Genomic DNA, 72,089 nt, shown 5'->3' on the forward strand with positions numbered 1-72,089 from the left:
GACCTCCCATCTTCATGCCTGGCTCTCTATCCATTGAGCTGTCCCCTCTACAATGCCTGTGGTTTCAGGTTTCATCAGCATATGGAATGCCCTCTACAGGTGCAGATTGGCCCCTGGTTTGCAGTTTTAAAAATTGACTGAGACACTGAGACAATAAGTGACCTGTCCAGGTTAACCCAGCCAGTACGAAACAATATTTGAATCCATGACTTCCTGACTCTAGGGTTAATACACCATGCTGCCTCTACATTGAGGAATAAGATCCTCAGAAAATGATAACTTTCTATGTTCTATAATCTTCAAGACAAGAAAAAAAATTAAAAAATCATAAAAAGATAAAATTACATGATAAAGCTGGAACCTGTAAATAGCTTTGCAAGTACGCTTCTTGTGCAAACCGTTTGCAAGATGGGGGTTCAAATTTTGGAATTCTCAGCATACATGAGACAGTGAAAGACTTTTGGAGCACCCCTAGAAATGGAATTTCTCTGTCTATCTCTTGCTGCTGAACTTTGTTGGTAGTATATTGAATACCTGATGATTTATGTGGCTTTATTTTATATCCTGCAACTTTGCTAAAACTTTTAATTATTCCAACTAGTTTTTTAATTAATTCTCTAGGATTTTCTAACTATGCCATCATATCATCTGTAAAGAGTGGTATTTTTAGTTTCCTTGTTGCCTGCTTTAATTCCTTCCATTTCTTTTTCTTCTCATTTCTAGTACAATATTAAGTAATAGTGGTGATAATAGACATCCTTGCTTTAGCCTTGAACTTATTGGGAAGTCTTCTAACTTATCCCCATTGCAGATCATACTTGCTTATGGTTTTAGGTACATACTATTTTTTTTTTTTTTTTACAGAATAGCCCATTTATTCCTATGCGTTCTAGTGTTTTTCTTTTCTTTTTTTTTAAAAAAACTCTGAACTTCTGTGTATTGGCTCCTTGGTGGAAGAGTGGTAAGGGTGGGCAATAGGGGTCAAGTGACTTGCCCAGGGTCACACAGCTGGGAAGTGTCTGAGGCCGGATTTGAACCTAGGACCTCCCATCTCTAGGCCTGACTCTCAATCCACTGAGCTACCCAACTGCCCCCTCTTTCTAGTGTTTTCAAATGAAATGGGCATTGTATTTTTTCAAAGGCTTTTTCTGTATATATTGAGATAATCATGTGATTTCAATTAGTTTAGTTATTGATATGGTCAGTTACGCTGACAGTTTTCTAATATTAAATCAGCCCTGAATTCCTGATATAAATCCCACCTAGTTATAGTGAATGATCCTTATGACACATTGCTGTAGTCTCATTGCTAGTACTTTATTTAAAAGTTTTGCATCTGTATTCATTAATTAAATTGACATATAATTTTTTTTCTCTGTTTTTGGTTTTCCTGGCTTAGGTATCAGCCCCAATTTGACTCATGAAAAGAATTTGGTAGGATTCCTTCTCTGTCCATTTTCCCAAATAATTTATATAGTATTGGGATTCATTGTTCTTTAAATGTTTGATAGAATTCACTTGTGAATCCATCTGGCCCTGGGGATTTTTCTTAGGGAGTTTATTGATGTCTTATTCAATTTCTTTTTTCTGAGATGTGATTATTTTAGTATTCTATTTCCTTTTTATCAGTCTGAGCAATTTATATTTTTGTAAATATTCTTCCATTTCACTTAGATTGCATGATTTATTAGGAAGTAATTGAGTAAAATAGCTCCTAATGGCTTATTTACTTTCCTCTTCATGGTGGTGAATTCACCTTTTTCATTTTTTATTGGTTATGTGATTTTCTTTTTTCCTTTTTTTAAATCAAAGTAGCCAATGATCTATTTCATTTGTTTTTCCATAGAACCAGCTCCTAGTCTTATTTATTATTTCAATGGTTCTCTGATGTTCAATTGGTATTATTTTCTTCTTTGATTTTTAGGATTTCAATTTAGTCTTTAATTGGGGATTTTTAATTTGTTCTTTTAATAGTTTTTTCTTGTACCATGCCCAATTCATTAATCAATCCCCCCCCCCATTTTATTGATCTAAGCATTAGAGATATAAACTTTTCCCCAAGTACTACTTAAGCTGTATCTCATAAGTTTTGATATGTTGCATCCTCATTGTCATTCTCCTTAATGAGATTACTGATTATTTCTTTAATTGGTTTTTTGAGTCACCCCTTTTTAGAATTAGATTATTTAGTTTGTAATTAATTTCTTGTTATATGATGTCCAGACTTTTATTTTTTTAATGCTCATGGCTTTCAGGTAGTCCAATAATTCTTAAATTGGTCTCCTGGATATATTTTTCCAGGCCAATTGTTTTTCAATGAAGTATTTTATATTTTCCTCTTTTTTCATTCTTTTGATTTTGTTTTATTGTTTCTTTGTCTCATAAAGTCATTAGTTTCTACTTGCCTAATTCTAATTTTTAAGAAATGATTTTCTTCTGTGAACTTTCGAACTTCTTTTTTGATTTGGATAATTCAGCTTTTTAAGCTATTATTTTCTTCTTACATTGTTTGCATTTCTCTTTCTCATTTTTTCTTTGCCTTTCTTAATTGATTTTTGAAATCCCTTTTGAGATCTTCCAGAGCCTGAGACAATTCATATTTTTCTTTCACATTTTGGGTTTATCTGATTTGCTTTCACTGTCCCCCTCAGAGTCTATGCCTTGCTCTTCTTTTTCTCCATAACAATTTTCTATGGTTACAGTTCTTGTTTGATATTTGCTCATTTCCCCAGATTTTATCTGGACCTTTAATTTTTCTCAAAGGTGGGCTCAGTTCTCAGGATAGAGAGGATATTATCTTAAACTTCAGTTTTTCCTTGCTCTTGTTTTCTGCAAGAAGTACTGAAACTTGCAAAAACCCAGAAGAGTCTGTATACATTCTTATAATAGACAAAATCATCAACAAACAAAGCAAAAGAGCATTTCTCAGGATCTGGGTCATAATAGGTATAGGCTAAATTGGTCTAGTTGGTGGAGACAGGGTATCTAGGATTTCCTAGTGTCTTCAATATTTGTCAGAATTTCACTTTGTTTGCAAAGGGCACTAACACTGCAGGGTCCTGGAAGGGTTCTATCTTGAATGTAACTTTTCCATTTAAACAACAAAGGCTACCTATCCTGTATCCATCTTGTTAGTGGGCCCATATGATAATAGATAAATCTGTACAAAGGATGATGGAATGATCTTATACCATCTGCTCATGGTTAATATCCAGTTCACTGAACCCTAGCAACTGCTTTTATCATGTAAAGACTTTTGCAGAAAGCCATGTTGGCCAAGCATGAGTGCCAGTTACTTGGTTGGAACACAGGATGTAGTGAGGGCATTTTGAGCTGGCATGAGACCAAAGTCAGTTGATAAAAGCAGAAGAAATCAGTGCATCTCTCTCTCTCAATCTAGGGAGATTGGTGGGAGAAGAGTCATCTCAGAATTGTCTCATAGCCAGAATTAAGTGCCTAAACTGCTATTAGGGAATTCTGCCATTATTGCCAACATCTATTAATCAACACCAAATACCAGCATAAAGTCAACTGGAAGATCAATAAAACTATATCTTAGTGGACTGAAGGAACCTTCAAGCTTTGAAGCTAGGCCTTTAGCCTAGCCAGACAATTGGCCAAACAGGCTTCAAGACACCAGTTTTAAAATCAATTACATAGTTAGAGAAAGGTTTAGGAGATTCTTTTAATCCCTCTTTCCTTTATAAGTTCCCAAATCCTTTCTTTTACCTTATCCATTATTATTAAATAGCTGTATCAAGAAAGCCATCACAGACCTGGTTATTCTAAGAGTTCCAGCAAATAGTTAGTGGTCCACCTGGTCTTTGGTGAAGGTAGTTTCACAATTAGTGATCTTCTCAGCAAATCCATCTTAAATTGCAGTCAGAGATTGAAATCAAGGATCATCATCCTTGAAGTTATTAACCAATTAAATCACTAATTGGGGAAACAATTATTTCCTCATTAATTAGGTAGGAACTAGGAAAAGCATTTGAGTGGCCATTCATATCAGCAGATTCTATACAGTTTCAGCAACAGCAAAGATCAGTGAAACTACTGCTAAGCAAACCTATCTTGGTATCCGGATAGGAGGTTTCATCAAACCTCTCATTGGTTCCCACCTCCAGCTGTAAGATTCCTGGGGCTGTACAATAATCATTTACAGAGTTCTCCCAGGATCATTACAATCAAAAGTAACTGCTTTTCAAAAGTGGTAGAGTGAATGAATGCTGCAGGAAGCTTGAAGCTCCAGAAATCTGGTGGGTATTTCATTTGCCTACCTCTTGATGTGTCCTTGGGGTCCACCTTATCTGAGCACTGTGTACATAGACTTCCCAATACATGAGCCCCACAGGGTCATAAAGAACCCAGGAAGAGAGACTGTTTGGTGAACTGTTTTGTGTCTTATTGTATTGTAGTCAGTTCTGGGCCCCATTCGAAACAGTTAGACTTGCAAATGATTTTGTAAATGGAATTGATCTGGATACTTACATAAAGAAAGAGAATTCTCCAGAACCGCAAATGTCTAATAAGACTCTAGACTTCCTTTGTAGATTGTGAGGAAGGAATGTCTGCTTATCCCAAATTGTGTTCAGAATCACCTGGGTTCTTCTCGGTCACTATATTTCCCAAAATTTGACTGTGTGTTCTGAATCCTGGATATTAGGAGCCTCTCTTCCCACCTCCCCCAGAAGAGATTAATTTCCTGTCCCTGCCCCTCACATTGGCCACCATATGATTTAGAACTTGAGCCAATATATCCTCATCTGTCTTGGTCAACATTATATCATTAATGAAGTAGTATATATACATACTCTCAGGAAGGGAAGCCTCTTTCGGGGCATCACCCAAACAATGCCAGTATGAAGGTGATTTAAGGTAATTCTGGAAAAGAATAATGAAAGTCTAATGTATTCCATCTTAGGTTAAAGCAAATTGTATCTGACTGGTTCTCAGCCAAAGGAAAAGAGAAGAAACAATTGTGATGAGAACACCAATTCTGTTCAATAGCCTCCGTAAATTGTTAGTTGCCATCCACTTTCCTCACTGGCCACAGTGAGTTGTTGTAGGCACTTTTGCATAGGGAAATACTCGAGCTGCTTTTATCTTCATCATTAAAAGAAATATATTTAATCTTCCTAGGGAGCCAGTATCATTTGATATCAACAACTCAAGATGATTTGGATTAATACTAAAGTTTTCCATTTAACTTTACTCACAATGACAAGCATAAATCTTGCCCAAAAGACTCCTATTCCAAGAGCTCATAATGTCCATTCACACAATACATTCCCTTTGGTTAGCTAACAAAAATGGGAACTATATGGGTCTCTTACCTCTTCCCCTAAAGCAAAAGTATTCTTCCCTTCAATGATCTGTCCCCTGAAGACACTTTTAAAAAATTATGTTTTATTTTTTGTATGTCAGTATGATTTTTAATAATCATTTTCTGTCATTTTGCTATACATGTTCTCTCCTGCCTTCCCAGTCCTCCCCACTCTCCAAGATGGCAGGTAATATGATAAAATTTTACCTATGTTATTGTACAATACATATTTCCATGTTCATAATGTTGTGAAAGAAGATACGTGTCACACTAGAGAAAAATTCATGAAGAAAATAAAATGAAGAATAGTGTGCTTCAATTTGCATTCAGAATCAATCAGTTCCTTCTATGATAGCCTTTTTACAATCATGAATCCCTTGAGGTTGTCTTGGTCCTTGCATTGCTGATAGTAGTTGTCATTCACAGTTGATCATCCTACATTATTGCTGTTACTATGTATAATATTCTCCTTGTTCTGCTCACTTCACTTTGCTTAATTTCATGTTAGTCTTTCCAAGTTCTTTTGTAATTTCTTTCCTCAGATACCACAACTTGTTCAGTTATTCCCCAAGTGATGGACGGTTCAACTCTCCAGCTTCCAGTTCTTCACTACCACAAAAAGAGATGCTATAAATATCTTTATACATATAAACCCTTTGCCCCTAGCTTTGATTTCTTTGGGATAGACTTGTAGTGATATTTCTGGGTTAAATGGTATATATAGTTTATTACTCTTTGGGCATGGTTCCAAATTGCTCTCCAGAATTGTTTTATAAGTTCACAGCTCCACCAACAATGTATTAGTGTCCCAATTTTACCACGTCCTCTCCAAAATTTATCATTTTCTTTTTTTTTGTCATGTTAGTATAATAGGTGTGACAAAGATACTAGAATGGTCTGTCATTTCTTCTTCCAATTCATTTAATGTATGAAGAAACAAAATTATGTCATTTGCCCAGGGTCACTTAGCTAGTAAGTGTCTGGGAATATAGTTGAACTCAGAAATATGAGTCTTCCTGACTCCAAGAGGGCTACTACATATGTAGCTGCCCCCTTATTAAAATTTGGATATCTTTATGTATCTGTTTGGAGTCCCTTGGTATGATACTAACCTAACTACCAGTGTCCAGCAGCCTCTTATACACTTGGTATTCCCCTCCCACTGTCTTTTCTAAGTCATCATAGATAAGGAATATATCCTCAGAACCCCCATGAGGTTCCATTCCTTGAATGAGTTGAGCCTTAAGAAGACCTTGACCGTGGGGGAACCATCCCCACTTTCCCACCTTTATATGCAAATATTTGACTCACTCAAGAATGCCAATTGGAGTAGAAACCTTAGGACAGGGGTCGGCAACCTTTTTGGCCATGAGAGCCATAAATGACACATTTTTTAAAATGTAATTTCGTGAAAGCCATACAGTGCTCACAGTGCCGCTCCTGTAACAGTGCCTGAAAAAAATGGACTTTATGGCTCCTGCAGAAAGAGCCACATATTGCTGAACCCTGCCTTAGGGGATTTCTTAAACTTGAACAAAGCTGATGGATCTTTATTATCAGCACCACAACTGTTTCACTAGCATATCTATAGACTATTAATCAATTGCTTTCTTTCCTCTTTTTCAAAAAACTCTTATTTTCTGTCTTAGAATCAGTACTAAGAATTGGTTCTAAAGCAGAAGAGCAGTAAGGACTTGGCAATTGGGGTTAAACTGACTTGCCCAGGGTCACACAGCTAAGAAGTATCTGAGTCTGATTTGAACCCAGGATCCCATCTCTAAGCCTGCCCCTCTATCCACTGAGCCATCTACGTTGCCCCAATCAAATGCTTTCTTATAAATCTACTATAGAGGGCAGCTATTTGGCCTTCATTATATCATCTTAAAAAGCCACTAGTTCTGTCTCCAGGAGCAGAATGCACTTAGCCAATTAAAACTTTCAGTTTTAAACTATCAGTTCAACTTCTGCAAAAAAAAAGTCTATAACAATTCTCCCTGTCAGCTTCTTCCAGAACCCCCTGAGCTAACTGTTCCATGAAAATGGGTTAAATAATTGGCTCATTCATTGAGAAGCAAAGGGAGGAAAGACTGAATTCAGTTTAAATTAGGAAGTTTACAGAATTATTTACTAAATTATTCCCCAACATTAAGGAGATTCCTTAACTGTTGACGGCATACCAGAATCTCTATCCTATGGATAGAGATTCTATCTCTATCCATACTATGGAAATCTCGGCTACCCCCAGAATCTCCTGTTAATGTCCTACATGCCAACCAATGTGGAAACATATAATATATGATATGCAGGGTGGGCCATAGATTTTATGTAAAAAGGAAGCAAAACCAGAACAAATAAAATTAAGGAAATAGCAAGAAAACACATCATATAAGAATGTCTGGTAACCAACGGTAATGGGAAGGGAGAGATGGAAGAGAGAGAAACCATTTAGAGCTTCCTTTGTTTATTGGAAAGAAACAGTTCAGACATCTCATTCACAGAGGAATTACTTTATGATTACTTTATAGATGTTTAACTACAGGCACCATTGTCTATTATAAGGATGATATTAGAAAATAAGAATTATTTTATTAGTTTAAAGATAAGAAGCAGAGAAGCTGGCTTGAGGGAGAATTGGAGTTTCAAATAGAGTTGAGAGTGTTAATTTCCACTGTTGGCAGTTATAACCGTTATTTTATGGCAGTTACACTCTCTGGGTGTGGCATTCCAGGAGTGGCTTCTGGCAGTTGACAGAGCCACAGGCAGCTTCTTTCTCTCTCAGGGCTGGAGAAGGTAACATCTTTGCCTCTCTTTATCTCAGTCTGAGGGAAAGACTTGAAGGAGTGGAGTGTTTTCTTTTCCAACTTGGGAAACACTATTCATTTATCTGTTACAGTCTTTAGGTTGGTTAAACTGTGAAAAGACCAAAGAAAACCTGGTCTTTGGTTTGGACTCTGAGTCTTAAGGCTCAGAGTCCTAACTTGATTCTTGTGGAGACTTAATCAGCTAGTCTTGGTTATCTTTGTAACTTAAAGGTGAAGTTAAGTTAGAATGTTTAGGTTATTTAGAATAGTATAAACTTGGTTAGTTAGATCAGGGAGAATTAGCATAGCCTGTGAACCACAGGAGAAGTGGTTCCTTGTGGGATCTGGGAGTTTATTTGGGTGGAGTTAGAATCCCTTAGAATTAGAAATCCTTTTTCTCTTATATATATTTAAATAAATTGTTTATTTTTCATAAACAAGAGTCTCTTTAGTGTTCTTTGTGCCTAGCATTGCTCCCCTAATTTTATTTTTACTCTATGATTGAAATGTGGTCTCTTTCTGATCACCATCTCTGATCTCCTTTCCTTCCTCCTCCTTAGTCAACTGCTAGGATATGGCTGCCTCTATCACTGTTTAGTTCCCAGGGACTAGCTTTCTTTCCACTCTATTACCAACTCCTCAAAAGCTTCCCAGGCAAGTCTAAAACCTGCCCAATCCTGTCCAAGTCATGCAATGACTTTTCCATCTTGTCTTGGGCTGGGAAAAGACCACAAGTTCTAGAGTCCTTCGTGAGTGCTTAAACTTACTTCCTTAAAAAAAGTTTCAATACTTTGAACCTACCTAAGAGTCTAAATACCATTTGACATACATAAGCAATGAACTTCTATTCTCCACCACAGATTGTTTGTTTTGTTATAATTCAAATTTAACATAATGCTTCCAACATTAATCAGCCTATTGTCCTCTGTACTGTAGAAATGTAAGTAAGGGATAAGGGAAAAGTATGGATTATCTTTAAGAGGAAAGGACTTACATTCCTACAGTACATCCTTTTACTTTTAGCACAGTGTAGTAGATTTTTCATTGATCTCACTGTTCAGAAGGCTAGGGTTCAAATCCAAAACATTTAACTTCCTTGTATCTTAGTTTCCTGATTTCTGTAATGAAGAAGCTGGATTTGTTGGCTTCTAAATACTCTATCTATTCCAAATAATCCTATGACCAGATCTTTATTAGAGACAAGTGCTACAAATATTTTTCCTTTTTCCTGTATCCCTTTCAATTGACTTCTTTGATTTTATTTATTCAAGAACTTTTCAATTTGATATAATGTTCATTTCCTTTCTTATGGTCCTCTCTATCTCCGCTTTTTTTTAACTCTTTCCCTATCTATAGTTATGAATGGGATACAGTCCCTTCTTTTTGACTCTGTCTTCCTACCATCACATGTGATTGCCATCATGCTTCACCAACTCTTCACTTTTCCAGGGTAAACATTCCCATTTACTTTTATCAATCTCCCAATGGAGGGGGGGGGGAACTCTCAAGACCCTTTCTATGATGATTAACATTTTTCTCTCACCTCTGCAGCTTCCTAAAACATAATTCCAGAGTCAGGATTATAGGATACAAAATTTAAGACTAGAAGAAACCTTGGAGGTCATCTAGTCCAATCCTCTCATTTTACAAATGAGGTAAGTAGGCTCAGTGAAATTAAGAGACTTTTTTCACAGGTAATAAACAGGTGTGTCCACAGGTCCCTCTTTTCATTGCCCTAGAACAGTGATGGGCAAACTACTGCCTGTAAGGTAGATTGGGGGGGGGAGCCCTGAAATGTTCTATCCAGTCATGAGACATTATTCCTAATCTGACGAATACAATGAGAAGGATACAGTACAATGAAACTCGGAAAGAGTTGCCTTAGAAACAGACTGACAGATGGGCATGTCCTTTCCTTTGACCTCCTCTTTAAAAAGTTTGCCCATCACTGTCCTAGAGTATTTGGTTTGCTCTCACCTGTGGACCTGACTCAAATTGGTCATTGCATACACTCATCTGAAATCACAATATGCTAAAAGAATATTGCTGGAAGCTGGTGGAATAACTACATTTTTCTCCAATCTTGATGACTTTTCTTATGTCTATATCTAGAAGGGTAAGTTGTTAAATTCTCTTAAGATGTAAAAGGGAGAGGATAACCAGTTTATTCTTTTTGAGTGTTTTTTAAGAGAGAGCAAAAAGTAATTTTTGCTGAATCAAAAGCTAACCAGAGTCTCTAGGTTACTATAGAATGAAGTATATTTCTGATTGTCATAAGACAAATAGAAATACTAAACAGTAACTAGGAAAAGCCCATTGTATAATTCCTCAACTAGGTATGTAACAGGAAGGATTTTCAATGATGTGAATAATCACTTTCTTTTCTTCTTCTTATGCAAGAAGGAAATCTACAGGAAAGACAAACCAGTCATGTTTTATCATAAATTAGATTATACCTTTAATAATCTCAGGAACTGATGGGAATGAATCACATTCAAAGCAAATTTTAGAAAGACAGAAGGCATCTTTATTATCCATGCACAGATAGAGGTCTAGATAAGGACTAATATGGATCAATGCAAATGATTTCCACAGAAAAGCTATTCCACTCAGGAGTGAGTAATACTGTGGAAAGAACTTTTCTTACCTTCACAATAGGAGGGTATATTACCATAATCATAAATCAATAATAATAATAATCTAATAATTATATTAAAGCATAATTATTATTACATTCATATTTATATAATACTTTAAGGCTTATAAAGTGCTTTACATATGTTGTCTCATTAGATAATACCATAAGAGGTGAAAAAGAACCAATACCAGTTATCTTTTTTCTTTTTCTTTTTTAGTAACTTGATAAACAGCTTTGCTGAACTGGGAATTAACTAGCATCTCTGGATTACTATAAAATCATAGTATCATAGTATTTAACATTTTTTTCCTGATAGTAATTTCTTGACTAAACTTGAAAAATTATTTATCTTCTCTGGACCACAGATTCTTCATCTATTCAATGAAAGAGTTAAAACAAATAAAATCACGTCCAGCTCTAACTCTATGGTTCTTTGACCCAACTTCTCACTACACAGTAGATGGGGTATATGGTCTTGAATACAATTCTTATGGCCATGGATATATACATAGGAAACTGAGAGAGAAATAGACATCAATTAAGACAGACATAGTCTCCAGAATGAGGAAGAAGATAACCCCACTGGGCTCTACCTCATTAGACTTTCTGAAAAACAGGGAGCATTTTAGATAAATGTTGAAAAACTGTAGATGGTGTCCAGAATAGATAGAGGGCCATGACCATGACAGAGGAGGATTGTTAGAAAGAACTAAGAATGTTCAGCCTTGAGTTAAGAAGATTTGAACAGGAATGCAATAGCTGTCCTTGGTTTGAAGGTTTGTCATTGTATAATGCTATGAGACTTACTGAGTTTGGACCCAGAGTAACTGGTGAAAATTGTAAGAGACAGAGTTCATTTAATGTCAGGGGAAAGGTTCCTAACAATGGAGTTTCCCAAAGCTATCCAGAAAATGTTCCTATCAATCTGAACTTGAGGAAGATTTATATAATTCAGAACTCATGGAAAGCTACATGTAGAAGGAAATTTAGAATTCAAGTCTCTCTCTTCACAGATGAGGAACCAGAGGACCATTTTAGGAGAACTTATTTAACCAAGGCCACCTGGCAAATTAGTGACAGAAATATATGACATTCTAAAGGTAAATTGATTGAACCCATTTAAAAAAACTGAGTCTGCTCATTTTCAAGGTAGTATCTCTATATAGACATTGTTATCTTCTTCAAAGCTTGAAGTCTCCATCACCAATTAATTAAAGATTATTTTTAGTACTTATTATATGCCTAGCACTGTAATAAGCAGAACCATGAGAATAGTATACATAGTAACATACAATGAACAACTAAGTGAATAGCTTAGCTATTCTCAGCAATTCAATGATACAAAACAAGCCCAAAGGACTCATGATAAAAAAATGTCATCTGCTTCCAGAGAAAAAAATCAATTGAGTCTGAATCCAGAGCAAAGCAAACTTTTCTCATTATCTTCTTTTTTTGTTTTAATTTCCTTTCACAAAAGGAAATTTTTATACACAATAAGGAAAAATGTTTTACATGAGTGCACATGTAAAATCTGTATGAGATGACTTACCATCTCAGAGGGGTTGGGGAGAGGGAGTGAAGGAGAGAATTCAAAGACTCAGAATTCTTTGAAAAATGTTGAAAGCTACTTTTACATGTAATTAGGGGGAAATAATTTTTGCATGTAATTGGGGGAAAATAAAAACAATTTTAAAGTGTATCATGTATTTTTAAAATAGTCAATTGTTAAACATTTACTACTGCTTCCAGATTTAACACTATAGTTTTATGAGTAGATGAGACCTGGGTTTCTGATTCTATGATTTCTAGATAGGATAGCTAGCTCTCTAATGAGTATAGAAGCTATTTACCATGATAAGGTCATGATTATCAGGGATGGTGTGGCTGAAGATAAATTGTCATATTTCATTAAATCTAAATTATGTGGAAATTAAGAGTTAAGAAATGCTACAACATTATTTGAATTTGGAAAACATTTATTTCTCCTACAAGAAGAATGTAACAAATACAATTAACCAGAAAAGGGGGGAAAAGTTGCTCACACAGCATGATGTTAATATAACAGTTTCTTATAAAAATGGTAAAAATAGTTTTGACCAGTTCATTCCAATATAATTTTTTTTCAAAAACTCTACTAGTTCATTTAATTTTTAAAGCAAGATATACGAAGAATTGTTCAATTATGTTGTAAGCTCTCAAAATTGTCAGAAAGCAAAGTTGTTTCTTATTGAATTCATTTTTCATAAAATATATCTGCAAAAATGCAAGTATAAAGTGATGCATTAAAATGTAATTTTTCCTTAATTTCTTCATCTATCTATCTAAATATGTGTGCATACATACAGATGTATATGTTATGACTAGCAATGTAAACATAATTTCTAAATAATATCCAATAAATATCTTATAAGATCCATGTGCAATGACATTATGCCATACTAAAATAGACACCCTATGTCTGAATTGGAATTGGAAAGTATACACTCCTTTCTTTAAAACTCAAATATTTGGACATTCTAAATAAACTAACATGTAACAGATAAATGGATGATACTCTAGACATCTTCAGAATTATTTCAGCCTTAGATATGAATCTTATTAAATGTACAGATAACTAGTACAAAATGCCTTACTAACTTCACAGATTGAATGAATGTGTTTAATCTCCTTTGATAATTATGATTTCATTTTCACATTAAAACACATCTTGTATTCACATAAAAAGCTATAAAGTGTATTAATATTTATCTTTAACTCTTGAGATGCCTTGATTATAGTAAAACTAAAGCATTCATAGATTACCAGCAACTTGTGAGGTAATTTTGAAAGGGTTGGCCAAATGCCAAAGATTTCATTATATGAGAGCAATATACCATGTAAAAAATAAATAGTTCAAATAAATGTTTAAAAATCAATGCCAAGTTCACAACAAGGTAATGAGAATACCAAGTACAAGTAAAGTTGATGCTTTGTGAATGCTCAATCAAGGAGAGATGGATAGCTGATTGAATGGCTGAAGCACACATCCGAAGAATGCCAATTTTCTCGTAGTATTCTTTGTACTCACAAAAAAAAAAAATCCTTAAAGGATTTTCTGCTAATGAATCCAAATTTTCTTGCAAAGAATCTTCACTTCACTGGTCTTTCTCAATTCTATTGTAAAGAAAAGAAGACCCGTTAAACTTTTATCTATAAACAAATAACCACTGTTTACATTCATCAAAACCTGCAAGTCTTTTAAAATACAACCTTAAATTCATTGAGAGATGACAGAAACATCAAAAACAGTCAGGAAAAAGAACTACTCGCCCTGTACACTGAGGCATGTAAGGAGCTAAAGGCTCAGGAGAATTAAGTTCTAAAATTCACTTTTAGTAGCACAGTTAAGGCAACAAGCATTTGAATAAGTCCCTCCTGTGTGCTAGGCAGTGTGCTAAGGGATAACGATAGAAAGAAAGGCAAAAGACAGCCCCTACTCTTGAAATACTGACAGTGTAAAGAGGGAAGACAACATACAAATAATTATGTATAAACATTAGAGGATTAATTAGGGGTAATATCAAGGGGAAGGCATAAATATTAAAGGACCAAGAAAGGCTTCTTTGTAGAGCGTGAAATTTTAGTTGAGACTTGAAGGAAGCCAGACGTGGAGGACTATAAGGGAAGTACCGCTATTAAGTCCATTTTACACACAAGGAAACTGAGGCTTAAGAGTGGTTAAGTGATATGTCCAAGGTCCTGAAGCTAACAAGTGTCAGTCTTCCTAACTCCCAACTCCAGCGCCTATACAGAATCACATCCATCTGGAATGTCATTAATTCCCTGTGTGATGTGGTCTTCAGTTTCCTCAGCTGTAAAACAAGGAACCTGAACCAGTTCATGTTACAAATCTAACATTTTACATCGAAATATATTCCTATATGTACGCACACGTGCTTTATGTGTATATATAAATAAATACATGTATATCTATAGATGTATATATGTGTATTTACATATAATATACATATATGTATATATCTGTGGAGAGAGCATGCAAGGGTCTGACAGAAAGAAAGAGACACAGTCTCTGAACTTGTTTTCTCTTCGGTGGAACCTGTTCATGATAAATATAGGGCGCTAGATAAAAGTATGTTTGGAATGTGAAGCAGTTGGTAAATTCTAAGTAGAGTGATAAGAACGCTGACAAATGAAGTTTTCAGAAACTTACATTGTTCAATATACACAGTAAGCAAATCAAAGTGAAGGACCACCGTCTAAATTTCTTTGGATCAATTTCTTCACCCAAGGGGCTTTTGGGTTGAGACAAATTTCTTTCCCTGTCTTCAGAATGGCTCTGCACAGGAGAAAGAAAAGAACGAGGGTGAGACATGGCCCGGGCAGGGCTCCCGGGGATGCGGAATTGGAGGGCAAAAAACAAAAACAACAACAACAAAAAAAAAAAAAACCCACCAAAAAAAACAAAAAACAAAAAACAAAAAAAACACGGAGATGTCAGAGCACGTGGACTTACATGACTTCGTTTGTATGACAGTGGGGTCCCGCCATGATCACTTCCACACTGGCTATATGTTTGGGATGAATCCCTTGAGTGGTCTTCACACACTTGCAGCGCAGCTCTCCAAACGGAACTGGTGGGTCAGCTAAGATACAAACAGAGATTGGTCCTTGGTTATGGTTACCCACAGATCCAGCCTAACGAATCTGTAGCATACCGCCTTCCCACAAACCCAGGTCACCAACCCTCTTATTAGTTCCCTTTCTCACCGCTGGCAATCCAGGCTAAAGTGAGCAGCAACAAGAGAGACAGCAGCCCAGATGCAAGCATCGAGGAGCCAGCAGTAGCTGAGGCGCGCATTGTCATGGAGAGGGCGTAGAGTTGGAGATGAAGTGTAGACTCAGCGATGGAGAGAGCTTTGTGCACCCCGTGCACTTCGGATTCCTTTTATCCATGTCCACCCAGGGACTCGGAGAGGAAACTGGCTGCTCAGGCATTTTCGGGTAATTCCCCGAGGGGGTATGAGGATAGAGAAGTGGGGATTAAGGGGCGGGCAATGTGAGATAGGTGGAGGGCACCCTGGCCCGCCCTCTCTGAGAAGAAAGCCTGAGGAGCTGCAGCCTAGCCCAGCCCAGCTCAGCCTAGTTTTGTTGTGAACTTTTGTCCTGAGGAGTCGTTGGCAAAGAGCAGGCACGAGCCAGTACTGGCACTGCCAAGTTACTCTTTGCTGGTGGGCCAGACTGTGGTCACTGTTAACGTAGAGATGCTCTGTGCTGCGCCAGCTCAGAATGCGGTTTTTCCTGACTGTAGGAAAAGTTTCTCCACCCAGAGTAACCGTATTTCTTCATTAAGTTGGAAGGGCTAAATCAGGGAAGAAAATAAGAGCTGGAGGAATGGATTGATGGAAACAAACCTTGTTCAGTCTTTCCATTAGAAATAGATTTCTTTGAGTGGCAGTAAGTCCCCCCCCCCCCCCCAGCTTTAAAAAAAAAAAAAAAGTAAAGTAAGATGTGGGCAAAGATGAGTTTTCAACTTAAAAAAGAAAGACCTTGTCAGTACCTTCCTTTCTTGGGTCACCTTTAAATCCTCCTAAATTCTACTATCTTTCAAAATATTCCCTTTCCCCTCTCCCCAAACTCAAAGCAGTAGACAATACAAATACATGCACAGAAATATAGAGCTTCATTTTTATCCAACAGATTCTAAAGTTCTCTCTTATAAGATACTGCTTCCTATAGACCAAACAATATTCTTTTTTTTTAATTAGCTTTATTTCTTTTCAATTATCAAAGATTTCTTTTTCTCCCTTTCACTCTGTGCCTCCTCCCCCCCCCCCAAATTCTTGTAACAAATAGTCATCATCAAGTAAAACAAATTCACATATTGGATAGATCCAAAACTGTATCCCTCAGTCTTCATAATGAGTCCATCATTCTTCACCACTGGTCTCCTGGAATCATGGTTGACATTGCATTAAAAGATTTAAGTCTTTCAATGTTGTTTGTCTTTAGGGTACTGCTGTCATATAAATTGTTCTTCTGCTGCTTTTCATTTCAGCCTGCATCAGTTCAGTTCAGTTCAGTTCATACAAGTCTTCCCAGATTTCTCTGAATCATTCCCTTCATCATTTTTTACAACACATTCCATTTTTACAACGTATTCCATTATTCCATATCATTTATATACCATAACTTGTTCAAGCATTCTGCAGTTGATGAGCATCCCCTCATTTTCCAGTTCTGTGCCACCACAGAAAAAAAGCTAAGTTTGTGTGCCTATAGATCCTTTTTGTCTTTCTTTGATTTCTTTGAGGTCAAGTCATAGTATTGCTGGTCTAAAGGGTATACAAAGCTTGATAATTTGTAGGGCAAGTACCAGTTGTTATGTGGACATGCAAAGCATGGAATCCCTGCAAAGATACAGGGACTGCCTCACCCAGAATTCCAGGGGATCCCCCCTGGAGAACTTTGGGTGAGGGGGCAGTTGAGAAGGGTTTGAGACAGTTACTTTGTGGAGGTTGAAGTGAGCAGACACCCTGTTTACTACTCCACACTTGGGGGTTCACTTGAGAGGCCATTGTGGCATAGCCAGTGTGGTTTCTACATAAGGATTAGCCTGTATAATAGGGTTAGTCTATATCAACGATTAGAGAGTAAAGATAGATATTCATTAATAGCAAGAGTGCCAGTTTTAGTTAAGTGCCTTCATCCCCTCCTGTGAGGGGGGGGAAGGGCAGCATCAACCTAACAGTTCAGGGTCACCTTTCATTATCCTAATACCTTCATTAACCTCTCTATTTTTCCTTGTTATTACTTAATATAACCTTTACCTTCAAATCTGTGCCTGGTAATTATTTGGGGGGAATACTCACAACTCAGTCTGGATATCTAGTTTGAATCCTGTCTGCTGCCAGTTTAAGAAGATCTTCTCTGTCCTCAACAGTTAGATAGCTAGCTCCTATATACTCATCTAACTGACCTGTGAGGAATATAATTAAAGAAAAGGAACATCAATTGGGGTTTCAGCCATAACAGAAACTTACCAGAAGAATCTTATTCCTGTCTTCATTACCAACTGAAGCAGTACGAGTTAGAGGGGGAGGGGTTTGAGAGCCAGGAGTGTTTAGGCCCCTCCTTTCCTCACTGAAGCCTGTCAATCTGTGGCTCTTGACTTGAAGCTCTAATATTGGCCCTGACACATTATCTGCTTCTCCAAACTATCTGTTATTATCATCATAACAGTTTTGGCCGGCCAGCTTAGGATTTTACTATAGAACCTAGTGGAGAAGAGATATATGGCCACTATGTTCAATAGAGCAATTGTTACATTGGGGTGCTCTGGTGTTTTAATGTATGGGATTTGGCAAACCTGTGACACATTTTGGTTTGTCACAGTTCCCCAATTTTTTAAGACAATGATAGAGTTTTATGATACATATCTGTGGCTGACAATTACAGTAGGGGAGGCCTTGGCTTATGTACCAACAGGGATAGCCATGACTACCACTTGCTATGGGACCCTAATGATTTTAAGGAAGATACTGGCTTTCACCTTTGGAAAGGTTGAAGTTACTGACCCAGTTATGGAACAGATGTTGGAATATATGAAGACACTAATAGAGATTAACAAACAAATTAGAGAAGAGAAAGAACTAGATGTCACTACAATTATGCAGCTGGAAATTATAGAAAGCACGGTCACAAAAAAGAAGGGGGGTGAAAAACAACAAGAGATTAAACAGGACAACCCAGAAAAGCAAGAAGTTGCAGGGGCAGAGGCAGAGGCAGCTCCTGTAAAAATACTTCCCATTACAGACAGAACAATAGTACAACCAGATGCTGGGATCATACATGTTAAGGGCTATAAACCATTTACTGGAGGGGATCTAGAGATTTTAAAAAGGAGGTTCCCCCAGTTCTTCGTAAATCCACATAAGGCAATAAAAGAATTCAAATGGGCAGTCAGGCTGTATAATCCGAATTTTGAAGATGTTGAACTCCTTTTGACAGAACTATTTACCCCAAGTGAAAAAGCTAAATTTATTACAGAGACAAGGACCAATCCCAATCTAGCATCATGGCCTGAGCAACATCAAGATCTAGAGCTGTCATCCCATGCAAACATGACATATCTTAGGAGATGCAGGGAGGACTTGGCAGAGGCAATGAGACTTCATGCCAAAAGATCAAATGCATGGGGCTCATTTGAAAAGTTGAAGCAGAGGGAGGAGGAACATCCGAGCGTATACCTAGACAGACTGCTGGAAGCTGGAGAAACTATCCTAGGGTTTAGAGACATGACTGCTGAAGACAACATTCAACATATCAGGAGGCAATTTGTGAAAGGGAGTCAAAATTACATTCAAACATATTTTAGACTGCATTGCCCACAATGGGAAACCATGCCCATTGAGGAATTGAGAAAGACAGCAGCTTATGTCCATGACTCAAAGGATAGTGACTCTAAACCATCTAGAACCTCTGAAAAAGATCAAGAGATTGCTGAGCTTAAAAAGCAATTGAGGGAAGCTCAGAAAGCCAGGGAGGTAGAAGAAATAAAAAATATGGCTCTGATGTCCACTGAAGCTCTAATATTGGCCCTGACACATTATCTGCTTCTCCAAATTATCTGTTATTATCATCATAACAGATACAGTAAATCCATTTTTCATCTGCCTTAGGGCATGGCCACTGATTATGTTAGGAATCACAACTGTAGAACATGAGGCTGACCTCTTTTTGATGTGTGTAGAAGGATTCAAAATCTCTCTCCTTGTAATCTGAGATATAACTTTTGCATATGAGGGGAGGAAAAAAAAATAACTATCTGACTGTTTAGACTAACTCCAGGGCATATTTTTTTAATGAAATCTTTGATTTCAGATGTAGAGGGAACTTACCATGAGGAAACTGGCTTTGCCAGGGCAAGCTATCATTGTTCAAGGAGCAGGGAGAAATTAGGACTTGCCCAGGGTCAAAAATCCTGCATATGTCAGAGGCAGAATTCAAACTATATGTTCTGGCCTGTGAGGTTAGCTTCAGATCCACTTCCTCTAAGGTAGGGTTAACATTAAAGAAATATTAAAACAGTTCTGGGGAAATCAGTTATAAGCTAAAAAGGTATTAGGGAGCTTTTTATCATGTGATCAAGGTACATATAAAACAGCTTTCCAATTAATCCCAAATGAACCCTTTAAGGTAAGAGTGAAGTGGCATATGTATGTTCCTGGGAAACCTGACTATTAAGATAGGCAAAGGTTGATCCAGAAGATAAGACTTTCTATATATGTCCTGCTCATCTTCATTAGGAACTCTGATTTCCCTCTTGAAATACATTGCTTCATCCAGTATGCACCTTGAAATACCACCTTTTATATTGTTTATTAAATAAAACATCTTCACCAATTGACATTTAGGAGAAAAGAGAGTCTCCATTATAAGTGGGCAGCTTTATTGCCCAAGCTGATAAAAAAACATTGAGTCATCTGAAGCCTGAGAACTCAGCCAGCAACTTAATCCCTGGGATCTAGTTTTCTTCTCTCTTGGGTCTACTCAAGTGCGAAAGGAATGTGAAAATTTATCCAAGGAACCCAACATTCATCCCTACAACACCAAGAAAATTGGGATGAAAGCAGGGCTGGAGAGGGTGAACAGATGAATTGAAAGGATGTAGTTTCTTTTGGGGAAAAGAGAATTTTAATTCTTAAAGGATCTGATGTGAGCCATTTGTATTGAGATCACTGCTATAATGAGATAATAGAGAGGAAAAGAACTATCATGTATGGTGAGTGAATGACTAGCACATTTATGATAATTATAGTAGGAAAACTGTTAGGTTAATATCAGATAAGTTTACTTCAAATCATGACTCAGAACAAATCATTTAACTTCTTTGTTCCTCATTTTCCTCATCTGCAAAAAAGGTTAGTTGAACTAGATGACTTCCAAGGTTCCTTTCAACTCTAAATCCAAGATAGTATAATCTTCATAGCCTGAAAAACAGCTAGTCAAATACCTAACTTTAACTACCTCACCACAGATTAATATGAGCATAAGGAGACTGGCTCAAGATGATTTAAACAGTCCTGATCCAATTCTGTAGAGCCATTTATATACTATCTTCCCATGTCTCAATGATCAGTGGTCTTTACAAAATTTGTGGTTATGGACCCTTACCAGTAAAATTTTCTTGAGTTTATATTCTCCTTACAAATACATTTATTTATAAATTATACAATGTGCTACTGAGCTAATAATAATGTAAGGTATAGAACTTGGGCTCCCTCCCAAAAAATTGAATGGAATCTATCCCTAAGAGGACCTCTGAAAAACTGCGCTGGAGGAAACTATGATTGGATTGTCTGAGATAACCAAGGAGAGAGCCACAGTAAGAAGAGACAAAACCTAGACTTTAAATGATGTACCAGATAGATCTCAAGCTATAGATTTTGGGAGAGAGGGAGAGGAATAATATCCCAGTATATAGTTAGTTAACTAGTGCCTATGTCCCCTAGTATTTCTCAATTGGGTGACTCATTGGGTGAAATGGTTCTCACATCTGAGATTTCATCTAGCTCCTAATTCTTGTGCATTCTATCACCTAAAGTAATCTATATGGCTCATCCAATTACCATATTATTTGTTTGCTTTAATAAATGTTTGGTCACTATCTGTCATTTTATTTTAAGTCATGGTGAGAGGGGAAATTAAACAATCTGAGATTAAGTTAACTGATTTTCAGGGAAAATAACTTTTATCCTGAACTCCAAAAGAATCATACCTCTAGATTTCAAATATCTAATTTGTAATAGATACAATTAAAAATTTAATAATCTTTTGAAGACAGGACATAAATATTGATCACCAAAAGAGATAGAGGTAAAATTCCCATTTCCTAAGGCATGAGTTAAGATACTCAAGGACTACATATAAATCCCTGTTACAAGCAGGTCACACTGGTCTTGGTTAGAGGGTTCATTTGTTACATAAAATAGATGAGATAAGAATGAAATAATATATTTTCCTAAAACCATTGAAGCTTATTGAATGGCTTTCTCAGATCTGAGCTCATGCAGCTAGTAAGTATTTGAGGACACATTTGAACCCCAGATTATCCCAACTCCAGGCCTGGTACTCTATCCTCTGTGCTACCTAGTGTCTCCTAAGGAGTAGGTTTTGGAGAAGCAATGAATTCTGTTTTGTAAATGTTGAATTTGAGATACCCAGGGAATAATGAGTTTGAAATTAATGATAGACAATTGTGGATGTATCGTGGAAGAAAAATTCCCAAATTTGTAGCAGGGTCTTGCCCCAAGAATTGGAGGCTCAAACTCCATTCTATCCAGAAGTAAGAAAAGAAAACCTCTAGGTTGGTGAAATAGCCTGGGGCTGATAGATTAGCCTGGGGTCTAGTAGAGTAGCCTAAAGGATGATGGAGTAGCTCCTGAGATGGTGGAATAGCAGCTCTCCAGGTGTGGAGTAGCAGCCCTCCCTGCACAGATCAGCATTTGCATCTTTATTGAGGATCTGGAGGTTTGTTACCTCCAGTTCTCTCCACCTTTTCTCAAGTACCCCACCCCTGGGGCCATTTACAGGTTCTGGGCCATTACAGATGTGTTTTGGGGTCTGACGCATCATAGGTGATTTTTGAGGACACGAAAAAGGGAATAAGGAGCATGCTCAGATTTGGTGGGGCAAGGGTTCCCCTGGCCTGCCAGAACCCTTAGTGCACATGTCCCATGTTCCCTCATTGTCCCACCTGTCGTAATTTGTCAGTGTGGGAGAGCTCTTGATAACCTTCTGGTAAAGATGAAAACATAGGGGAGGGGAGTGGATACAGTACAGTAGGCGACTAGTATAGGTAATTAATATTGTATTTACCTTAGTTCAAAACTAAGGTAAATACAGAACAATATGAGTAATTAACAATGCAGAGCAGCATAAGGCTGATGCCCACTGCCCACCTACATCAGATGTGAAACTGAAGTTTTTATCCAATTGTTGATTCCTGCCCAGAAACTCCATTTTAAGTTAGTGTTCAAGCAAGCCGTGCTCATTCCTCAAGCAACTTCAACTTCCTCAATTGTAAAATGGGCATAATAGCACCTAATTCCCAAGATTAAATGAGATGTTATTTTTGAAGTACTTAACAGAGTATCTAGCACATACTAAGTACTTAATAAATGTTTATTCTCCACTTCCAGCTCTTGCAGGAAGCCATCAAAGCCATGACGTTTAGCACAGCTAGTCACCAGCTCTGACAAGCCAACACAGCAGGTTGACAGGAGGATGGAAATTCCACACTCAGTTTACCCTATGTGATTCTTTTTTCAGTGACATTCACTTGCATTGAAACTATTATAATCAATATCCTTATTCAGCCCCAGGGAGACACAGAAAAACAATACAGTTTCATGGCAAGAACAACCACAGTCACAGACTATACACTATTCCAAAATAAACCCCTATACAAACTCCAGAGTACAGAATGTTCCCTAGAATCAGCCCAGCAAAAAACCAGCAGTTAGTGAGTTAATGCAAGTTTCTAAATTCCCCAGCAAGAAAATACCTGGCCTGGGTTTGTTCCCAAACTCCCACAGACCAAGGAAACAGTGAAACACAAGGAAAACAGGGTAATGACAAATTAGCACAGAATCACCCTTCCATAACTGCATTCTTATTGACCCTGGAGCATAAAGAACAGCAAACATACTTTTAAAAAAATAGTGAAAAGTGAAAGAACATCATGGGAACAAAATTTGGACCAGACTGATATTATTGTATCTTATTTGATGTAATCAACTACCACAACTATGTCCTTGATTGATGATGGGTATGAATAGTATAACGTAACAATATACATGATTTAATTAGTTAAAATGTAATTAACTATTATGCTTAGCTAGGAACTGATGTTCTAGTACCTTACGGATGGCTGAAAATAATAAGTTCCAACTATGCCATTCCGCAAAGAATAATTCTTGACAAGCTTGCTTCTTTGTTTAACCACAGTAAGATAATTAGTAAATGCCAATCTTGAGATGTTTCAAAAGTTAATATGTGATTCTGAATGTATGGGAAAATCAAAACCTGTATGAGATCATAAATTTTCTGCTTTTCCTTCTAAATGTGGTCACATTATTTTTATTTGTAGATGGAATTCTTTCTTTGAGAGTTTATGTTCTAGACAACTTCCTAAGATACTGAAAACTAATGAAGTCACAAAACTCATCTCTAGTCTTGGTTAACTTCAAAACCTTATTATTGACAGTCATTTAATGTAATTCCTCTGTTTATAAAGAATGGCAATAGGTCCTATAGGGAGATAGAAAAGTAGTGTAAACAGGGATTACCTCAAGGAATCTGACAAAGAAATAAGCATAAATGAGTATTGTGGAAACTATGCATATACATCCTAAAAGTAGACAACTTCCAGAGTCTGGATAGAGTTAATAAAGCAGGAAAATACAATGAGAAGTTATTTTCTAAGCAGTGTTTTGAAAGAACATGTTTATTTCACTGAATAGCATGAGTATAGTCAAACTTACATTTAATCTTCATTTAAAGACCTACCTTTCTTTAGAAACATAGCTTATTAAACTTCAGATTATCTATGTCATAATTAAGAGATTTCTTTAATGCAATATCAGCTAACCATTCAACTCTCAAGGAAATGTTTTTGGACTTTTCAATTATTTCAAATTTCTTTGTTCCAGGTTGGCTCTCCACACTGTTATTATTTAGTTGTTACTCTTGGGGAAAATCCAAATTATCATTCCATGACATTTTCTTGAATGGAAACCACAAGGTACAAATATCTTCCTTATAAATGGTTCTCTCCCCACTTTTCTATATACATTTTGTAGCCACAGGTGAGATACATCTCTTACCCAATTCTCAATTGTGGCCATAAAAAAAGTGTATAGTAAGGTGGGTAGAGAGCCAGTTACAAGGAAGACCTGGGTTAAAATCCTGCCTCTGATGCATGCTGCTTATGTATCCAGAGCAAGTCATTTGATTTCCTAGTACTCTAGGCCAGTGATTCTCAAAATATCTTGGTTTCAGGAGCACTTTACATTTTTAAAAAATATTGAACCCCTCCCAAATAGTTTTTATTCATGTGGATTATATCTATCAACATTTACCATACTCAAATTACACTTTACTGTTATTGTAAAAAGTACTTTTGACACTAATGCAGCCAAGATTGGAAGGAAAGCAAAAAGCTGGAGGAAAAAATTACAGGAAGTTTCTTTGATGAAGGCCTCATTTCTGAAATATATAAGGAACAGAGTCAAATTTATAAGAATATGATCATTCCCTAATATATGAATGCAATATATACATATATGTATATGTATATATATATAAAGGTTTTTTCCTTTGAAGTAAACAGGCAGTTTTCAGATAAATAAATAAAAGCTATAATCATATAAAATGCTCTAAATCACTATTAATTAAAGAAAAGCAAATTAAAACAACTCTGAGGTAATACCTATCAGATTGAATAATATGACAGAAAAGGAAAATGACAAATGGAGGGGAAGTAGGAAAATTGGGACAGTAAACACTATTGATGGAATTGTGAATTGATCCAATCATTTTGGAGAACAATTTTGAACCATGTCCAAAGGGTCATCAAATTGTATAGAAATGCTGCTACTAGGTCTATATTTCCAAAGAAATTTTTAAAAATGGAAAATGGAATTTTATATTCAAAAATATTTATAGAACCTTTTTTTTTGTGATGGCAAAGAATTGGAAATTGAGGGGATTTCCATGAATTTGGAGAATGGCTGAAAAAGTTGTGGTATATAATGTGATTGTGATTGTATACTATTGTGGTATAAAAAATGAGCAGGATGCTTTCAGAAAAATATGCAAGGACTTATATGAACTGATGCAAAGTGAAATGAGCAAAGCCTGGAGAACATTGTACACAGTAACAACAAAGTTGTATGATGATCCACTGTGAATGACTTAGCTATTTCTAGCAATATAGAGATTTCCAAAGGATTTATGATGGGAAATGCTATCCACCTCCAGAGAAAGAACTGATGGAATCTAACTGCAAATCAAAGCATACTATTTTTGTGAGAAGTTTTTTTTTGGTCTACATTTTCTTCCAAAACATGACTAATATGGAAATATGTTTTTCATGACTGCACATGTATACCTTTATCAAATTGCTTGCTTTCATATGGTGGTGGGAGGGGAGGCTTGAGAGTCAGGGAGAAGATTCTTAAAAAGAATGTTAAAAATTGCCTTTACATTTAATTGAAAAAAAAAATACTAAACAAAAAGAAAAGAAAATAGTTAGGACCTGAAAGGAACTCAAGAACTTCTAAGATGCCTCTGTACTATATTTGGGGAATCAATGCTCTAAATAACATTTTAAGGACCTTTTTTGCATTTTGACAAAAATCTACAAACTTCTCAAAATCATGTTTTTAAAAGCATAAAGCATTACAAAGGAAAACAACCATATTGAAGTTGGGTAAAAAGTCTTTTATAATTATGTTCATGTAGTTCCTGTTTTTTAGGTGGACAGGTATAGTCCCAGGTATTTTATTCTAGCTATGGTTATTTTTAATGGAGTATCTCGTTCTATCTCTTCTTATAGGACTGTGTTGGTAATGTATAAAAATGCTGATGATTTATGAGGGTTTATTTTATATACTGCTACAACACTAAAATCATTGATAGTTGCGACTAACTTTTTAATCAAATCTCTAGATTTTTCCACATATAGTCTGCAAAAAGAGATAGTTTCATTACATCTTTGCTTACCCTGATTCCTTCAATTTCTTTTTCTTCTCTTATTGATATTGCTAGCATTTCAATTACTATTTTAAATAATATTGGTGATAACGGGTATCTTTGTTTCACCTCTATTCTTACTGGGAAGGCTTCTAGTTTATCTTCATTACAAATAATACTTGCTGATGGTTTTAGACAGTCAAAAGTTAATTTGACATATAAAATAAAATGATTCTAGACAAAAAAGGAGATATCATAAACAAATCAGAATAAAAGAAAACCTTACTTATAAGATTTATGAATGGGGAGGAATTTTTGAGCAAACAAAAGATAGATAGAGAGCATTGTGAGATATAAAATGTGTTTATTAAATTGATAAATTTTTTACAAATATAACAAATCTTGTTAAGATTAGAGAGAAAACAGAACATTGAGAAAAATATTATAGACTCAGATAGAGGTCTCATATCTACAATATAGAGAGAACCTTGTCAAACTTATGGAAATAAGAGTCATCCCATTTGTTAGATTGTCAGTGCACTTAAGAACACAGATATTATAACAGAAATGGTTAAACATTTCATTGTTTATTGCTATAGTTGATATATTGTATATAATACCCTTATATTTAATATATGTTATATGTAATATATATTGTTATTGTTATAAGTTTGAGTGGGTTGAATGTAAGAGACAGTCTTAATTTCAGGTTCAATAATAAATTTGCTTTAAGATCATATAAAGTATATTTCTCTTCCTATGCCTCAGTTTTTTCTTCTAAGAAGAAAAATACTATTTTGAAAAGAATGCTGGATTGAGCGTCAAAAGATTTGCTCTTAAAATCTGTCTCTACTATTTACAATTTATGTGACTTCATACAAGTAAATTAACCTCTTAGTCTCGCTTTCATTACTCACATAATTAAGAATCTGAGCCAGATGGTCTGTTTTCCTTCCTTCATGATCCTATAAGTTTATCTAAAAATATCCTGAATATTAGCATCAAACTGTTTAAACTAAACAAACAAACAAACAAACAAACAAATATATATATATATATATTTACTATGGCATTCTCCAATGTCTTAGAGAATGCCATGCAAAAAATCCAAATGAGTCCAAAGGATGTCAAGGTACCCTTTATGCTTTCATTTGCTGATGGTGTTATAGGCAAATTTATAAGGTAGGATATAAAGATATAAATATATATCCTTAGGATTTTAGACATTTAGTATAAAGTAGTAGTCAGGCCTGTCAGGCAAGTGCTGGAGAGTTCCAATCATGAATAGTGAAATAGTAATTTTTTTTTTTTCCTGAGAGAGACTCTGGTATGGCTGAGGCAATTAGATGCTGGTTTTAACTATCTCCAGTGAAGAGCCCAGGAAAGTGTATTTGTCTCCTACAAGAAACATCTATCCTGTGGAAGTTCAGGTTTGAGCAGTAAATTTAGCTCCGGATGGTGGACATCCAGACTGGTTCAGCTCCCTGTCTTCATCTCTTTGTGGATTTTGCTTGCTGTGGACCTGTGTTCCTGGAAAACCTTAGATCATCACCGGAGCTGAGGAGGACCCAGTTGTGAGACATCCAATTCCCCTTCTAACCTGCCAAGCTGAACCTGACAGCCTGTGTTAGCACAGAGTAGAGTTTATCCCACCTTTCCAGTCCCTGGAGTCTGTCCATAGATACCTAGATTTAGTATGACCTTTCCCTACATCTCCAACCCTAAAACTCATTATTAAACTGTTTTTATTTACTTCCTGTGTCTTCCTCTACCCCAAGAAAGAGCCCACTGTTAGATACCTTCCAAAACCTGAGGTTCCCTGGTTAGGCTGGTGATCAGTAAACTGTCAACTACCATTACCAACCTGAGGATATACTTTGCCTATTACCATTTCCCACATTCCTTGGGTAGGTTATCTTGTGTATCCTATCACCTGCGGGTTTGTGGGAGTGGTCCTTTTTGTGTTAACACCCTTGTGTGTACTTGTTATTCCCATCTACATATTTCAATGGGAATTAGTGTTAATTGGGTCGTAGTTATATTAATTGGGTTGAGTCCAGGAACACTACAAAACCTTCTCAGAGGAATTCACTTGAATTTTATTGATTTTTAATAGCCATTTCCATGAGAAAACAAAGTACACACAAAAATTTTTGCCTACATTATAACATGCAATTAGGCAGGTAATCCATTGAATTAGTCTAGTATCATATGTATTTGAGCAGACTCTACGGATAGACAATAAACTGTGCCCAGTTTAGAAGGGGAGAACAGACTAGGTTGCACTTGGGAACTGGGTAGTGCTTTTAGTTACACCAAACTGCTCCTTGCAGAAAATTTTTACCTTGCTAACAATATTCTCTTGGAGATACTATATAATTGTAAATCATTCTTAGCACATAATTATTTCAGAAGAATGAATATTGTAAATAAGCTAAAGAATATTGGAAAGACACTAGTCAGTATAAGTAGATTGAAATATTACTAATGATGATTTTCTTCTCATTCAAGTTAAATTAACAAAAAAATAATGGGAACAAGTGACAATAGATAATAATCATAGGATAACAGCCAAAATCTACGCAGGGTATCTCAGAGGTTTTAGTAGGTTTTTTTTTTTACTTTCCAAACCCCCAAGAATTTATTGTACATTTCTCTCAAGTCTGAGGTCTCCTCCATCTCACAGTATTACCCAATTCCATTTTTAGCTATCAGTCCCTGCTGATGCCCTATTTCTCAAGACCACAAGTAGAAAAAAAAATCCATGCATTAAGGGAAATTTTAAAGCAGAGGGTAAGAGGAGGTGATTAGGAATGATAAGACACAAAAAGGGATAAATTTCTGTCCCTGAAAACACAGCCAATAATCTGGCTCCAGCAGGTAAGGATAAACATGAATAGCCCTCAGAAACACTGGGGCAAGAAAATGATGCTATCTGTCAGGGTGTAGGACTTAAGACAATTGCCCAATAACCTGAAAAGTTAATCAGAAGGATAAAAATCATTGCACAGAGTCATTTTGACAAAAAGATGAGACTGACAAGTAATCTCTTTTCAGAGGAGTTAATCAGTCTGACACAAGCTCAGTTTCTAGCCCATAATTAATTCTTGATTTGTCCACCAGGATGAGATCTGACCTGGAAAATTTTCTAGCTAATAAAAGTTAACATTTACATAATGCTTACTATGTACCAAGCTAACTGCCTTCTTTATCTTGTTTATCCTCTCAACAATCCTGAGAGACAGTAGGTGCTATTTTTATTCCCATTTTACAAATGAGGAAACCGAGGCAAATCAAGGTTAAATGACTTGTGCAGGACCACACAGCTAATGTATAAGGCCATATTTGAACTTAGGTCTTCCTGATTCAAGGCCTAAAACTCTATCCACTATGCCATCCATTTGCTCCTATTTTCCTAAGAGCTCTGGAATCATGTAGATTCATTTTTTTAAATCTCTTGAGGAACAAAAGTGTTTCCCCCCATCAAGTCTCATTCAAGCTAAATAACAGAATGAATTTCAGAGGGACTGTGCAAGACTCTCATTAGATGAAGAGCCAGTCTTTAGGTTCAATTAGTTTTCTATGAGGTCAAATACTATGACCTATAAAATCACCCCCTTTCCTTCCTTCCCATATAATTCAGTTTCTTCACCAAGCCTACCTTTCAAAAAGCCTGCCTCTGGACAGAAACAGGAATATTCTACAGCACCTTTGAGAGGGACTCTAGGTAGTGAACTACTTTAATGGAGAGAGAGAGAGAGAGAGAGAGGGGGGGGGGCTGGCCTATATTGGTACCAAACACTCACTGAGGCTAGAGAAAGTGGAATCTATCAAGAGAAGAGAGTACAGGCAGTATCACAGCCCATTCCCTCCCTCAGTTGGTTTTTTTGCTGGGCAGGCAGTAGTACATGTGATCAGACCTAGCTTTCCCAGATTATCACTAGCCCTAAAATAACAGAAGCCCCAGACACCAAATAGCAAGGCTGCAGAAGTCAATAAAAATCTGCTAGTGTCATTGTCAAGAGTGGAACAGCTGAGATGTGTTGCAAAAGTTCAGACCATCACAAATCATAAGATGACAGGTGGAAGCACAGAGAAAATATGGTCCTTCAAACATCACTAAAGATATGAGCCAATTTGTAGTAGAAAGGCTGTGAAGAAGGACAAGCTGGTTCAAATCTCACCACCAAGAGGCAGAGGATCAAAGCAATCAGGAAGGTCTTCTTGAAGGGTGGAGAAAGGAAATGGTTCAGCACGGATTCTAGCAATCAGCATAGTATCTTCCATAGAGCCAGGAGCTCCTTTTGTGAGTTGGGTTCCTTGGTTCCCGCTTGCTTCTGCCTTGCTGTGTAGATGGCTTCGGAAGTAGGCAGTCGCTGCTCCTTCTCTGTACATAGCCCCACCACATCCCCTGCATCTGTCCACCAGTGCAGGGACAGCAGCACTCAAAACAATTGAAGTTCAGATATCACTCTATGTTCTGGTAGATCTGGATCAGCTTAGTCTCTCAACCACCTCCAGGATTGCCTAGGATTCTTGTACTTTGCTATATAAAAGAATGCACATTTCTAGAATTCTGGGGGTGGGGACAGATTTTCTGGGACCTGATAATATTGCAGAAGCCAAGAGAGAACTTCACATTGATCCATCTCTTACAGGACCTGGATTCCAATTATACACGGGAAACACTTCAGGTTCTGGCTGAGAGAAACACAGCACTTAGATGGCCAGAAGTGTCATAGGGTGATGGTGAGGTGGGATCAGGCATTTCTCAAGTGATCCATACATCTATGGATTCTGTAAGAATTGTTCTCTTCCAGTGAACCAAAGTGGGAAGGTCTTCACTCATCAGTTTGAAGTGACACACCTGAATTCATACTCCTTTATAAGAGCCTAGACTCTTGTAGTCCTTCTGGCACCTCTCCAGGCATGCCTTGAAGTCTTACTATGCCACTAAGTTGTCAATAGCCTATGCCAGCCAGCTCTAGGGCAGAGGAGGGCTGTTGTGAGGAGGTTACTTAAGTATTATTTAGGAGACCTAACAGGAAGGGCTGGAGAATTCCACATGGAATGGGGAAGCAGGAAGTTGGCATCTCTCTCTCTGAGATGGACTCCATGGTGGCTGGGACAAGCTGTAACTGACACCCTGGGAGACCTCAGAGGAAGTGGAGTTTGTACCCTGATTTCCTGGGATCCTGAAGGAAGACTGACATCTACTTGTGGGAGATTTTGGTAGAGACTATGAATCCCAACCTGAGTTGCAGGTTAACTTGGGCTGGGTCAGCTCCCAGAATCTACCCACCTGAAAGAGTACAGCAAGTGGTCCTGGAGGAGCTGCAACATCTCTGGAGTGAGTGTGGACTCTGCTGTGAGGATTCCCACTTCAGTCCTGCTATTCTCTGGGCCCTGCCTGGCTTAGGACTTAGATGAGTGTAGATAAGTCCCTCCCCTGACCCTGTGGTCAGACCCATAGTCTGGAAGTGTAGAAACCCCTATTCCCATCCTTTACCATAGTTCCCTAAATTAAATTTATTATAAAATCTTGTCCTTTGCTTGCTGGTTTCCACAGGCCCTTGTCTAGGTGGTACAGGGGGACAGTCAGGCCTACCTGCCACTTCTGTCAACAGACATTTTCCTTAACAGGGTGCAGGGCCAAACCCACAAACTCACTGCTTCTGAGAAGTCCCATAGAGCCCCTGAGTCCCAGAGCAGATATTGACACCTCATTTTTCATGGCTCACTTGTGACCAGTACTTTTCAGAAGGCAATTTTGGGACGGATGCCCTCCTATCCACTGGGCTGTGGTTTACCTGAGCCAGCCTCGAACTAGGTGAGGACTTCTCTGAAGGGAAAGAGGAGGTGATCCTCTGGAGAATCACCAGCCTCCAGGCCACCTCTACCACAGTTCTCCTGTCAATCTACTATGACATTTTGATTTTGGCAATGTTTTTCTTCCTCTGCTGCTGCTGGAATGCCCCACATTGGGCAGTCCCTGAACCAAAACTGGGACCATCCTGACCCGTGAGGGTCAAATCTACCCTGGAAAGCTCACCCCTGGCTCCAGGAGAGAGCAAGGACAACTCAGTCATCTTGCACACATCTTGATCAGCACTCTCAGCACTCTTCCTTACGGGTCCCCGCATGGTTTTAAGCTAAAATACCCTATATAAGCATCAAGGTTTGCAAAGCACAAAGTCCTGGACAAGTCACTTCACCTCTGTCTGCCTCAATTTCCTTAATTTGTAAAATGGGGATAATAATAGCACCTAGCTCCTAGGGTTACCATGAGGATAATAAAATAATATTTTAATTTGTTTACAATCTGTTTACAATATTTATGAGTTATAAATATCATAAACAGATTGTAAAGAAATAAAATAATAATTGTAAAGTATTTAGCACAGTGCCTAGCACATGGTATGCACTCTATAAATGCTAGCTATTATTATTTTGAAGTATTTTACATGTATAATCTCATTTAATCCCTATAACAACTTTGTGAAGTAGTTGATATTATTATCCCCATTTAACTGATGGGAAAAAAACTGATAATAGTTAAGGGGCTTACTTGTGTAGGGTCACAAAGTTAAGAAGTATCTGAAATAAGATTTGAACTTGGGCCTGTTTGTCTAAGGCCTCTATGTCCAATACTCTATCCACTGAGTTTTCTCACTAGCTTTCTCACTATCTAAGCACAGAGCCTTAGAGATCATCTGTTTCAATCGCTTTATATATGAAAAAAAAATAGGCTTAGAGAAAATCACTGGACAGACTAAAATAGAGTCTACAGGTATACATGTGTCCACCAATAAAATCTCTTAGATGATGCTTCTAAGTCTTTTTCTTCCTGACTTCAAGCCCAGATTTCCATCCGATGCACCGCCTAGCTATTTCTACGTAGAACGAGTGGTATATTGGTACCCTGTGTATGCAACTATGTATGTTCAGGCACGAGAAAGAAAGATACAGAGAGAGTATCTAGTTTATTTTTTGAATGGACCTGCTTTGGAAGACAGATATAAAGACATGGGCCAGAATTACACAGGTTAGAAACACAAGATTTTAACTTCCTTTGATGGAAAAAATGCGCATATCACAGATGCCATAGCTCTCCCAACATAAGAAGATGACAGATCTTTTCCTACCATGTATATCATAGAGTAGGGCAAACAGTCAAACTACCCAAGTCTATAAGTTTCAGAAAAGGAAGAAAAAAGAGAATTATTCACCATCTCCCACAAACCTTGGACTCATAACTTCAAAGCAATAAAGGAGCATTGGTTTTCTCCTTCTGAGAACTGGTTCTGGTCCATACAACTAAAAGCGTCCAAACATTAGGTTTTCTAGAAAGCTAATCCAAGGAGAAGAGAAATTATTCTGTGAATTGTTGCATTCAGTCTAAGAGGAAGCTGGGAAGTCTATATTTCCTTCCTTTATTAGGAAAGTAATATTCACATGCCTGCCATTTATTGTTTCTAAGGTTCCTTTTGTTAAGAGGGATTATATTTTTTTTCCCATGGAGACAGCTAGGTTGCTCAGTAAATACAGTGCCAGGCCTGGAATTGGGAAGACCTAAGTTAAAATCCAGCCTCAGACATTTGCTAGTTTTGTGATTATGGGCAAGTAATTTAGTATACATTTGTCTAAATCCACTGGAGAAGGAAATGGCAAACCGCTCCAGTGTGTTTGCCAAAGAAAATCTCATGAACAACATTGGAATGTTATGGTCCATGGGGTCAAAAAAATCAGACAACAACTGAATGACTCAAAAATCTTTTGGATGTGGAATCAAATAAGACCGAGGTTCAAATTCTGTCTCACGTGACTAGAGTGTAACCCTAGGGAAATATGGAGAACTAAATAAGATAACATTTAGACTCAATTTTAGAAAAAAGAAAAAATACAAGACTAAGGTACTTCAGGTCTTTAAAAAGAAATTCTCAACCTTTTCCCCCTATACACCCTATAAGACTGTGTTGGCAGGATAAGGCTTTGATAGGCAATATGGTATAGTGGATAAAATGCTGAGCTTAGCATCAAGATTCCAGGGTTCAAAACCTTCCTCACATACTAATTTATTATATATTTGTGAACAACTCAGTTAATTTTTCTAAGCCTCAATTTTCTCATCTATAAAATGAGAATACTTCTACATTCTATTTCTCAGTATAATTTTGAGAAAAATACTTGGTAAACCTAAAAACACTACATAAATGAAAATGACTGTCATTATAAGACAGTAATAGGCTACCATCCATTCATTGTATATTTATTTTAAAAATGTATCGCTGCCAAATCTTGTCATTTCCATTTTCATTTTCTACATATCATAATTATTTGATACTTCCTTAAAGTGATTTGACCTGTGAATTTCACATATATGTGATCATGATCTATTTTCTAGATATTTATCTACGTATCCCCAAGAAATAACAAGTCACCAGACTCTCCCCTACTGTGGCCTAAAATGACAAATGCTGCATCAATCTAAGCCAAATGCCAGTGTCATAGTTAAATATTTTTTCTGTATTAGAATGTACAAAGCCTCCATTTGTTAACTGTTGAATGACCAATTTCATTCTAACATCTCAGCCAAACTAATGGGGGCTCAGCCTGTATCAGATTCACCCCTTACGCTTTGTAACAAAGAATCAGAAAATAAGTGAAAAACGGCAGTTTAGCAAAGTCAACAGATCAATCATGTCTGAAAATGTATGCAATATTCTATAAATACGTATAGAATGGTATAGAGGAAATGAATCAAATTCCACAATTCTTTCTCCTTCCATCTAACTCTGAGCTTGGTCCATTATAACTATACAGAAAGTCAAGAATTTGGCTCATTTGGTATGTAGTGGTGATTCTTCATTTGAATTCTTGCCTCCAGGAAAGACTACTATCACCACATTTACATGCCTAGTTGCCGAGGGTTCTTTAAGACTTGGAGCACAATCTCTGTTTAAAGCATCTAGCTGGGAAGCCCTCCAGGACTAATTGATCATGGACTGAGTGTACTTTGCCTTAGGACCAAACCTATCAGGCTCCAAGAAGCTTATTGCTAAATTGCCTGGATTTCAGCAACTTCTTACATCAATGAGATGATTCAAATCCTAAATCCTTGAAGCACTGAAATATTGGATCCTTTAAAAATGATATTGTATTGTATTGTGATTATAGGAAATGATAAAGTCTAGTGTGTGTGTGCTTTTTATCTTTCCTCGAAGTGACTACTTTTATAAAGTATTTTATTTAGCACATTTACAAGAAATAAAAAGCTGGTCTCAGGGCTCCAGTGGGAATTATGTAAGGGCCAAGATGAAAATTAAAGAGAAAGTCCTCAAGAGTCTGTCTTTCCTATGTGATGGTAGAATCTTATTCATAGTATTACATCTCATGACTTCTGTCTGGTGAGTGAAATTATTGAGCTGTCTGTTCTCAAGGGTCACTATTGGTTGTTGAATCAGTTCTATTTTAAAAATCAGTATTTGTAATCTAGGCTGACAATTTCTCTTTTGTTAAACAGTGTGTCCCAGAAGATTATTTTTCCAGGGAAATAGTGTATACATTTTAGTCTGTGTCATATGCTTTAACGAATATCTCACTTCTCAGAATCATGGGGTGTGTTATATCAAACTCATTTTTCCAGTATGTCTTTTTCAATATCCTGCTCATACCAGTGATCATCATAGCCAGAATAAATTCTTGGAGATTTACCAATGAAGTCTCCAAAGATTTTTTTTTAAGATAATAAACTGGTTTTTTTGTGTTTTTTTTTTAAGGATGGTTTTAGTACGATGTTGTTTGGAGAAGAGGGGGAAAGAAAAAAACATGTGATACATGAGGCCTCTTTTTGAATTAGGAATCTATGGCCTACATAAAACATGGATTCAGAGAATACTTGTCTTCCTTTCAGAAACAAAAGATGGAAGGTAATAAAAAGGAAGCAATGAGTAAGTACTAGATACATTGTGGCTCATAAACCCTTCCCTAAATGAGCAACAGGGAGATGTAGGTTCTCATTCCTCAGTTGCTACTAACTTTATGAGTGATCAGAGAAAAAGAAATCATTTGTGAAACTGAAACAAGATTTTTGAAATGTGTCCCCAAAGAGTTAGTAGTCCTTTGTAGACTCCTCTCTGAGTCTGCATATGCTTTCTCCCATGTCTGACAAGGATTTCCTCTTCAATTGCTAACTTCCTCCAACCAGGTACCAGTTGTTCTGGGAAGCTTTTCTTGACCTCTTTAGTATCCCTGCTTCTCCCTCTTTCTTCATGTGTAATACCATAATTCTATGTCAATACCAACTTCCACCCCAAAGTCAGTTGGGGGTAGAGACCTCAGCTGGTGAAACATAAATTGTCCAGTGCGAGAGACTAAGAAACTTTATGTTCCACCCTCCACAATCAGAGGGGACAGAGTCAGGAAATGAATGATAAGGAAAATAAGGAATAAAAAGGCAGCTGCTATCAAAGACCTGGGCAAGAAAACTCAAATAAGTTAAATATAAATAGATAAATCAACAGGCAAAACAGTAACAAATGAAGGAAGTGTGTGGTATCTAGTTCCAGTAAATGAGTTCAGGAATCTATGAATAAATACTACCAAAAAAGTGGGGAGAAAGTTGGAAATTGATCCAACAAGAATTGTGGAATTTGAGGAGAACATGAAACCTCAACATACTGTTCCTAAGTGATTTAAAAGAGAAATGAGCTTTCCTTTCCTATTGCTATTAAAAATTTTTTTTTGTTAAAGTTCCAAGCTATCTCTCCCCACACTTTTTGCACTAGAAGAGGTTTCATTTGACTGTATATAACCATGTCAGAAATATTTATATTAATCAGTTCTTTTCTGGAGGTGGACATTCACAGTTATTCTTCAAACAATATCTCTATTGCTAAATACAACAATTTCTTGGTTCTTCTGGGTTTGTTCTTCATAATTTCATGCAAATCTTTTCATGTCTTTTTTAACCTGCTTGTTGTTTCTTACCTTCTGTAGTTATTTGACACAGTTCTAAAAATTCTTCTTCTAGCAATAGATAAAAGAAAGAAATTAGAGGTATGAAGATAGGTGCAAAGTAAACATAACTCTGTTCGTTCTCGCCACACATTCAGTAATTTAGCAAACGTGACATAAGAATATGGACAATATTGAAGGGCACTTCATACACTAATAATAGAGCCATGTTTTAGCCAAATGATTTGGAATGACAATTTTAAATTATGAAAAGGAAGTGATTTAATGATATGACCATATCATTTGACCCTGAAATTCCATTACCAGGAACATACCTCAGTGAAGTCAAAAACTAAAATGAAGGCCACCAAAATATTTATAGCTGCCCCTTTTTAGCAGCAAAGAACTTGAAACAACATAGTTACATTGAATGTGGAATAATTAAGTTGTGATTCATGAATATAATGGAATATAACTTCTTTAAGAAAAAATGAATAGAATGAATACTGAGAAATATGGGAAGATTTATAGAAATTGATCCAATGTAAAATAAGCAGAACCAGAAAAGTAATATAAATAATGCAATGTAAATGGAAAATATAAATGGAAAGAATAAGAAGAATAAATCAATCAAAATTGTATCTGTGAAATTATAATGAAGAACCTTGCCCCCCATGGAAAAAACAAGATACCTCTGCTGTTTCTTTCTATAGTCTCTCTGAATCTCAGTAACCAAGTACATTGTTAACATTTTTCAGTGTGTTGACCAGTTTGCTGAACCTTTCTTTTGTTCCTATTTTTATTTTTTGTTTGAAGTGATAGCTTTTTGCAAGGAGTGGCATTATTTTATATATAGGGAGACATGCATTGTAGATGATGTAAAAAAGAAAAGGCATTAATGAAAATATATTTTTTAAAAATATGATTTGATACTCTTCTAGAAGAGAAGGGAACCAATTTCTCAAATGAAAAAAGCAGCTGCTTTTCCTCCAATGTAGGGTCTCAGAAGCTATCGTCAAATGGGAGATCATCTAATAAGGATTAGAGAAATAATCCAAGAATAGAAGTATCTGATGATATTATGCTTGCAGATCCTGATGAAGTCATTTGTCAACCTAAGAACAATGGAGAAATCTATTCTCTTCCTGGGGCGTGTAACCAAGATATACCAGAAAACCTCCAAAGACTGACAATTACCCACTTCAGGTGATTTATCTGGGAACAAATGATGTTGCCATACTGCTTGGAAGAACCTAAAAAGTAATGTTAATGATAATTAATTTTGTTTTAAAATATGAAGACAATTGGGACACGTTAATTTTTCAAGCAGCCTTGCCTATATGAAGAGAACTGGAAATAGTTAACATCTAGCAAAGGAAGAGTAGAGTCAAGATGGAGGCTTAGTATCAGCAAAAGCTGACCAAAGAAAACTGCCATAATATTCTTAAGCAAGAGGGAAAAATAGAAATTGAAATAATCTACAGATCATCTCCTGCAATAATCCCCAAATGACAATTCCAAGGAATGTTATAGCCAAATTCAAGAGTTCTCACATCAAGAGAAAATACTGCAAGCAGCCAGAAAAAAAAAAACAATCCAAATATTATGGAGTCCCAGTCAGGATTACACAGGATCTGGCAGCTTCTACAAGGAAGGTTAGGGATGCTTGGAATATGATATTCTGGAAGTCAGGTGAACTGGATTTACAACCAAGAATCATCTAACCATCAAAACTGACTGTATTCTTTTAAGGGAAAATATGGTCATTTTATAAAATGGAAGATTTCTGTGCATTCCTGAAGAAAAGAGCAGACCTAAACAGAATATTTGATGTCCAAATCAAAATTCAAGAGAAACATTAAAGAAGTAAATAAAAAAAGAGAAAAAATTTAAGGGACTCAATAAGGTTGAACTGGTTTTTTGTAGCTCTTAAAATTTTTATCATTATCATAATAGTTTAAAGAAGTACATGTAGACAGAGTGTGTTGTAGTGAGCTGCTTAGGATGATATGCAAAAAAAATCAAGGGGTGAAAAAGAGGATTGCACTGAAAAAACGGAAAAAGAGAGGTAAGATGGGAGTAAATCATATCACAATAAGAGTCAGGGGGGAGCTATTACAGTGAAGGGGAAGATGAGAGGGGGTGATGGGCAATACTTAAATCTTTCTCTCATCAGAATTGGTTCAGAGAAAGAATAATAGCCAGACTCATTGGAGTAGAGAATGGTATCTTACCCTTTAGAAAAGTAGAAGGGGAATAAGAAAGGTGGTGGTGGAGAGGGGAGTATTTTAGGGGAAGGAAAAGTTGGGGAAGGGGTGATTAAAAGATCTTATAGAGAAGTAGGAGGGGAATAAGAAGGGTAGTGGTGGGAAGGAGAGTAATATAAGGGAGGGAGAATGTGAGGAATGATTAAAAGCAAGACCCTTGTGTGGAGGGACAAAGTGAAAGGAGAAAGAGCAGGATTAAAAGAGGGAAACAAGATGAAGGAGAATATACAGATGTTAATCATAACTGTGAATGTAAATGGAATGAATTCACTGATAAAAATGGAAGCATATAGCAGAGTGGATTAAAAACCAGAATCCTCCAATACATTGTTTACAAGAAACACATTTGAGGCAGGTAACAGAGTAAAGATAAAGGGATGGAACAGAATTTATTGGGCTTCAACTGAGATTTTTAAAAAAGCAGGAGCAACATTATGATCTCAGTCAAAGCTAAAGCAAAAACAGATCTGATTAAAAAGAGATAAGGAAGGTAATTACATCTTGATAAAAGACAGTATAGATTTTATCAATACTTAATGTATATGCACCATATAGTATAGCCTCTAGACTTTTAAAGGAGAAACTAAATGAGTTTAAGGAGGAAATTGACAGTGAAACTATACTAGTAAGGGACTTCAACCTTACTGTATCAGAACTAAATAAATCTTACCAAAAAATAAGTAAGAAAGAATGAAGTGAATGGATTTTTAGAAAAGTTAGATTTAATAGATATCTAGAGAAAATTAAATAGGGATAAAGAGGAATATACCTTCTTTTCAGTAGCACCCAGTACAAAAATGAAAATTGACCATGTACTAGGATATAAAAACTTCACAACCAAATGCAAAAAAACTCATAAATAACAAATGCAACTTTTTCAGATCATAATGCAATAAAAATTATAATCAGTAAGGGTTCTTGGAAAGGCAAATAAAATTAATTGGAAGCTAAATAATCTAATTCTTCAAAATGGAAGAGTCAAAGAACAAATAACAAAAACAATCACTGATTTCATTGAAGAGAATGATAATGAGGAGACAACTTATCAAAATTTATGGGATATAGACAAAAGTATGTTTTGCATGATACTACATATATAACCAAGCCTGAATTGCCTGCCAGCTCCTGGAGGTAGGGGAAGAAGGGAGGGAGAAAATTTGTATCATATAACTTCAGAAAATTTAGGTGAAAAGTTGTTATTACATGTAAATAAATGAATAAAACTTGAAAATAACATCTAGCAAAGAAGATGATACCGAAGAAGGGGCCATAGCCTAAAATATAAGGATAGCAGATTTCTTACCATAGATAGAATACATCTATAAAAAGATTGATAAGTATGTAAAATGTCTGGCAAATCTAATCAAAGGTCTATAAAATAAAAAGAATGGTGTGGTGGGGGTAGAGAAAGATAATCCATATATGTCCCCTGAGCTAGAAGTCATAAGTAACTACAATGGATAATGATCCTAGTTCTGCTCCTACGGCCAAACAAAACAAATTCCTCACCTCCAAGATAGCTTTTCCAACACTTCAAGATTGTTTACTAGTGTTTAGGATGAAGATCTAGACACAACGTTATGTCTAGGGGAAACTCTGGATGATGAGAGTCAAGAAGCTTGGGCAGCCCAGACTTCTGAACTTTTGAGCTATGGTAAAAGAGGACTTTAAAAAAAAATTTTTTTTTTAAATCCTTGGACTTCTGTATTCAGAAAAGAGAGAGATTGATTCAGAATGTTCTGTGGTCTCTTCCTGCTCTACTTCTATGATCTTATCATTTGATGGCTGAGGTGGAGTTTAGATAATGTCAAAAGAAAACAATTTTGACCTAAAACTAATTAGAGCAGCTTTATGACCCAGGCAGAAGTAACTTGACTTTTGTGATGTTCACAATATAGGAGTCCTTAACCTGGACTCCATAAACTTTTAAAAACAATATATTTTGATAACTATTTAAATATTATTAGTTTCCTTTCTTATCTCATACATTTTATTTTATGCACTTAAAAACATCATTCAAAGAAGGAGTCTAAAGGTTTTAAAGAGGTGCCTAAGAGAACGATGTCACAAGAAGGTTAAAAACCCCTGTGTTAACAGAATTTCCCCAGGGCTGGGATTGAGGTCTGAAACTGAATCTAGAACCTAGAGCAGGGGTCAGCAACATATGGCTCTTTCTGCAGGAGCCATAAAGTCAATTTTTTTTCAGGTGCTGTTACAGGAGCGCGCCCTGTGAGCACTGTACGGCTCTCGCGAAATTACATTTTAAAAAATGTGGCATTTATGGCTCTACTGGCCAAAAAGGTTGCCGACCCCTGACCTAGAGTAAAAAGTTGACTTCTTTGTGAATAATAAGAAAACTAAGAGTTTTTATTATTTTTTAAGCTTTATTCAAACTATCTCATCTGATCCTGATGACAACCTTATAAGGGAGGAGGTAAGGGGCAGAATAAAGAGTCATCATTTCCATTTTGCAGAAAAAAATTTGAACCTCAGAATCATGAAGAGACATGCTTCAATTTTCACTCCAGCCCCCAAGTGGGAGAGATAGGCCCAGAAACTAGGGCCTGGGACTTCTGGTCCTAGGCTTTTTCCACTATCCCAGAGATCAGAATAAGAAGATTTGACTGGTGTAGATTTTAAAATTAATATCCGATACTCCAAGTATTATATTTAATAAGATTTATTAAATTTAAACTTGAAGCAAAAGGGAAACTAAAAGGCTAGGGTCCAGAGGTAGTTCACCCAAGCCACCCACGTGGAAGAGAAAGGGAGAGGGAGGAGACACAGAAATTATATATAAACAACATAACACAAATGTGAGAACAAAGAGAAAGGGAATTTTGGGACAAGGAGAGAATTCTGGGAGATGGAGTCAAAGGGTTCAAGATTTTCTAATTACACATTGGCCATGATCTTGGTATTCCCGAATATTACACCCATACAGGGAATAGAATGCCTTTTGCCCTGTAAATAGTGGGTTGTTTGATTTATGTCACAGAGTGCAGTGGGACAGAGAGAAGTCTGACCTTTGTCCAGGAATGTACAAATGACCATTTCATTGCCCTCTACCCTGGGCAGATCACATTTTTAGTTAAATTCAAGTTCTACATTCTAGGAAGAATATTGACTAGGATGGCAAAGGCAGAGATTTCATGTCAAGTCTTATCAGTTGTTTCATATTTGTAGACAATTTGAAAATTGTGTTTCTCAACACTCTCTCCTCCCTTTTTCTTTCACCCTGCCACCATCACTACAGGTGATATATATAAAGGCTATATTCTATATACTGTAAGGGGATTGCAAAGGACTGAGGAATATTTTGTACTTTTCTTTTTTCTTTTTTTTAAAAATATTTTTTAGAAAGATTTTCTATGGTTACATGGTTCTTGTTTTTACTTTCCCCTTCTCTCCCCTTTACCCCCCACATATCCAATGCGCATTTCCACTGGTTTTAACATGTGTGATCAATCAAGACTTATTTACATATTATTGATACTTGCATTGGTGTGGTTGTTTAGTGTCACATCCCCAACTATGTCCACATCCACCCATGTGTACAAGCAGTTGCTTTTCTTCTGTGTTTTCACTCCTGCAGTTCTTCCTCTGAATGTGGGTAGTGTTCTTTTCCATAAATCCCTCAGAATTGTCCTGGGTCATTGCATTGCTGCCAGTACAGAAGTCCATTACATTCGATTTTACCACAGTGTATCAGTCTCTGTGTACAATGTTCTTCTGGCTCTCCTCCTTTCACTCTGCCTGAGGGGTCTTTCCAGTTTGCATGGAATTCCTCCAGTTTATTATTCCTTTGAGCACAATAGTATTCCATCACCAGCATATACCACAATTTGTTCAGCTATTCCCTAATTGAAGGACATCCCTTTGTTTTCCAGTTTTTTGCCACCACAAAAAGCACGGCTATAAATATTTTCATACAAGTCTGTTTATCTATGATCTCTTTGGGGTACAAACCCAGCAATGCTATGGCTGGATCTAAGGGCAGGCAGTCTTTTAGAGCTCTTTGGGCATAGTTCCAGATTGTTATCCAGAATGGTTGGATCAGTTCACAACTCCACCAGCAATGCATTAATGTCTCAATTTTGCCACATCCCTTCCAACATTCATTACTCTCCCCTTCTTTCATTTTAGCCAATCTGCTAGATGTGAGGTGATACCTCAGAGTTGTTTTGATTTGCATTTCTCTAATTATTAGAGATTTAGAACACTTTCTCATGTGCTTATTGATGGTTTTGATTTTTTTATCTGAAAATTGCCTATTCATGTCCCTTGCCCATTTATCAATTGGGGAATTGGCTTGATTTTTTTATATAATTGATTTAGCTCCTTGTATATTTGAGTAATTAGACTTCTGTCAGAATTTTTTGTTATAAAGATTTTGTCCCAGTCTGTTGTTTCCCTTCTGATTTTGGTTGAATTGTTTTTGTTTGTACAAAACCTTTTTAATTTAATATAGCCAAAATTATTTATTTTACATTTTGTAATTTTTTCTAACTCTGGCTTGGTTTTAAAATTTTCCCTTTCCCATAGATCTGACAGGTGTACTATTCTATGTTCACCTAATTTTCTTATAGTTTCCTTCTTTATATTCAAGTCATTCACCCATTCTGAATTTATCTTGGTTTGAGTGTGAGATGTTGATCTAAACCTAATCTCTCCCATATTGTTTTTCAATTTTCCCAACAGTTTTTGTCAAAGAGTGGATTTTTGTCCCAAAAGTTCGGCTCTTTTGGTTTATCATAGACAGTCTTGCTGACATCACTTACGCCAAGTATATTCCACTGATCCTCCCTTCTGTCTCTTAGCCAGTACCATATTGTTTTAATGACCACTGCTTTATAGTATAGTTTAATATCTGGTCCTGCTATGCCACTTTCCTTCATGTTTTTTTTTTCATTATTTCCCTTGATATTCTTGATCTTTTGGTCTTCCAAATGAACTTTGTTATAGTTTTTTCTAATTCAGTAAAAATGTATTTTTCTTTTTTGAATTTATTATATGTTATTTTTAACATTCATTAAACAATTTTGAATCCCAAATTGTCTCCCTCTCACCCCTCTCCCACACATTGTGAAAGCAAGAAATGTAATATCAATTATACATGTGAAATCATGCAAGGCATATTTCCATATTAGCCATGTCGGAAAAAAAAGCAATAAAAATAAGAAAGCAAAAAAAAATTATACTTCAATCTGCACTCAGGTTCCATCAATTCTTTCTTTGGAGGCAGATTGCAAGTCCTTCAGAATTATCTTGGATCATTATATTGATCAGAATAACTAAGCCATTCATAGTTCATCATCCTATGATTTTTTTAATTGTTCAGTTGTTTCAGTTGTGTTTGACTTTCATGACCCCATTAGGCTTTTCTTGGAAAAGATACTTCAGAGCAGTTTGCCATTTCCTTCTCCAGATCATTTTACAGATGAGGAAACTGAGGCAAGTAGGTTTAAAAGACTTACCCAGGGTCACACAGCTAGTAAGTGTCTGGGGCCAGATTTGAACTCAAAAAGATGAGTGTTCCTGACTTCAGGCCTTGCACTCTATTCACAGTGCCACATAGCTGCCCCTTTCAAATATTTATGTTCATTTTGTATTTTTTTTCATACATTTTCCTATGTTGTAAAAGCAACAGCCACTCAAGACTAGGTAGGTATTTTTTTGTTTGTTTTCCTTTAAAAGATCCATGAAATTAAAATATTTTGGAGCCAATTCTTGAATCATTGATGTAGTTTCCTGACAGTCTAAATAAAAAACATTATACAGGAAGGAGGCAAGAGTTACTCTCTCAAACATGACTGGTAGATTGGCATGGTCAATACCAAACTGAATCAATGAATCTAGCCTATATTTGTCTTGTTTAAATATGCTATCTTGTTTGCATGTTGTGTCTCCCATTAGACTGTGATCTTCTTGAGAGCAGAGATTGTTTTTTTGGTTCTCTTTGTATTCCTAGTCCCTAGCACAATGCTTCATTAACAATAGGCATTTAATAAATTCCTGTTGACTAACAAATTGTATTCTTGCAGATTATTTTCCCCATGCTGTGGTTAAGTAAACCTTCCTTGGCTAGTAGCTAGATGATCTACAAATCTCACTATATTCTAGTCTTGATCCCTAATCATCAGCCCTGAGCAAATTGAGTATGCTCTACTCCATCATGAACAAAAGATTCTTGACTTATTGGCCAACCTACTAGTGATAGGTGTCAGTACTACTCTGTAACAATTCTTAGAAAATACAAATAGCCTGTCACCAAACCCATACTCAAAGCCTTTAGGGAATGATGTATTGCCAAGTGTATTGTCAGAGACCTCAAGATCCCAGAATCATCATCTTGCCTCAGTGAGGCACCAAGGAAGGATTTTATTGAAATAATAATCAAAATGTCCTTGTTGCTCAAAAACATCTAATCCAGTGGTTCCCAGACTTTTTTGGCCTACTGCCCCCTTTCCAGAAAAAATATTACTTAGCCCCCTGGAAATTAATTTTTTTAAATTTAATAGCAATTAATAGGAAAGATAAATGCACCTATTAGTCATCACTGCCCCCTGGATTGCTGCAGCACCCACCAGGGGGCGGTAGCGCCCACTTTGGGAATCACTGAAAAGGAATGAATATTTGAACAAAAGAGAACATAATTTTAGGGATTTTAAAAAGAATTAGGTGAAATGTTTTTTCACTTGAATGATTTGATATTCCACATGAAACTGTTTTTAAAAATCACAGTTAAAATAAATAAAAGCTTGCATTAGAGTCAACTTTCATTTGTTTGTTCAATACACATTTGGTGAACATCTGTATGGCATTGCATGTGTCAGATGTTTCAAATGAAAGAAAGGGCACACCACAGATGAAAGAGGAGAGAGAAGAATGATTACCACCAAATTTAGAATTTTGGCATCATCAAGAGGGACTCTGATATGTAGAGAGTGTTTTGCAAAGAGCATGAAAAGTTTTTGTTTTGTTTTGTTTTAAATCTGGAACAATTGGAGAGCCACAGGCAGGAGGAAGGAGACCTGGGGAACTGAGAAGGGATATTGTCAGTGCACTCCAACAGGAGGGACAAAAGAAGAGACAACAAAGTACAGTGATGTTTCTAGGATATTTCTAAGTACAGTAAAGTTCATGGGATCCTATTGAACCCACAGATTTGACAATTATCTTCACTGATCTCACATGTAGAGAAGCTTTTGCTGAATTCCATGATGCAAATAGCTAAGTGATTGAACCCCTCTCCTAATATTCTCTTGGATTAGTGGTGATAACCTCTCTGGAAACTTTAATTGTAGGCTGTGTTTATTTTTGCATAGGGGAGAGAATGATTTTGCTATCTAATTACCTCATTATTTGCATTTTAATGTGTTAATTTGTACTTCTGATTTCCATTTGTTCATTCTTACTGAATCTAGTAATAGATGGCTTTATATTGGTTGAGAAACTGTGGAAAGCAGAACTAATTACCCCAAAGCAATCAGTACTCAGCATGGGGCAATGGGAATGTGTACTGGGTTTTAAGATTAGTATTTGAATTCTGTCTGTGCCATCAACTAACAATTCCATTAAAATTCAGTTTTTCCTTTCCTTGTCCAAATGCAATAGTCTTTTTATAACACCATACTTCTCTTTATCTCAATCTATCTTCATACCACAGACAGACTTTCTTTCTGATTTCTATTATTTTTCAGTCATGACTCTACTTGGGTTTTTTTGAGCAAAGATACTAGAGTGGTTTGCCATTTCCTTCTCCAGCTTATTTTACAGATGAAGAAACTAAAGTAAATAGGGTTAAGCGACTTGTCCAGAGACACAAAACTAGTACATGTCAAGATCAAATTTGAACTCAGGAAGACTAGTCTTCCTTACTCCAGGTCCACCATTCTAAGAAGTGTGCCATCTAGTTGCCCCTTCTGTATAAATGTGATTAGGTCAGTCTTATGCTCAAAAATTATTTATGATGCCTTGTTACCTACTAATTAAAGTTCCAATTCTTTCCCCTTATATTCAAGACCTTCTATAATTTGATTTCATTCTCCATTTCAAGCCTTATATTAGTCTCTGCATGGACTGTCATCCCCACCCCCAAACATCCCCCCCAATCACTGCCAATCTGTACTATTTCAGTGTCTTATTTGGCCACATTGCTCATCAGTTCCTATGCCTAGTGCATCCTCTTTATTCCACTTTCTTGTTGATTTCCTACTCATCTTTTGAAATTCAGTTCACATGTCACATCCTCCAGGAAGGTTTCCTTGAGTCATGATGCTTTTAAATCATCTTTCTGTCTTCAAAAGGCATTTGGCTGTATACCTCTCAAATGCACATATAAAACTGTTACAATCACTTGAATTATAATAATAGCTAGCACTTATGGAGTACTTTAAGGTTTTCAAAATACTGTATAAATATTCCATATAATAATAATAGTAATAGTAATAAATAAAATTTATATTGTGATTATTATGTACCAGGCATGGTGCTAAGTGATTTACAATTATTATCTCATTTGATCCCACAATAAGCCTGGAAATAAGGTGTTATTATAATCATCCCTATTTTATGTATGATAAAATTGAGGTGTACAGTGGTTAAGTGATTTACCCTGGGTTATACAGCTAGTAAAGTAGCTGAAGCAGGATTTGAACTTGTGTCTTCTTGACTCCTGGTCCAGAGTTTTGATGCACTGTACCAATTAGCTGCCTTTTAACCTTACAACTCCTCAGCTTTCAAGCCCATAAAAAGTGGAAAAAAGAAGGAAGAGTCAGAGACAGAGAGGAAGAAACAGAATTCACACATGCAATAGGATTCCTTTAATTAATTAAATTAATACAAATTCCTTTAATCGTACTTTATAGGATTTTAAATGCAACATGGATTCAATCAATTCTTCCCCTGTGCCCTCACTAAATTTAGTACGTTGGCTATAATCTGAATGGCATCAATCAACTCCTTTCAACATCACTGTTATAATAGAATTGCTCTCTAGTGGCTGTTTCTTGACAATGGCAAAGATTTGGTGAACTATGGTCAACTTCCTCAGCCCCTTCATCCATTGTTCAAATGTTGTCACGAAAATGAAGACTTTTTTCAGTTTCTTTCTGCTGTGTCATATAATGTTGGTTAATGGCCTAGGAAATAACAGGATGTGGTATATCATAACATGTCATATATTCTGCTGAATCAGACTTTCCTTTCTCTTCAGTTTTATTCTTCTTTTGGTGCCTGGCACTTACTCCAAAGATGCCATCCCTTTAGAAATTATGAATGACTAATTAAGGTAAAAAGCCAGTGGTGTTATCTCTACTCTTCATTCATCACTAAATTTCTTTGACCCCATCTCCAGCAACTTCAGTCTAGTCTGCTATATTTGTGTTCCCTTACTCTTTATTTCAATTCATTCCTATCATAAGCCAGCTATCATTTGGTTGAATTATCCCTCTTAACTCCTCTAGTTATCCATTTTGCTATTTAGATAGCTTAAGACATCTGGGAACAGTCAGGGAGAAGATTTAACCCCACATAATACCAGAACAATTATATTCAAAATTTTGGGGCATGGCCCCAATAGGTTAACTATTTTGTATTCACAGAACTTTGTACCTCTCCTATCAACTATATTAAAATTTATGGTAGTTTTTTATGCACCTGTCATATCTTCTAATAGAATATAAACTCCATGAGAGCAAGAACTTTCTCGTATTCGTCCTTATGAGACTAGTACATCATAGTCACAGAAATGTTTGTTGAATTAAATTATTTTACTCAACAGTGAGGGAAAATTTCAAGCTAAGGAAGATTCAAAAAGTTAAAGAATCAATGATCTCTACCCTAAGTGGACAAGTAGAAGGAAAAGACTCCAATACATCACTACAGTACACATTATTATATGACATGTGCATAAAAGAGTTGTAATGGTATCAAGCTATAGAGGACCTTGAATGGCAGAAAAGCTCATGACCATGGATTGTTTGAATCTATGTTACATCTAAATCCCCATAGTACCATGATTAAGGGAATTTGATTGGGAAAATGGTGGTAACAAGGCATATGTCTCTGAAGCCAAGGGAGGAAGAGAGACTTTTTAGTAGGAAGGAGTGGTCTATAGTATCAAAAACTGCAAGGAGGATAGTTAAGGAAGATGAAGATTGACAAAAGCCCATTTGATTTGGAAATTAGGAAGCTACCTTAACAAAAATAGTTACAGAAGAATGTTGGAGATGGGACACAGATTGGAAGAAGTGGAGAGTGAAGAAATATTCTTAAATTGTGATCATTCCTGATAGTATTGAGGTCTTGAAAAGCCTTCAATACTTTAGAAAATTGGGGAAAACTTATATAGGCTTTATTTTTCAGGGGAGGTAGCCTACTCTTTCAATGTCATCATTTCCTGGGCTCTTTTTCCATGAGTGACAATGGAAACATTATTACTGGTACAGAATTTCCTCAGGCTGATCTTTGAAAATGGCAAGACTTCCTATAACTTTGATTCGCGTAGGAATATTTAATAACCAATGCCACACCTTAATGTTGAAGTATTAAATGCAACAGAAAAATCCTGGAAAGCTGATGCAACTCATAGGAAAATCTAAGAGTATCTATGGGGAATTCCAATGTTCCTGAAAGCTGAGTAGGATTGCTTTCATTTATGTTGTTCCTGAATACTCTGGGGAATCCTAAGAAGTTCTCGGTTGGGTTGATTTTGCTTTGCTATGAAAAATATTATTGTAATTATTTCCTTTAGTGAGTAAAAAGATACTGCCCTGAATTAGAAGTTTGAGAGACTAATGTAGATCAAAGAGTAGCAAATATATATAATAGAACCTTGGCTAGATTATTACAAGCTCCATTTAAAGCCAAAAAAACATTAGCAAGCTATTATTTAAGGAATGTGACCCCATCTGAAATTTCCATTTCCTTTACTGACCAAGTGTCTTCTTTGTTATCTCTTTGCTTATTAATTCAGCAAATATTTACTCAGGATACAAAGATGAAAAAGAAAGAACCCTTGTCTTCAAGGAACCTACCACACACACACAGATAAGTAAGTACAAAAATATACTATTCTATAAAACAAATTTAATAAAGAAAGATTATTAATGGGGGTAGAAAATCCTGAAAAGCCTCCTGTAGGTGGTAACAATTAAGATAGTCTTTGAAGGAATGAGGAGTACAAGAAATAAAAGGAGTGCATTTTTTCCAGGAAATAACTAGCAAGTCAGTTTGCATAAAACCAAGTACATGGAGGGGAGTCAAGTTATTGAAGACCAGAAAAGTAGATGGGAGCCATATTATAATTGGGAGGGAAGCTTTAAATGTAAAATTGACAATTTTATATTTTATCTCAGCAAGCTACTGGAGATTTTTTCCTAGAGGGAGTTTTTAGTAACATTTGAGTTTTAGTAACATCATTCTGGTAGCTGTTTGGAAAGAGGCTTGTGATGGAGAAACTGGAAGCAGGAAGACCAATTAGGTGACTTTTACAATAGTTCAGGTGATACTGAGGGTCTGAATTAGAGTAGAGTGCATGAGAAGAATTAAGGAAATGAGAATGAAAAATAGGGAGGACATAGAAATGCCAAGATTTGTCATCTTCTAGGATATGGAGATTAAAGGGAGTAAGAATCAAGATGATTTTGAGGTTATGAAACTGAGTGACTGGAGATATGATAATGACCACAATAAAACCATGGAATTTTATAGAAGTGATAGATTTGAGACTGACATGAGAGAATTATCATGAATGTCCATTTTTGGGCATGTAGAGTTTGAGATGTACAGGTAATATCCAAGTTGTTGTTCAAGTTGTATTCAAGAGAGAAACTGTTATGATTATAATAACCGATAGTTTGGAGAAGCAGATAAATGTTTCAGGGCCAAATAGTGCTTTAAGTTAAGAGCCAGAGAATTGACAGGCTACAGTGAGGAAAGGAGGGGGTAAAACACTCCTGGCTCTCAAACCCCTCCCCCTCTAACTGCTTCTTCTTCAGTTGGTAATGAAGACAGCAATAGGATTCTTCTGGTAAGTTTCTCTTATGGCTGAATCCCCAATAATGTTCCTTTCTTAAATTTATATTCCTCTCAGGTCAGTTAGAGGAGATATATAGAAATTATTTATCTAACTGTTGAGGACAGAGGAGATCTTAAACTGGCAGCCAACAGGATTCAATCAAGAAGTTCAGACTGAATTGTAAGTATCTTCCAAATGATTATCAGGCACAGCTTTGAAGGTAAAAAGTTATATTAGGAATTAACAAGGAAAATTATATAAATCCAGGAGGGGTTTAGGATAAATGAAGGTGCCCCTAAACTGTTAAATTGATGTCCCCTTCTTCCTCCTCACTGGAGAAGATGAAGCACTTAACTAAAACTGGCTCTAATGCTATAGATAAATATCTTACTCTCTAATTACTAAATAATTATATAACTATATTAATGAAGAATAAAATTGACAAATAGGCTAACTCTATGAGTAGAAACTACTGGCTTAAGCTACAATGGTTTCTCATGGGAAACCCCAAGTCAAGAGAAACAAGCAAATTATCTGCTCACATCCAATCCCACCAATTAACTGACTTCAACCCTTCTCAACTGCCCCTCACCCCAAAGTTCTCCAGGGGGGTCCCCTGGAATTCTGGGTGAGGCTCTCCCTGTACCTTTGCAGGGATTCCATGCTTTGCATCTGCACACAACAAAATGAGTACCAAAGTTGCAAATTTGGAAGTCACTTGAATAGAGATGATAATGGGACCATCAGAAAAGAGCCTAGGTGATTCTATGATTCAGCAATGATCACTGAGAAGAAATGGTCATACAGGTAGGGGAAAAACTTTCTATTTCCTGTCCATTCTTGAATGTTAAACTCTAATCTCATCTCTTCCATTTGGTATTCTTGATAGTTTCAAGTCTAAATGAATTTTCTCATGAATAAAAGATAAATGACTTTTAAATGTCTCAGTTTCCTCATCTATAAAAGGGAAGGAGTTGGATTCAGTGAGTACCAAGGCCCTACTTGGCTTTAAATCTATGATTCTAAGAGCCTGTGCTCTTCATTTATGAATAAGGTTAGGGTCTTTAATGATAAACTCTTTGTAGTTTTGGGAAGCTGTGACCTGATTTTGAATTAAAGTTATATCATTCAATGATTTGTTCTTCAGCTTTGAATCAGGGCTTTATTTCTTTTTTGTTGATGGTATATACAAGAAGGAATGGAGAAAATATTAATTATGCAGATTAACCTTAAAAGCATATCATGCATACATTTCTTTTGAGGCCAATTGTTAAATATTTGCTAGTCCATCCCTGAATATAATTATCTACAGTTTTTTTATTATTAAAAATTTTGAATGCTTTGTATGAAATCTTTATAAATGACCTCTATATGGATAGATCACTAGTCTTCTTATCTTTTGGTAATAAATGTGTGATGCTTTTGGTTAATAAAGACATAATCAAGTGATTCAGAGAGGAATTTGGTTAGATGCTTATTCACATAGTGTTTGACATAACATTTACATAGCAAATAATCATAGATTTCAGTAAGCCCTAATTCTTTCAAGTTTTGTAAAGAAAATGGAATTTGTAACCTTTTCTGATGCAACTGGTTCTGCCATTGATTATGTTAACAGTGCAGAAATTTCCTGTTTTGTGTTTGACCCAACTTGTGCATTTTTTTTTTTTTTGCATTGGACTCATTTTGTTTTTATTGTTGACTTCCTTCTCCAGAGTTTCTCTCTCCTTCAATTTTTTTTTTCTCCTCAAACTTTTCCATTGTAGTTCTTGACTGATGACAAATTGTCCTTGCTCTTTGTGCCATTTTAGCCCTCTATATAGCCATAATATTTTGGCTTTCTCTAACAATTGCTGATTAAGGGTATCGAGAATTTCTGTTATAGTTTAATTTTCCAATTCCATTCATTCCTCATGCTAATTTGTCCTCGCCTTCCATCAGAAAATAAGTTTTTCAAGTTTTCTACTCTGTTTCTTGGCTAGATATTGATAAAATCTTTCGACATATTTCCATAAGTATTTTTTTGTTTTTGTTTTTCATAACAATTCTGTTTATGGTGGTATCTGATGCCTCTCCTTGAAAATATCTCTAAATATCTCCAACTTTCTGAATATGTGCCTTACTGGGTCAATAGCCATAGCAGGCTGTTAGACAGATGTTTTGTGAAGCTCAAATGAGATAATGGTGTAAAGTACTTTGCAAATCTCAAAGCACAAGATACATGTTATTTGCTATCATCATCAATAGCCGGTCCCCAGGCTTCCAGTCTGGTGATGACTCCATGCCCTAAGCTTTCTGTTACATTCTTGCTGAACCCAAGCTATGTTTATAGAACAGTACAGGAGTATGCTGGTAAATGTTAAACAGTGGTTTGGGGTAGAGGGAGAATGTATGCACACACTCTTTGAAGTTTAATATTCATTATTAACACTTTCAAAATTTAGTAATCCTTTCATTAGCTGATTAGAATTGACTCCAACACAACCCTGCTGTTGTGCGAGATCCTGAAACTTTATTGTACTGTAAAATATTGTAGGAGGATAAATTTGTTCATTATGGTTATGGCAGGTGTCAAGGTTTTTAGAACTTACTTTATTCTGATATAGCTTTTCTATTAGTTGGACTCATGCTATCAAACTAAAAATTGCTTCTTGAAATTACTATCTATGCCCATTTCCTCCAAATTTTTTTAAAAATCAAAATTATTTTCACCATGTTTCATTGTTTGATGGCCATGCTATAGTCAGTAAAGTAGGTAACATTTAGTAAGCACTTACTATGTGCCAGCTACTTATTGTGCTAAGCCCTGGGGATTCAAAGAAAATTCATTAAGTAGTGTCTTTACCTTTTCTGAGCCTTTTCTTTTTTCCACTCTCATTGCATGTAATAATAAATAGAATATTAATTATTAAATAGCAGAGAAATTAATTTACATTTAGTTATAAAAGATAAAATTATAATTTTACCTCTTCCAGGAAAGGTTTTTTAAGGAAGAGATTTGCAGGGTAATTTAAACTCAAATGAACACAGTTCTCAAGATGGAATATCAGGCAAGTTGACAAGGATGATAGGAGGCTAGAAATATCTCAATACCCCCTCAAATCAAAGCATTCAAGTAAACTTCTATTCTACCTACGTAAGTCATCTTTGTACCTGCTTATTCCCAAAAAGTAACTTAAGATCATAGTAATAGGAAAGATTAGAATTGATTTCTCCTCCTAATATGCTAAAAAATCTCCAAGGTTCAATGTCTAAATACTTTCCAGGAATATTAGTAGCATGGGCTTATGCACATACTTGGCTTTCTTTTAAATGGAGGGAATTTCCTCATGAGATTCCAGAGAATGATAATGACTCTATTATTTTTGCTTTGCTCATCAAGTATCATAACTACATGACAAGCATGAGGCCTTTTTACCCACAGAGATTCTGACAACAGCTAGGTTTTATATAGCTATCACCAAATTCAAACATAGGCCCTCTTGATTTTTCCCAGTCATTGATCAGTATTTTTTAATTCTGACTTTTTGTAGCCAAACACCTTGAGCAAACTACTCTTCCATTTTCCTCCCTTAAAAAAATGAATCTCAGAGTTGGAAGGTGCCTAAGAGATTAACTAGACCATCACCAAATTTTATAGATGAGGAGACTAAGATCCAAAGTAGAAAAAAAAAACATGATCCATGGGTCCAGGGAACAACAGAAGATACTCAAAGTTAAAAATTTTATTATAGAAGAAGCTAGGACTAGACCTGTCATATCCAAATTCCAAAAGATAATTTGGAGATAGGCGGCAGGGATCTTGAAGTAATTACAAAGGTTGCTAAGGACAAAGCTTTTTTCATTACACAAGGTGGAAGATGAATAGACAATCTTTAATCATATCAGTTCTTTTCACAGAGTTTGTACTTTTCTTCCCTTAAAGCACAACTGCTGGGTTCAAAGAGGCTATGGTGGCATGGATCTAGGCATGGAATTTGAATTGGTTTATGTCCAAGGGGAACCTACTTCTAGTGAGATGTGGCTGCCTTCCTATTTTCACTTATATTGGCTCATTATGCTCTCCAGATCTGAGATCCAGTGAAAACTTGATTAAGACTCAGGCTATGGTTCATACCCAGGTCTTCCCAAAAGGACAAATAAAGGAGGCATTCAACCTATAGCATGAATAACACATAGGTTGCTGTTGTTCAATCTTCATTTTTGAAGAGGACCAGTGACATGAAGGGGTGATGTTTTATCTCCAGAGTAAACTGGATTCAAGTGAGACAGAGTTGCCCAAAGTCATCAGTCTCACTCACCAAAGTCCAGTGGCATGACAAAAATCATAATGACTGTGATGGCCTGGGATGCAGTGGATGACCTTGGCATCTTCGATGTTTGACCAAGTTCTAAGTACTCCACAGTGCCTACTCCAGCCACCTTCATGACCATTGGAACAAATTCTTCTCACCCATACATTCTGCCAGGGAAAGTCTTCATGTGCTTGAGGTAGACATTCCCCTACCCCAATTCACTGACAGGTTTGAGGTCTGAAGGTTACCCTAAACTTGGTTTAGCCTGCCTGGTTACTAGGGTATTACTGCTACAAATGCTGCAGCTTCTTGGAGCCACAGGAGAGAGTAGAGTGAACAGTAAACACCGAAGGTAGATGCATAGCTTGAAAAGGGCTCAACAAGCCCTCACACCAGAGGTGCTAGTCCTCCTGGTACATGTTATACACCCAGAGATGTTATACACCCAGAGATGGTTGGCAGATGACCGGAATATCCCTGGTTGAGATAAATGATGGAGATAGATGAAATATGCCTCAAAAAAGGACAGTGTTGAATGATGCTCTAAGGAAGATGATCTAAAAATAGCAGTAAAGAACCTGAGAGAGGTACATCACTTTTATAAGTGTAGGCAAGCAAGGAAACAACAAATCAAGGCCTAATTTATAGTATTTGCTAGATTTTCAGCCATTGGTCCTCATATTGAAATTTTAGCCGTTGTCTCTGAGCTTGGGTGAACCTAAATTCAGTATATACTCCTGGGGGCTATATACTTCAAGACAGCTAAGTGGTGCAGTGGCTAGAATGCTGGGCCTGGAGTTAGGAAGACCTGAGTTAAAGTCCACCTTCAGACACTGACTAGCTATGTGACCCTGGGCAAGTCACTGTGTTTGTCTCAGTTTTCTTATCTGTAAAATAAACTAGAGAAGGAAAGGGAAAACCATTTCAGCATCTTTGCCAAAAAAACCTCAAATGGGACCATGAAGAATTGCACACCACTAAAAATGACTAAACAACAAAAAATACTTTACTCCAAAGAACTATCCTAAGAAAACTATTTTGTAAGGAGTCAAAACATTCATAATGTGAACTATTATTGTGATGTAAAGGAGGTGAATGATTGTGCATTTTCTCTGTCCTCAGTAGTAAGTATCCTCAATCTTTTGCTTAACTTCTCTAATTTATGAGGCAATTCTTGTAAGCAAAGTTGTTCCTTACACTTTTGTGTTGCAAAATGAATAGATTTCATAGCACGAACATAAAAGTGATGTTCTAAAAATGATCCAGAATGATATGGTTGAAAGTCAGAGGACTTGACTAAGTTCCCTATACCTGTGTGAACTTGAACCTCAATGACCTTATGTCCTTTGGCCTTGGTTTCTTTACCTATTAAATGAAAGAGTTGGGCTTTAAAATCCTTACCAGTTCCTAATCTATGATCCTGTGATGCTGGCCTCATATCTGGCACTGGAAAGACCTAGGATCATATTTGAGAAGTCTCCTGGACAAAGTATACACATGTAGAGAATAATGAGTTTAGGATAAGAATCAAGTAAATCCGTGTCACCTTCTAAGGGTGGGCCAATGGCTAAGCTTCAGTGCATGAGGGTCTTTGGCTCTGCTGTGAACTTCATGAAACCAAAATAAAAATCCCCTTAAATTTAGGACTGGGATTAAGCCTTGAAAAAATTGTGAAGTTAGGAAGTTTGTCTCCCCTCAAAAAGCATCTTTTCTTCAATTCACTTCCCCTTATTCAGATACTCAGCATTCTTGTGTTCTCTCTATTCCTTCTCCTTCCATCAAATCTACTTTGGGGGAATGATGACCTTTATCAATAATTTTTACCAGTAGCGTCAAACTCAAATAGAAATGTCCCATTAAATCATATCTAAGAATCCAATCAGGTACATATTGACTTATCATTATCTACATTCTAATGTATTTTTATTTATTTTGTCAAATGTTTCCCATTTTAATCTTTCAGACCAGTCAATAGGGACTGAAGTGATTGACATCACTGCTTTACATCTCATTATTTTTTCAAACATTTTATTTTATTTTTAAAATTTCAAGTTTTACAAAACAAGCATTTCCATAAACAAAAAAGATTGTATATGAATGAAATCATAAATCTCTTATATATTTAGTTTACTTTTCTTCATATCTTCATAATGAATTCCACATGAAACTTTCAAAGATTTCCTGCTTGTCTGTATTTTCTTCTGGATATCCCATTCTCTTCTTTTATTTATTTATTTACTTATTCATTCATTTACTTATTAATATAATTTATCTACAAATGTTCCAGTCTCTCCCTTCCTTCCACTCATCCCAGAAGGTATCATCTAGGAGACCAATTTGTTCATACAAATGAAGTCGTCATGTTTTCCCTTTCAGTTCACTCTCTGGAGGTAACATTCATAATTTATTCTTCCAGTATTAATTGTGCAGCTGTATATAATGTTCTTTTGGTTCTACTCATTTAGTTGTTCATTATCTCATGCAGTTTTTCCAATTAAAAAAATTAGCCTGTTCATTGTTTTGTATGGTGTAGTAGTATTCCATCACAATTGTATACTACAATTTGTTTAGCCATTCCTCAATTTGATGGGCATCCCCTCAATTTCTAATTCTTTGCCTCCTGAAAGAGAGCTCCTATAAGTATTTTTTTTTTAACCCTTGTACTTCGGTGTACTGTCTCAAAGGTGGAAGAGTGGTAAGGGTGGGCAATGGGGGTCAAGTGACTTGCCCAGGGTCACACAGCTGGGAAGTGGCTGAGGCGGGGTTTGAACCTAGAACCTCCGGTCTCTAGGCCTGACTCTCACTCCACTGAGCTACCCAGCTGCCCTCCTATAAGTATTTTGAAATATATGGTTTCTTTTCCTTTTCCCATGATCCTTTGGGAAACAGCCCCAGCAAGGGTATACATAGTTTTATAACTCTCTGGGTGTAATTCCAAATTGCTCTCCAAAACGGTTGGATCAGCTCACAGCTCCAACAGTTTCCACCACATTCTGAATTTAAGCCATTGATGCACCTCACAGAAATAATTTTTTTTAACATTTATTAATATACATTTTTAACATGGTTACCTGATTCATACTCCTCTTATCCCCTTCACCCCCCCCCCCCGCACTCCCCCCACCCATGGCCAATGCGCATTTCCACTAGTTTTATCATGTGTCCTTGATCAAGACCAATTTCCAAATCGTTGGTAGTTGCATTGCTGTGGTAGTTTCGAGTCCACATCCCCAATCATGTCCGCCTCAACCCATGTGTTCAAGCAGTTGTTTTTCTTATATGTTTCCTCTCCTGCAGTCCTTCCTCTGAATGTTCACAGAAATAATTTTAAGACTTTTCTCCAATCAAAAACTGAAGCTCATCGTAATCTTTGAAAATCAGTAATTTTGGGGGGTTGAAGGGAACTTCTATGTCAGACCCTGAAATATCACTAACAATCAGAGACATAATTGGTATAGAAGATCAGGGCTTTGCCTTGGGATGGGAGATTTATACTATCTGCTGATCAGCCACTGCAATCCTTTGAACTAAAAAATAGTAGTGTAGTTCAAAGGAAGGGGCAGGATGTCAAGAATAGGGGATAGAAGCACTGGGAGAGAGCTTGGACTTGCATTCCTAGGACAAAGATAAGGAAGACCTAATCTGTTTTCTGATAGGAAGCAATAACAGCCCTTATATAATACCTGGCCCCTTCCCAATAATCTTATCACATGAGCCCAAGGAGTAATAGTACTAGTGGTTGAGAAGACCTCTCCCAGCAGCCCATGAAAGGGGAAGGGTCCTCCTTCAGGTGAGGCTTATTTTGAATTATTCTGTATTTCTTTGTGAGGGAAAAGGGGGCACATTTTAAGGATCTCAATTCCTTCCATATTTGGATGACTGAGCTATTTTGGGTAAAGGGATACATTTTCTACCATTTCTCAATTGTTTCTCCCCACCCCAATCCTCCCATTCCCTCACAAGGATCTATGGGCTTTGGGGAAACTTCTTCAGGAATGTTAAGGAAAAGAAAGGAGCCCTTACTAATGGGTTATGTCTTTCTGGGAGAATTTCCTGAAATAAGCATTCCTCATTTTTGTCTTTGGATCCTGAACACCTATTACTGTGGTAAATATTTAGTAAATGTTGAATCCATTGATCACAGAGACTTTTCCTCAAAGTTTTTACCATCCCAAGTGATTTAGTCTCTGTTTAGACCTATGATGGAAGTGGATAGATGGATGGATTTGGATCCCATGTGTACCTGGAAGAACCAAGGGAGCCCCTTTCCTTATGTTTAGCTACTTGCATGGATATGTAGTATCCTATTTTAGTCTCTCCCTTGAGATTTAGTTCTGTATTTTCTGAACTTTTCAAATGGAATATGCCATATGCATTTCAATCTCAACATGACCAAAACAGAAGTCATTCTCTCTTTGCCCCCCCAGATTCTGTCCTCTTCTGAGCTTCCTCATTTCTGTGAATGGTGGCATCATGTTTCCAGTCAGTTTCACAACTTTTGTGTCATCCTTGACTCTATTCTTGGTCACCATATCTATCTCATGAATTGCCAAATCTTGCCATTTCTACCCTCATAGGTCTTGTAAGTTATTTTCTTCAATCATCTAACTACCATATTTATTCAAGACCCTCTTCACCTTTGCCCTGGACTATTGCAAAAGTCTTTCTTTTAGAAGTCTTTCTTTTTTTATTTTTTATTTTAAACCCTTAACTTCTGTGTATTGGCTTCTAGGCAGAAGAGTGGTAAGGGCTAGGCAATGGGGGTCAAGTGACTTGCCCAGGGTCACACAGCTGGGAAGTGTCTGAGGCCAGATTGAAACTAGGACCTCCCGTCTCTAGGCCTGACTCTCAATCCACTGAGCTACCCAGCTGCCCCAGAAGTCTTCTTTTAGAAGTCTTGACCATCTCTAACCCATTTTTCACATGGATGCCTCTTGTACAGGCATGGCTGTGTCATTCCCCTAATTAATAAAGTCCAATGGCTCCTTATTCCCTTTGGGATCAAATGTAAACTACTCTTTTTGACATTTAAAGCCCTTTACAATCTGGTTCCAATCTAATCTCCAGGACTTAATATTTCTACCCTTCACACCTTCTATGGTTCACTCAAATGTGGTCTTCTTACTGTTCTTCATATATCTCCCCACTCCATGCCTTTGTGCAGGTTATCCCCAACCTCTTAGAATCCCTGTTACCACTTTCTATACTAAGCTTTCTCTGATTTTCCCCAACAGATAATGTCTTTCTTCCCAAATTATCTCATATCTGTTTCATATCTCTCTCCACATATACATGTTGTCTTCTCTAGCTATTCTGTGAGCTTCTAAAGGGCAAGGCATTTGTCTTTGTAACCTGAGGACTGAGTACTTATTCAGTGCTCAATGACTGTTCCAGGGTGAGTGATCTCATAGCCCTGTCCCAGTCAATGAACACACTTCTCCTTATCTTCACAACAATCTTAAGACATATGTGTTTTTACTTATTATTCCCAATTTATAGTTGAAGAAACTGAGACAGAGGTGTAAGTGACTTGCCCAGGGTCACACAGCTACCAGGTGTCTAAGGCTAGGATTTTTTTTTTAAAAGAAAAAGAGGAAGAAAGGAGAGGGGAATAAATTAAAACAATTAAAAATTTTTAATGATATTAAATGCAGTGTTCCATACCTATCCCTTCTCTTGTCTCCAATTTCTGCACAAGAGTGTCTTTTCCATCACTTCTTTCAGGCCAGGCTTGTTCTTTGTAATTTTGCAACTTTCATTTTCAGTTGTTTTGTGGTCATTCTTTCCATTTAAGTCATTATAATTATTACCTATATTGTTTTCCTATCTTTGCTTAGTTCACTTAATGATAGTTTAGATTATATAAAAGTTTAAAATTTTTCATATATTAAAACTAATGTAATTAACAATAACAAAAAAAGGCTAACTAAGAGAGAAAAATTTTATTCATCAATGATCTCTGAATATAGCCTGATATGTGAGGCATATGGATAATTGGCAAAAATATATGACTAAGTTATATTCCCTAAAAGAAGATATGCAAATTATCAACAATTATATAAGTTTACTCCAAATCAGTAATAGAATAAATGCAAGCTTAAGCAATTCTGATTTTTTTTATGGTCTTTAACTTAGTGAAGATGACAAAAGATGACAGACAATGTTGGAGGAGTTAGGAGAAAAGAGTATATTAATGCATAACTGGCAAAGTTGTGAATTGGTCTAGCCAATCTGGAAAGCCATTTTGACTCATGCTTCAAAAAAATGAATAAACTTAATACCCTTTGACCTAGACATCCAACTACAGATCATATGTTTCCAAAGAGATCAATCACAAGAATAACAGTCCCATATATGCCATGATATTCAAAACAACATTCTGTCTGATCGCAAGAAAAGAAAAGAAAACAAATGAGGTGCCCATAAATAACCAAACAGTGGTATGTGATCTAATGTCAGTAAGACAAATCAATAAACATTTATTGAGTGTCCATATAATAGGTCTATGTGTAGAAATTTAATGAATGCTTGTTCCTTCTTTCATTTTCTGTGCTTGTGTGGCAAGAAATGATTCATATTAAAAAATCCAGAAAAACTTGGGAAATTTTCTTGGAATTGCATGAAAATCTAAGAAAATGGAACAATATATACAATGATTACATGAATGTAAATATAAACAACCTACAACAAACCAAATCAGTCAGTCATTAAACATTTATTAAGTACCCACTGTATGTAAGGGCATGTACTAAGTGCTGGGTCTACAAAGGGCAAAAAGACTATTTCTTCTCTCAAGGAGTTCATAGAATCCAATGGGAGAAACAACATGCAAACAACTATATACAAACAATATGTGTGTATGTATGTAAATATATTTGATTTTTATCTCTAATTTTTCATATATATTTACATGCATACTGAAAAATTGGAAAAATCAACAATGGAAAAACTTAGAATTAAAATGAATTAGGAAGGCTTCTTGTAGAAGATGAGATTTTTATTAGGACTTGGAAGAAGCCAGGGAAGCTAGGAATAGAAAAAATGAGAGGGAAAAACATTTCAAGCATGGAGGACCGTCAGTGAAAATTCCTGGAATCTATAAATGGAGAGTTCTTTGAAAGGAACAGTAAGGAGGTCAGACTATGGCAGTAGGGGACACAATGTAAGGTATCAGAAGACTGGAAATGTAGGAGGGAGGGAGTATGTTAAGAAGGGGTTTAAATGAGAAAATTTTAGATTTAATTCTGGAAGTGATAGGGAGCAAATGGAATTTATTTAATGGGAGTAGGTCAGGGAAGCATGATAGAACATTTAGAAAGATCACTTTGATAGCTGAATGGAGGATGGACTAGAAAGCGGAGACTTTAGTTAAGGAGCAGCAGGCTTTCCTAATATTCAAAGTATGAAATGATGAGGTCTCATACTAGGGTAGCTTCATTGTCAGAGAGGCATAGCTAAAAGATGTTGTGAAAAAATGGATGAAAGATTAGATATAGGGTATGAGAGAGAATAAGCAGTTGAGGACATCTGGGTCACAATCCTGGGAGACTAGAAGGATGTTGGTGCCCCAGGCAGGTAAAAATAAATAGGAGATTCTCAAGAGAGTAAAATTTAGGGGGAAAAGATAAAAAAGTACAGTTTTGGACTTGTTGAATTTAAGATGGCCACAGGACATTCAGTCTGAAAGGCAGTCAGAGAAGCAAGACTGCAGGTGGACAAAGAAGTCAAGACTGTCTAAGTAGATTTGAGAACATCAGCAAATGGAGAGTATAATATAATCCATGGAACTGATGAGATCACCAACTGAATACTACAGAGGGAGAAAAGAAGAAGCCCTATAACAGAGCCAGTAAGGGCACATAAAGTTAGTAGATTTGACCTGAAGAAGAACCTGAAAAAGAGACTGCGATCAGATTGGCAAGAGGAGAACTAAGAAAGAATGTTGTTAGGAAAATCTAAGAAGACAATATCAAGGGAGAGAGAGAGAGAGAGAGACAGACAGACAGACAGACAGACAGACAGACAGAGAGACAGAGAGACAGAGACAGACAGAGAGAGAGACCTCAGCAGTGTCCAAGGTTTTAGAGAAGGCAGGAAGAAGGAGAATTGGGGAAAAAAACATTGGATTTGGCAATTAAGAGACTTGTAGTAAATTTAGAAAGAACAATTTTCATTGAATGTTGAAGTAGGAAGCCAAACTACAGAGTTCAGAAAAGTGTGAGAGAAAAGGCAATAGAGACAATAATGAAGATGACTTTCTCAAGGAGTTTAGTCACAAAGAGGAGAAATATGGGATGATAGCAAGAATGAATGTGAAGAGACATGGGCATGTTTGTAGGCAGTAGAGAAGCAGCCAGGAGATAGGAATATGTTAAAGATTTGCAAAATAGTGAGGATGATGGAAGGGAGCAAATAATCTATTGGAAAAGATAGCATGGAATGTGATTGCCTATGTATACAGAGGGTTTTTTGCCTTTGCACTTCACTATAAAGATAATAGTAGAAGACATCATCATGATGAGATGAGGAAGAAGGGAGAAAGGGAAACTCAGCATATTGTCTCATTTTTTTCCAGTAAAATATAAGGCAAGATTTTTAGCTGAGAGAGTAGTGGAAGGGGAAGTAAGGGAAGTATAAGAAAGAATGAAAAAGGTTTGGGAAATCTGCTATTGTGATTGGGATGGAAAGTTAGTTAAAGAAGTGTAAAAGGATTGACTTGCTATAATCAACACTCAGTTGAGGCAATGTAACAAATTTGTGGTAGACAAAGTCAGTACAGTTTCATTCAGCAGCACATGTGAAGGAGAGAAAGCAGCAGATGGTGGGAATTATCCAAAGTTTAGGCTTGGCAGGGCAAGAAACTCAAGAGAAGAGGACAGTGTAGAATATAATTGTTTCACCAAGTGGTCAAAATGGAAAAGGGAAGAGAATGTGTCTTACACTGAAGCTTTCTTGAATGTCCATGTGCTTCAGTGTGTATCATGGAAGATGTTCTCTCCTGCCTGTCCTCCTGCTCTTATGATCACCAAGGAGTAAGGGGAATCCAAATGGTGCTCATCTATCATGGGGATGAGTCAGGCTCTCCTTTGATCTCCATCTAACCAGCTTAAAACCATCATATTCTCTATCATTTCCTTGCCGTTTTGCAGCAAAGATGGTGGTGCACTTTTAACCATTCCAAAAAGTGGGAATTGCTCCATATGGACAATAAATGAACCCACCTTCATTTTTCTAAAGCTTCAAGTCATCTATAAAAGAAGAACATGTAAAGAGTTCCTAGGATTGGCAACTTGTCTAACACCTAAACATAATTATTTCAGCTCCAGAATTGGAATTATCTGAAAAGAGACTCTTAAGACTGGTTAACCCTAGATATTTCTTTATTTCCTCACAACTTCAATACTTTGATATCACAGAAAGTTTATCTTCTGACTCTGGACTTCCTCACTATATACCCAAACCAGATACTTCCTTTCTTTCCCATTTTTCAGTCTTTCTTTAATGTGTTATCTTCCCCCATTAGAATGCAAGTATCTTCATGGCAGGAACTATTTCTTTTTGCTTGCTTTTATATCCCCAGTTGTGACTGCTCTCTCCCTCCTCAGTTTACCTCTTGTTATGCTTCGCATCTTTGTCTTAGACTGATAGGGTACCAAATTAGATTGGACCAAACATATTATCTATTCCACCCCCCCTCCCCCCTGTTTTTGCTAATTGGGAAACCAAGATTCAGGAACTGCCTACAGATAGATGGATAACACTTGGGAGTTCAAAGCTGGCTTTAGACATTTACTAGCTGTGTGATCCTGTGCAAGTCATTTAACTCTCCTCAGCTATAAAATGTGGATAATATTGCACCTATTTCCCTGCATCTTTGTGAGGATTAAAGGAGAAAAGATTTGGGAAAGGGTCCGGCAAATAGTAAGCACTTGATAAATGGTTGTTTCCTTTTTTACTATTTGCATAAAGTCCCACAGTTAGCAAGTGTCAGAGCTTGGGTTTCAACACCACAATGTGGGTTCTTTCTACTATTACTTGCAACTTCTCAACAACCCTGATATCATTCATATCTCGTTTGGATAAGACAATGAGGATTCCAAAGAATCCCTGAGGATTTGTAGTGAACCTTGAATTCCAGGTTTTGATTATACCGTTTTAGCAAATTCCTTTATTATTATCCTGAACAAGATGTCTAGCAGAAACTTTGTTCTTCAGTTCTAGTTAAAGAAGGGCATCATGACTTCTGTGAATGCAAGGGAAAAACTATTTTGACAGTTACTCAGCCTCTGTAATTAAACATGTTATCACTTGCAGCTTCACCCAGATAAGTAAGAGCCTTGTGGATTCCATTTCATCCTAATTCTCTTTTCAAAGTGGTTAATAAAATGAAGTGATATCAAAGGGGAAATCTTAAGTAAGCTTTAGTGGACGGGAAGGTAACGCCTTGTATACGTGCCACAGGTCCTCCTTGTGCAATGTTATTTTTTCTGTCTCTCTGGAATTCTAATAGGGGTGTGTGTTTGTTGTGGGGGAAGGGGCTGTGATTTTCAGACTTGGTTAGTTTTCTGACCATCTCCCTCCACCTTCATTTTACAGATGAAAAATCTAAGATGCAAAGAAGTTAAGCAACTTTCTCAGTCACACACTAAGTTGCTGAACCTAATTTCAAACCCAGGTGTGAATCCAAATCCCAAAACTCCTTGCTTAGAGGGCCCTTAGTAGAAGTACCCTGTCTATTTAATTCATGGTGTCCAGATATATGGTATTTTTAAAAGCCTTGATCATCCCAGCTCAGGCTTCTGAGTATCTTTGGGAATGACTGAAATCACACTTAATATCAGCACTATCAGTCATTATTTAGAGATTTCAATTCCATAAAGTAATCATTTTTAAAATGAATAAGAATACAGCTGTTTTAATTGTAAAATGGCAGTATCTGTCTCAACTTAGGGGAGTATTAATATAATAATAACAATGACAATAATAACATATATAGAGTACTTTAAGGTTTAAAACATTTTATATAAATATTATTTCTGCAATCCTGAGTTCTTAATAATATTTTTCCTCTATAATGATGTGATCATAGACTTTAAGTGAGAATAGACATGAGAGATCACCAAAATCTAATTTCATTTTTATAGATGAAGAAACTCAGAAAGGTCACGCAACTAAGAATTAGCAGAATTCAAATTGAAGCCCAGATCTCTAGTTGTAGATCTGATTTTCTGTCTATATATAGGATATTCTTCCATATTTTGTATGTGAAAAACTGATAAGGACATTCTTCTCTAGAAGGAATCACTCTGTATTTTACTGTCATGCCTCTACTGCCTCTGCCTGTAAATTTACTCAGTGTTTATGACTTTCTTACCTTGGAACACCCCTTCCTTCATCTTATAGCTTAATCATCTAAGGTAGAAAGATGTTCCAGTGTGAATAGGTCAAAGGGCAGAGCACTATTCCATGGTGATTAGGCTATATAAGATGAAAGAGTATTCCAAGGAAGCATAAATACCATTGTCCCCATTTTACAGATGAGGAACTGAGACTCACGTGAATTAAATTTCCCAGAGATCCCCTGGTTCTGATTCCAAATTCATCATACTACATACTTTCTAGCTGCGTAACCCTAGGCAAGTCTCTTAACCTTGTTTGCCTTGCCCTTGCCTTTCTGTTTTAGAGTTCTTACTAAGACAGAAAGTAAGAGTTTAAAAAAATAGCCCCCTACTGATGAGTTATCATTTTAAAGTAAAATAGTATTTAATATTACTTCAAACTAATTGTTTCAACAGGAAGGCCTTTCTTTAAAGCATTTAATTTCATTTAAAGCATTGTAATATCAAGAAAAAGCAATGCAAATTATCCAAGACATCAAATATAGTACAAGTTTTTAATCCACTGTCTTTTACCTTGTTTTGTCACTCCATCACTTAGTACAGTACCCAGCACATATTAGAAACTTAATAAATGTTTATTGATTATGTTCTGATAGTATAGACAGAATTAAGAAGTAAAGAGAGATCTGGGCTCCAAGTTCTGTGACTATAGGTAATTGGCTGGACTTTTTCTAAGTTTTAATCTCACCTATAAAATGAGTACAATACCTTTCACTCCTGATTGTTGTGAGGTTTAAATTAGAGCATCTATATCAGTGGTTCCCAAACTTTTTTGGCCTACCGTCCTCTTTCCAGAAAAAATATTACTTAGCGCCCCCTGTCACATACTATCACAACCCCCTTAGAGTTATTCACTGCCCCCAAATGCACCTGTTGCCATCACCGCCTTCCTGGATCGCTGCAGCACCCACCAGGGGGCAGTGGCGCCCACTTTGGGAATCACTGATCTATATAAAACAACTTGTATGTATTAAAGTTTCAAAAAAAAAGTTTTCCTTTGTTGCCCTATATAGCCACTTAACAGGTGTGTGTGTGTGTGTGTGTGTGTGTGTGTGTGTGTGTGTGTGTGTGTTCTAGAGCTACTTAGTGTTAGAAATTTGGTCAAGATCTAATGAATTTGTACAAAAGGAAGGAACTAACTCCAACCAGAGGAGAGGTTTTTGAAGTTCTGGAAGCAAAAAGATTGGGGCAAACATGGTGGTTGTTTTAGCAGACATCTGAGGATTACTAAGATGTAGCAGAGAAGGAACATAGAGAAAAAAATTGTCAGCTATACAGTCCTCTGAGAGCAAAAGAATCAGACAGAAAGAAGTCTCAAGAAAAGGATGACTCCCCAATTTCCCTTCTTAGTGCTTGTTTATCCAAAAAAGACAATGACAAATTCTGCTGTTTCATTTCCCAAATGTTTCCAGTAAAATGAATTTTGTCTCTACCACAAAGAGGCCACCGATTAACTAGAAAGAGGCAAAAATGTAAAGTTAGGCAGAGAGCCTAACCTCTGCTTCCATGTTAGAAATTTTTTAAAATGAGGAATTGGAATAGTTGTTACTGAAATTGTCATCTAAAAGAACCTCGCTTAAAGTGAAAGAGAAGTGAATCACATAAAGCTCAGGGGTTTATTGTATTGCCTCCAAGGCTTAAAATGAGCTAATTATAATAACAGGTATATGGATATATGTGTGTGGATGGATGGATGGATATATGTGTATACATGTATACATATAAATCATATATATATGCTGTAAATTATATATCACATGAATGTAATTTGCAGCACAAAGATCATTTGCACAAGCCTGTCTTCACTGGTGGAGATTGATTAATCAGAGATCCATGGCTGCATGAGGGGCAGAGTTGTCTAGAGTTTGGAAGAAGAAAAATTCTGGTTTTCTGCCTTCAGCTTTAAGAGAGAAGACATATAGTTGTGGACCCTATCCAGACCCCCCAAATGAGGAAAAGATCCCAGGGAAGAAGTGGACATGTAGAGAATCCAGCACTTCTATTATGTCCCTAATCTCAAATTATTACACTACAGACTTGAGGGAATTTTACCTCGTGTGAGATCAGGGACTTCTCCATGACTCCTTTGATTCTTTCCTTTCCCAGGTGCTATTGCTCTCTCCTTCCTCAAGTAACCTTGAATTATGCTTATCTGTGTACATCCTATATTCGAACCATAAGATTAGAGTCCTTGAGAATAAGAAGTTTCATTTTTTGTCTTTATGTGCTTCTTGCATTAACAAGCACTTGGTTTAAAAGAATCGACACTATAGTTTATTTATAACAATTTCCCCCTTCCTGTTGCCCTTAAAATTTTGATTCTTCTAATATTGTAGTGTTGTAAGACTTGTAGCCACAATTGGAGAACATCAGCAATGAAAAGATGGATGTTTGTGTCAATGAGTAGGTTGAGATTATTAACAAATAGCCAGCTCACTTTTGTATAGCACTTTATGGATCATGATATGTTTTTCTCAGAACAATAATTTATAGGTAGCATAATTATGATTGTCCCTATTGTTATGATGATAATAACAGATAATTTGGAGAAGCAGATAAATGTGTCTGGGCCAATAGACCTTCAAGTCACAACCACTGATTGACAGGCTTTCAGTGAGGAAAGGAGGGGGTTAAACACTCCTGGACCTCAAACCCCTCCCCCCTAAACAGTTGCTGTATTTCAGTTGGAAGATGGAGACTGGATAAGAGTCTTCTGATAAGTTTCTGTTATGGCTGAAACCCCAATGATGTTCCCTTTCTTTAATTTATATTCCTCACAGGTCTGATAGAGGAATAAGTAGAAGCTAGCTATCTAACTGATGAGGACAGAGATAAATGATCTTCTTAAAACTGGCAGCAGACAGGATTCAAACTAGATGTCCAGACTGTGTTGTGAGTATTCCCCCAAATAATTTCCAGGCACAGATATTGAAGGTAAAGGTTATATTAAGAAGTATCCAGGGACTTCTGGTTAAGATGGCGGCAGAATAAGGAGCAGCTGCTCGATCTCTCCTGACCTAAGCATACAGGACTCCTCAAGAGGACATGAAAACGAGTCCAGAAGAACGAAGGAACCCCACAACAGGGCGCAGCATTGAAGGTACGCAGAATCGGGGCATTTCCACGCTATAGGGGGGTGAAACAGCTCTCACTAAAATGCGAGAGGAAGAAGCCCCTCCCCCACCCCCCACATCGCACACCTCCAACAACACCAACGCACAAGTGTGAAAAACAGGATTAGGGCAACCAGATAATCACTGGCAGCCCCGGGGCTTGTACTTGTGTGCTGCAAGAGGAGGGACCCCATGTGGCTGGGGGCACGCAGGGACCTTCCCTGAGCATCCACGTGGGTGAAGGCACAGCCTGGGGCCGGGACAAAGGCCTCTAAAACATGGCCTCTCCCAAGCACTGAAGGCATCGCCTCAGGTGCGAATAAAGATCTCCAGCCCACGGACTTTCACTACCTTCTGCAGGGGGTGAAGGCAGTGCCCTAAGAGCAGCAGCGCAGGCAAAGGCAGTGCCCTAGGCTTGAATAACGATCTCCAGCCCAGGCTTGGACCTCCAGTGAGGACCAGGTGCAGACCCAGCGCAGCAGTAGAAGCAGCCCCAAAGACTGCTGAAGGAACCTCGGGCAGAGGGGCAGACCGGGAACTACCAGGAGGACTGACCCCGAGGACAAGGAGACCGGAGCCCGGAGCTTGCAAGGCGCAGGCAGACCCTGAGTGCGAAGATAAAGCTGAAAAGGGGCGGGGCTAACAATGGCCAGCAATAAGGAAGTCCAGAAGAAAAAGACTATCAAGAGAAACTCTGGAACACTGGACAACTTCTACACAGAGAAAATCCAGACAACAGAGAAGGGAAAACAAAAATCCAAACCTCCCCCAAAAAATGAAAGCTGGTCACAAGCTATGGAAGAGTTTAAAAATGAAATGATGAGGAAGATGGAAGAAATCTGGCAAGAAAATAACAGTTTAAAAGGCAGAATTTCGCATTTGGAAAGTGAGACAAGTCAACTGAAGACCAAAAATGACCAGATTGAAAAGGAAAACCAAAAAATTATAGCCGAAAACCAAAAAATTATAGCCGAAAACCAAAACATTAAAGCCGAAAACCAGTCCTTAAAGGCTAGAATGGAACATTTAGAAACCAATGATCTCTCAAGACAACAAGAACAAATAAACAAAGTCAAAAGACTGATAAAATAGAAGGAAACATGAAATATCTCAATGAGAGAGTGACAGACCAAGAAAACTGGTCTAGAAGAGACAATTTGAGAATCATTGGTCTTCCAGAAAAGGCAGAAATTAATAGAAACTTGGACTCCATACTTAAAGAAATTATTCAGCAAAATTGCCCTGAAGTTCTACAACAAGAGGGCAATATAGACATTGAAAAGATCCATAGAACACCCTCTACACTGGACCCAGAAAAGTCAACACCCAGGAATATAATAGCGAAATTGAAGAGCTTTCAAGTTAAAGAAAAAATCTTACAAGAAGCCAGAAAGAGACAATTTAAATATCAAGGAGCACCAATAAGGATCACACAGGATCTGGCAGCCTCAACGCTAAAAGATCGCAAGGCTTGGAATACAATATTCAGAAAGGCAAGAGAGCTGGGCCTTCAGCC

At 36.7% G+C, this 72,089-nt stretch overlaps 1 protein-coding gene and 1 pseudogene across 1 annotated transcript; both read right to left on the reverse strand.

Annotated features, from left to right (window-relative positions):
• Positions 1–14,778: 14,778 nt before the first annotated feature.
• Positions 14,779–15,882, reverse strand: LOC123251794 (permeability factor 2-like). The gene is made up of 3 exons (XM_044681109.1): positions 15,533–15,882; positions 15,279–15,408; positions 14,779–15,101 (listed from the first exon to the last, which is right to left on the reverse strand). Exons 1-3 carry the CDS (start codon positions 15,627–15,629, stop codon positions 15,002–15,004), a joined length of 327 nt encoding a protein of 108 aa, XP_044537044.1. The 5' UTR covers positions 15,630–15,882; the 3' UTR covers positions 14,779–15,001.
• Positions 15,883–30,582: 14,700 nt separating this feature from the next.
• Positions 30,583–32,255, reverse strand: LOC123252189 (annotated as a pseudogene).
• Between the last annotated feature and the right edge of the window lie 39,834 nt (positions 32,256–72,089).

Source organism: Gracilinanus agilis, chromosome 6, assembly GCF_016433145.1.
Source record: "Gracilinanus agilis isolate LMUSP501 chromosome 6, AgileGrace, whole genome shotgun sequence".
In the NCBI taxonomy this organism is placed as follows: Eukaryota; Metazoa; Chordata; class Mammalia; order Didelphimorphia; family Didelphidae; genus Gracilinanus; species Gracilinanus agilis.

Bases quoted from the DNA above. Each gene is read 5' to 3' on its own strand.
- LOC123251794 (XM_044681109.1), bottom strand. From the start codon at position 15,629: ATGACAATGCGCGCCTCAGCTACTGCTGGCTCCTCGATGCTTGCATCT. The intron at 15,409-15,532 runs GTGAGAAAGGGA...TTTGTATCTTAG, and splicing joins TTTAGCCTGGATTGCCAGCG to CTGACCCACCAGTTCCGTTT. The intron at 15,102-15,278 runs GTAAGTCCACGT...TCTCCTGTGCAG, and splicing joins TGTCATACAAACGAAGTCAT to AGCCATTCTGAAGACAGGGA.